The sequence below is a fragment of the Silene latifolia genome, chromosome 4 (assembly GCF_048544455.1).
Source record: "Silene latifolia isolate original U9 population chromosome 4, ASM4854445v1, whole genome shotgun sequence".
In the NCBI taxonomy this organism is placed as follows: Eukaryota; Viridiplantae; Streptophyta; class Magnoliopsida; order Caryophyllales; family Caryophyllaceae; genus Silene; species Silene latifolia.
Genome location: NC_133529.1, coordinates 92,274,691 through 92,346,779, shown reverse-complemented (window position 1 = coordinate 92,346,779; position 72,089 = coordinate 92,274,691). Strand labels below are relative to the sequence as shown.

Genomic DNA, 72,089 nt, shown 5'->3' with positions numbered 1-72,089 from the left:
ACTTTATTATTTTAGTCACAAATATAATTTGAAGTTTATTTAATATATTATAGGAGAAGGTATTGAAGGAGGTACAAGAAGGGAAATTCACTCCCAATGGTCGTGATGACGTTCTTGCTAGAGCGATCGGCCGACCCGAACATCCAGGTCGATTGAGGGGCGTCCCGTTACATGTTGGAGTCACGAAATATTATGGGACAACTCCCCCGAAAAAGAAGAAAAGGAAGGCTAAGGGTGAGAAGGCTGACATGGTACCATTTATTCTATTATTTTAATTTAAGTTCACATGTTATTATTTCAAACAAATTGCTTAAACATTACATGTTTGGCTTGCAGGTTCAGTTATTGGCATCCGTGATACTAAAGATGAATTCTGGAGGCAAGCCTTCCGAAGAAGAATTGAAGATGATGGAGGATGTCATTAAAGAGGGTAAGGTACAACAGATTGGTCAAGAGGCCGAGAACACTACTACCTTGACAATACATGAGGAGGAAGTATCGGTCAACGAGATTCAGAAAGATCAGGTACCTACTGCTTCTGAAGTTTTAACAACTAAAGTCGATAAGGTAAATATATGAATTCCTTATTTTTCTTTTCTTTTTTTTGGGTAAGATCAGGGGGTTTATTCCCTGCCAGCTCTAATGCTATAACTTTTGACATCGTGCCATTGGTTAATTTTATTAGGTAAATGAGTTATTCTTCAGGCCATAAACAGGAAGGTAGTTATTCTTACTGACCCTAAATCCGCGAAACCTGTGCGTGTTGGCCGGGGTCTCGTAGACTTGCCCACTAAATCAGCGGAAACTTTATTGGTTCATGGCGAACCACTTTTGCCTAATCATAGAAAAGTGGAGATAACTCAAGTCTTTGAAGGCCTTGAAAAATTTCAACTGCCCGTCGCAGCTCGTGACGACATTACCATTCTGGCAGATGCATAGAGAACCAAGCGAGACCTTTAAGGGCTTGATTATTAAGTAAGTTTATAATACTGATTTATTTATAATAACATTAAGTTTTAATTTTTATTTATAGCAAAAAGCTCATTTTTGCCCCAAAAATATGAGTTTCTGCCTCCTTTTTTTTTTTATAAAAAAGGGCCTTTGAGAAGAAAAGAGCTAACGAGGATCTACCCACGAAAGATTCTGATGATGGCCCTACTTTTATTACGATAACAGGGGTACGTGCTCAAATACAATACCTTAAGTGCAAAAATCTGTCTTTAATAATAATACGTGCGCAAATACAATACCTAAAGTGCAAGATTCTGATGTGGGCCTTCTCGTCTCTTCGTTTTTTATGTAATAATAGGTCCCTCGCCAGCCGGATAGCATACAATGTGGATACTACATTTGTCCGTTCATGTTGGAGGTTATTACGCGAAGATATATCCTTATTCCAGAAAAGGTTAGTAATTTAATAATGTGTTTATTACTTTTTTCAAATTAGAGCTGATGTTGTCTTGCTTGCTGCTATACCATGATGTTGCTATGCTGAATGATGTATGTTGTTACACTAATGAACAACACTAATGCTGCTGTCAATCAATAATGTCTTGTCTTTGTTTTTTCCGCAGTATGTAATCAACGCGCCACAAGTACCTGAGTATAAAAGGCACCAAATAGACGAGGTAAGGGACTTGTTGGGCAAATACGTCTTAGAACATTGCAATGAAGATTAAATGCATGATACTTAGAGCTTAGATCAGCTTAGTAAATTTTTTGTTGGAGTTAGGGAATGATCTTTGTAGATAGAGCTAGGGGGATGCACAGTTTTAGGAATCTTAGTTCATGTAAAGTGATCAAATTGTTAGTATGAATTAATCTGAAAGTGAAACAAATTATAAGTATGATGCTGCTGTTGTGGTTGAATTGTATATATTGAGTTCTGATGAACCCAGCTGTGATTTATGCTGCTGCTGATATATGCAGGATTTTGAATGGCATGAAACAAATTTCATTTTAAAAAAAATTACGAAAAAGTAATAAAAACGGTTACTTAAACAAACCGTTGTAAATACCTTTCATAAATACCCGTGCATAATTTTCAACAACATGTTTTAAAAGAAGAACCGTTGTAAATACCTTTCACAAATACCCGCGCATAATATTCAACAACAGGTTTTAAAAGAAGAACCGTTGTTACTAACAATTTCAACAACGGTTATGTTCCGTATACCCGTTGTTAAAAGTCTTCACAATTTTGGTGGGAAAGATACAACAACGGTTTTTTATATTATAACCGTTGTTATATCATTCACACCAAAATTTTGTCAAACCTTCCACAACGACTTACTCGCAAAAACAACGGCTTTTAACCGTTGTGAATAATTTCCACAACGGTTTTAGTAAATAACCTAACCGTTGTAAATACCTTTTACAACGGCTGCTTTAACAACGTCCGCTTTTTGTTTTAACAACGGTTTTTACCCGTTGTTATAGCCTGTATCTGTAGTAGTGATGTTTTTGGTTTTTGAAATTTTCAAACTTTTATGGATTTTGTTTTTATGAAATTAAAATAACATATTTTTGGGATTTTTCGAAATTTTTCAATTTTTTTATGCATTTTTGAATATAAATTTCCATCCCCCACTTTATTTTAGACATTGTCCTCAATGTATATGTAGGAGTAGGAATGAAAAAGAAATACATGTTTTTGATTTTTGATTTTATGGAAATTGAAGTACAAATGCAATGATATGATATGAATGAATGCATGCTCTAACTAAATGCAAATCTAGAAGACATATATAATAAATGAATGCAATCTAAACTACACTAGATGATGCATGTTTTCTATTAAGCTATGGTCACCTATGATCAAACCTCCCCAAATCGATTTAAGCACTATTTCTAGCGTAGAAAGGAATAGGTTTGGTCATTAGTGACTATGCATGAATGCAAGTTTATATGCAACTATCTACATGATTCATGTGAGATATATTACAATGCAAATGATACTATATGAACTAATTAATGTGAATGCAATATGAAATATTTCACAAATGCAAGCTAAATGTATATGTATAGCTAAATGCAAGTGTAAATGTAATGCAAAGTCAAAGGATAAGATATCTTACAAATGGTGGTTTTAGTGAGGACTCCACCAAACTCATTCCTTGTTGCCATGCTTATTGATATTGTCCATGTTGGTCAATGCTCTCAATAACCGGTCAAAAGCTTGAGCATAATCTTCAAATAAGCAAAGATAGAACCATGGCCACTTCAAGATGGAATATAGCCAATCTTCCACAGGGGGCTTTTCATTGAAATTCCTCCCCTTCACTTTGGCCTTTTCATCATAGCCTTTTTGGCTCTCCAAATTAGCAAGCTTAAAATTCTTGTCATCGGGAGGCTTCCATTCTCTCCCGTCTCCCTCAAAAATAGTGATGGTGATAGCATTCGGATTTATCAATCCTTCAAGAATAGAAGGAGAATTCTCATAGCATTGATGACGGGATAGCTTAGGAATTGAGATTGTGGGTGCCAAGTCTCCACAAGTAAGCTCATTCATAGCTTTGATCTTGAGCTTCTCCACCAAGTACCTTTTATATGACAATTTGACTTTTTGGAGAAGGTTTACCATATCATCTCCAACAATCATAGGTTCCATGTTGAGTGCGAAAAGGTCTTCATGGTCAATAGGAAAGAGGCATTCATCGTCTTCATGGAAGCATACCTCAAACTTCTCAAGGATGGGCTCCTCAAGTGAGGCAATATCATAACTCCTTTCCTCTTCTACATTCCATAAGTCATTGAAAGACACATATTCCGCATAAGCTTCTTCCATAGTCTTGTCATCATCGCTATCTCCATATGAATCATAAATGGGGGCTTTACTCCTCCTCATCAACTCTTTCTCCAACACCTCAACATCCACATCAAATGACACACCCTCATCGTCACAAAGGCTAAGAGTACTTGGCTTACTCAAACTCATATCTTCTTCATCAAATACCACACTTTCATACTCACAAGAGCTCAAAGAGATTGGCTCTTCCCACTTCACATCTTCTTCACCAAAGGTAATTACCTCAAATTCACATTCATGGTCAATGCTCAAGGATTGGTGGAGGGGGGGGGGGGGTGGTTGGTTGGGTGGTTTCTTGGGAAGCCTCCATTTGGGCAACTCGAATTGCCAACTCCTCACCATAGGTAACAATGCTTTGGAGAACATTGTTCCTATTTTGGCTCTCCTCTAGCACTTGTTTGAAGAAATTTTGTTGATCCCCCATCATTTGGAGAACCATAATTTGAATGTCAAAGTTGGGCTCATCTTTTTGTTGTGGGTAGGTGTGAAAGTGGTCATATTGTGGCATTTGGCATTCGTTGTAATATGCGTCTTGGGTGGGTGGTTATTGTGGGTATTGGATGTGGTGATTTTGGTGGGGAAAATTGGGGTAGTAGTCAGGATTTTCATTATATGAGTAGTAAGGTAGGTTTATGTTGACTTGCTCCTCAAACTCCCCATACCCATTGTAGTCATACTCAAAAGAACCACCACATACTCCATGTACCAAGTCTTGGGTCATCATTATAGCCAAGATAAAGATACAACTACAAACATGGAAACTACAATAAAACGGTAAAAACGAACCTTGAGGAACAAGTTCCTCAAGGCTAAAGCACAATTAAAATAGACAAACAAGTAAGAACTTAATCACATAACACCGTCCCCGGCAACGGCGCCATTTTGATGGAGAGTGTTGTTGGGGCTCTCAATCAAACACATTATATTTCTCAACAAACAACTAGTTAGCGGTTAAGTCGAGATCGATCCACGGGACAATGTGCTTTGAGTTCTAAGTCTATCTATCTCAATTTATGCTAGTTTCACAATTGATTTGGGTTTGTAGTTGTGAAAGCAAGAAAGTAAAGCAAGCAATGAATTAAAAGATGTAAGCAATTGATTAGAGACACTAGGATGTCATGGGATCATAGGGGTTTCATGGGAGTAGATCATATAAACATGTTCTAAATTAGATACAAGCACTTATTATTGTGATGGGGTCGAGTTAGTGTATATCTTACAATCCCTAAGAAGGTTTGGGTCCCGGAGCCGAATCGATTAGATTGTACAACACCTACAAGTCGACTTAATCCTTCCTATTCAACTCTATGCATGGTCTAATGAGGCTCGAGTTGGTTTATATGCTTACAAGCCTCATTGAATAGATAGGTGATGGGTAAAAAATGCAAAGATTCATAGGCTCGCATTTCATCAAATATAACATGTGCATAGGTTGAAATCACAACAAGCAAGCAAATTAATTATGAAAACATATTAGATTAAGCATAGATTAATCCCCATGTTTATTTTCTCTAATTCCCCACTAATCCTAGTTAAGAAACTACTCACTCATTATCATAGGAAACATGTCATTAATGGTGTCAATCATCACAACAAGTATAAACATGATAAGAGAATGAGGAAATAAACAATAAAGAGTAGAGAGTAAAGAGATTATACCAAACTTAAGATGAATAAATGGAAAGGAAAGAATAATAGAAGAGAACTTGATTGATTTATGAAGAGTTGTCAATTCTCCAATAATAACCCAATAATCTTCAATTACCCAATAATAATAAATCTTGAACAATAATTAAGGAAAGATTAATGTGTAATTTGTGGAATGATTGAGATTAATCTACTCTAATCTACTCATAATCTTATCTAAGGAAGGTTTTTCTAATCTAATAGAACTTCCTACTAAGAGGGCTTAATCTCTTGATTATTACAAATGGAGTATATATAGTGATACATTATTAGGTTAATCAAGGGTAGATTAGTAAATAGCATTGCTAAGTGTTGAGTAGGGAAATGCAAGTCCCGAAGGAAATGCGCATATCACGTTGCTAGTCCTACCACGATCCGCTCAGATCAGCTTGGAGCACGGCTAGTCTGTGAAGGAATCCGCTCGGATTGGCATCGGGATGCCCGGATCATAGTTTCCTAATCCGCTCGTCTTGGGAGCAAGACGCTCGGATTATGGCGTTCTGAGACGCTCGTCTTGGGAGCAAGACGCTCGGATCATGGCGTTCTGAGACGCCCGTCTTGGGAGCAAGACACCCGGATCACTGGGCAGAGTGTTTCTCTTTTTTAATGTCTAACAATCCGCTCGTCTTGAGTCTGGCACGCTCGTCTTAAGTCTGGCACGCTCGTCTTGAGTCTCGGGACGCGCAGTTTGGCGGCCAGTTTGTCTATTTGAGCTCGGATTGTAAAACGGACGTCATTTCCTCATCCGAACGCCTATTGGAGTGATTCAAAAGCCTAGACCACTTGATTTTTCGATGCCGTTTCATCTAGCATACTTTAAGAGCCAAATAAGAAACTCTTGGTTTAGGTTCCGAGCAATTTCTTCTTGTACTGGCTTCCTTCTCGTCATCCTTGCTTTTAAGCCTATGATCCTTCTATATATATACTCTTTATTCCTACATACTTGGTCATAATTCTTGCCTCCTCTTCATACTAGTCCATCCAAGATTGTCAACAAGCTTCCAAATATGCACGGGAGACGGGAATTCCGCCTCATTATCTCCTTTCCTATAAGACATATAAAATGCATTAGGAAAGCAAAATAGAAAGGAATTGACGGATAAAATGGCCATGAAATGCTATATTAGTATGCAAAATAGGTACAATTAGGGGACTAAATGTGCGCAATTAAGAGTCACATCATCTTCCTAGTATAATTGGGGTCCGGGTATCCTCGGCTATGTCTAAGATAATGAAATCTGATGGTATAAAAAACTTGCCTACTTTGACGGGCACGTCTTCTAGGATACCTAAGGGTCGTCTAACCAATCTATCAGCTATCTGGAGGGCGATATTAGTCATTTTAAGATGACCCATATTAAGTTTCTTACAGACAGAGTAAGGCATGACGCTGACACTGGCTCCTAAGTCACTGAGAGCCTTATCTATCACTTCATTTCCTACGGTACAGGTAATAGAGAAACTATCCGGATCTTTCATTTTAGGTGGAGCTTTATTGAGAATTAAGTTACTAGACTCTTCCATAAATGCAACAGTCTCAAACTCACTCAGCTCTCTCTTACGCGTCAGAAAGTCTTTCATGAATTTTGCATAAGAAGGTACCTGGGTAATTAGCTCAGTAAAAGGAACTGTCACCTGAAGATTCTTGACCACATCCACGAATTTACCGTACTGTCGCTAAACCCTAGCATCTTTCAGACGTCCCGGATATGGAATTCTGGTAACAATAAGTGGGTCTGCGACTTTCTATTTACCTTTGTCTAAACGTGGCATCTCCGCAGCAGGGGAAGATGACACAGCAGCGTGTTTAGACTTCGAATTAGTGTCTCCACTGTTGCTTGTACTCGATCGAGCACAATGTTCACTCGATCGAAAGCTTTCTTCATGGGAACTACTCGATCGAGGAACACAAGGCTCTCGATCGAGATCTTTAATTTGGGCACTCCTCGATCGAGAACATTGATCACTCGATCGAGGAATTTTGGAGGAAAAACTTCTCGATCGAGTACCAGCTTCACTCGATCGAGAGCATGGAAGATGTTTAGCAGCGACGTCTTCAGTTTGTTCTTTCAAAACAATTTCCGGAACTTCATCAACAAGTATATCAGCATTTTCCGGCATTTTTGGTCCATCATAAGTAAGACCACTTTGGAGATTTATTGCATTAATCGGATCACAAGGAGGTGAATGACTAGCTTGGTTCATTTGCTCGGATGTAAGTTGTGCGACTTGATCCTGCAAATTCTTCATAGAACCTTCATTTTCTTCCGCATTTTTCTGGACTTGAAGTGCCAAAGATAGCACCAAAGATTTCAGTTCTGCTATTTCTATATTTGTAAAGGAAGGTTCATCTTGTTGCGGCATTGGATCAATAGGACTAGAAGTACTTGGTACGGCCATATCTCCGTAAAATTGAGAGAATGAGACTCCTTGCTTGAATTGTTGATAAGCATGGACTCGCTCTACCTCTGCCATACAAGTGATAGGATCATGTCCTTCCGCACCACATCTTCCACAAATCACTTCTTGCTCAATCATAGAATGGACCTGCTCATGTTCACCTGTAATTTGTAGAATCTCCGGATTGACACACCTCTCAATAGGAACTTCCACCTCAGCTACAAGAGATTTACCAGCTCTTTCATCCACTCTTCTACCTCCTCTGGGATTTCCATACTCAGCTACATGAATGGCCATATCTTCAATACGATGCCATCCCTTATCATCTTCAACATTTTTCTGAAAGCTCCTTTCGGCCGCATTATCCAATATGGCTCTTTGATCAGCGTACAACCCATTGTAGAACTGGGTGCATAGAAACCATCGTTGGAAACCATGATGAGGTACAGAGCGAACTAATTTCTCGAACCTAGTCTAGGCTCCATTCAGGTATTCGGTAGGTAGTTGTGTGAATGTAGTGATTGGCCTCTTAATGCATTAGTGCGTTGCGGTGGGAAATACCTTCTATAAAAGGCCAAGGCTAGGGAATTCAAGTCAGTAACACCAGCAGCTTCCCTATACAAATCTCTCAACCATTCCCGGGCGTCATCCGTCAAAGAAAAAGGAAAAAGAACTCCCTTGACCCTATCTTGTGTCACCCTAGCAGCTAAAGGAATGGTGGAGCAATACTCAGTAAACAATTCCATATGCTTACATGGATCCTCGCCAACTACTCCCTTGAAGAGATTTGTCTCAACCAACTGAATGTAGGCAAGATGAATTCCAAAGGTGCCCGAATCTGTATTAGGAATCAAGAACCCCTTAGGAGAGAATCTACATTAGGTTCTGAGTGACTGGCGATGTTCGGCATTTTAGTAAGCGAAGTTGTAAGAACAACAGATATGTCAGTGCCCTCTCCTAGGACAGATTACATGCATTATAATTATAGCACTAGAGAAGAATATGAGATCAGTCATAAGGAATGAATTCCTTGAGACGAGAGACAAACTTAAAATAAAGCAACAAAATTACGCCACTTCCCTGGCAACGGTGCCAAAATTTGACACGGCTGTCGCAACCCTATCAAAAATAAATCCAACTGGTCCCTATAAAATGTAGTGGAGGCACTGGGTATCGAATCCACCGGGAGATGGGAAAATGTATGCTAAACTAAGTCTGTCTAAGTAAACGTTTCTTGGGGTTTTGATCATTTTAGTTCTAAACCACAAAGTTATAAAGAAAGAGAGTAGAGAAGAGACAAGGATTAAACTTTAGAGAAATTGGCAAATAAAGAGAAATAACTAGGATAGTCGGTTCACCATGGTTTTTTAGGAGTCCAATCTAGGGTCACAGGTCAGCAGAAATTCGGTCTGCAGGGTAATAAAAAGGTCCTCTCAGTCCGTTATTCGCCTTAAAACATTACTAGCTTAGCTTTCACCCTCACTAGCATGCCCTAATGTTCATTGCAGGTCTTACCCCTTCCAATTTCTCGATCTAGGTCAAGGTGTACCAATTCAATTAGCTAAATACGTCGACTCACGCGACTAATCGCTATTAAATGCAATGATTAACAACACAAACCTAATTTGCACCAAACCTTAATCACCTATCATAAATCCCTAATTACCATGGCTCCCCTATGTCCTAGCAAGGAAGAATTAGCTATTCATGATAGATATTGAAGAAATAATAATAGCACAACAAATAAATTGAACGTATTAATTAACAAAGAGACAAGAGAAAGAGAAATCAATAGAAGGGATGAAAACAAAAATGAAATTGCAATATTAATTAATCGAAATAAAGATTAGAAATACCGAATACAAGAGAGTAGTAATGGAGTAATTAGGTTTCAAGAGTAGTGTTTTAAGACAAATAATGAGGGAGAGGAGAAGAAGAGATGCCGTCGTTTTCTGTCCTCTTCTATTTATTCTAAGTTACAAATTAAAAATATCCAAAAGATGCTGAAAGATTGCGTAATTAACTAAGCCTCTTGATCGAGTAGAATGAAACTGCTCGATCGAAGACAATACATGGCAAACATCTCGATCGAGATAACTAGGTGCTCGATCGAGGAACTTGAAATATACCCATCTCGATCGAGTAAGCTAAGTACTCGATCGAGTTCTTTCTTCATCCAAAGGAGTTCGATCGAATGGTTTAGGCAACAATCTGGTCGATCGAGAGCAACAGCACCATATCAGCGTAGGTGCACTCAAAGCATCTTCCGTAATCACCTTCACGCATCTTTAAGTGACAGATTCCAAGCTCCGATTTTTCTTTCTCCAAAATGCATGCAAATGGGACAGGTTCAGGCTCGATTATGCTCCTCTCCGGCTCATACCTGCAAATAATACAAGATAGACCAAAGTAGACAATTCGGAGGACATTTGTAGCTAGATGCCACATAAATAATATAGAAATGCGTGTAAATATAGGGTAAAACCCTTATATAAAATACATGCATTAAGCAACAAGGAGGATATTGATACTAAAGGCCTAAGTAGATAGAACAAATAGAATGGGCAATGATGAAGACCCCCACGACCCCTCAATGATCCCCAAGGATTTTGAGGCAGTCAAGAGAAGAGGAAGCCAAGCTGACCCATGATCCGGGTCTCCCAAGAGCAGCCCGAGCGTCCTGAAGAGCAACTCGGGCGTCCCGAGGCTCAGACCGAGTGTCCCACAAGCAGGACGGGCTGTTCCTTATGCAGTATGAGCGTTCAACATGGACAGGTCGTGAGGCTCCTTAGGGACTTGCAAGGCGTCAATCTTCTTCTTAGGGACTTAATTGTCATTTAAGCCCTTAGTTACCCTAATACTTGTACTTAGTATAAATACCCTATTGTGTTAGAGGATTAATCACCAATTCCTAATCTAGTTTTAGTAGAGCTTATTAGTATTAATCAGGTTGTAATTACACAATTCAATCTTAATCTTTCTTTCATCATTCAAGTATTCTTAGATTTAGTTGGGTAATTTGAAGACTATTTGGGGTTTATTGAAGAATTGACAACTCTTCATCATTCATCAAGTTTTCTTCTATTATTCTTTGCTTATTATTTGGATCATCTTAAGTTGGTACAATTCCTTTTATCCTTTGCTTAATTATTATTTAGTGCTTTACTCATTCACCATGTTTAACCTTGTTAGTATGATTGACACCCTTATTAGCATGTTAACCTTGATCATGAGTGAGTAGTCTTCTAGCTAGGGTTAATGGGAAATTAGGGGAATTAATCATAGGGGTAGATCCATACTTAATATAATATATTTTCATAAGATTGCTTGCTTGTTGTAGTTTCAACTTATGCACATGTTATGCTTGATGAAATGCTTGATTGACAACCTAGCATGAATTTCTTATCCATTCAACAAGACTTGTAAGATATAAACTAACTCAAGGCTAGTTAGACCATGCATATATTTGAATAGGAAGAAACTTAGTCGACTTGTAGGTGTTGTAAAGTCTTGACCGACTCGGCTCCGAGATCCAACTCTTCCTAGGAATTGTAAGACATAAACTAACTCGATTCCACTACAACAATAATTTGCTTGCATCTATGTAAATTTGTTTGTATGATCTTCACCATGATTCCCTTATAAACCCATGACACCCTAGTGCCTTAATCAATTGTTTACAAACCCTATTTGTTTACTTGCTTTGTTTTGCTTTCATTTCCTTACATTTCATTGTTAAGTAGTTTAGATTGCAAACCTCAAACTCAACCCAAATCGTGACACCCTAAGACGTAACTCTCTACAACCGATAAATCAATACAATACCCGTCCCTTGGGATCCGACCTTTACTTGCCACTCTACTAAGAGTAGTTAGTTGAGATTATAAATATTGTTTTGATTGGTAAGCTTAGACGACAAAGTTTAGACCGAATCACTTAGTTATATGTATCTTTTTCTCGTTTTTTTTAATTTGACTCTGAGTTTGTAAATTGGTAGGTATCTTAGATCGTTTAATAGCAGCAAGAAATTTATTTATTTCCTACATCCTATTATAATTGGCAACTGTGTGTTGATACTTTTCTAATTCCATGTGTATATATTGTTGTACATTGGTGTTTGATTTGCCTAGGCTTGATGATAGCACTAGTAAGGCTGATGCCTGATACTATTGCTTCAATTATTTATTTGTTTTTGTTTTTTTGTTATGTTAGGGTGCCATTATGCTTACTGCTTTAAGGAAAATTCATAAAAGCGAAGGGTGTAGAGCCTAGTGTATTCAAGGAAGTTGTTGCAGAGGTAGGTCTATTAGAAATTTCTTCGAGACAAGTTTTGAGCTTTAAATCGAAAATGTCCTGTCATTCATTACTCTTCTTTATGATCGAAAGGGTTGGCAATCTAAAATCGGTGTTTCATGTACAAGCCTTGTTTGATTTGGAGACTAAAAAGCATGATCTCAAAAAAAATAAAATGAGAGAACTACGAACACTATAAGTGCTTTGGTAGGGGTTATTTCAGATCAGTCTAGCTAGATAATTCTAACTATGTGAGTCTTCCATTTGATATGAGGGAATATAACAGAATTTGTTGATTCTTAAAAATCTTAACCATGTGATTTCGGAAACTGATAATTAGTTCGCATTCATTTTATTGAGCCAATGGGTCTCACCTAAAATCGATTGTAATATGGGCGAAGTTTTAGACGGTGTTGAGAAATTGCATGCTTGTGGATATGACATTGTAAAATTACAGCCACACAAATGTCTAGGTGCAAATGTGTTTTATTTGCCACAGCAAGCCCTATTGTAATGTAACCTACTACCCAAGACAGGTTTGTTTGTACCAAACATAGAAGGAAAATATTGCAACTTGCAGCTAGAACTGTTCATAGGTCGTCCCTTTTGTATGTACCGCTAACAGAGCACTTATATTTTATTTTACTCTTTTTAGTGTTTTTAATTTTCTCATTAGATTTTTTGTTGAGAAAGTGTAGGTATGTGGGTGTGATGCTGCGAGTACTTGGCTATAAAAAAGATGTCCTTGTCACCAACAAAAATGGTTGCATGGCAAAAATTCTGGCAGGTCGAAGGTAAGACTTCGAATCTTTTAAGTGATCGGTTTATAGCTTCCTAATATTTCAAAAATCTTGATTTGGTCAAATAATGTTAATGGTATCCGGTGTTGTTTCTACCTCAAGAGTTTAAAACAGCAAGTGGTGTGGACAATTGATGTGTCCATTTTATATATGATTTTACCCCTATTTTAGCTTTATTTTACATGTCATTTGCACTAATGCTAGTGATTAGGTGACCTAATTCCATATTCTAGTTGTGTTTGCTTGTTTTCATTATGTTTTGTAGGAAATTAAGCTTTTAGTAGCTTTTCCCCGTCAAAGTAGCAAGCGCACGAGTTCACGAGGCTAACAAGACTAAGCATGACCGCGGAAGGGTGTTTAGGTAATTTCCAAGCCCGAGTAAGAAGCATGGAGTTTGGGTTGATGAATAAGTGAGGAAATGAAAGTCAAGCCCAAAAGAAAGTCCAAACACCAAGTCAGTTGGGAAGCTTAGGATGCCAAAATGATGCAATTAACTGGGTGATTAAGAAGCTTAATGACGGAGCATAGGATACCTTGTGATATTCAATGAGTAATTAAAGCAATTAATTGGAAAACCTACGACCCCGATCGGGGTGGCCAGGCCCCGATCGGGGCTACCTTGCTCTATGAATTTTATGTTATGTTCTTATTTTACAATAAATAGGGCCCTTAATCCGTCATTGGAGGATATCTTTTTACATCTTTTTACACTCTCTTACACCTTTCATATAGCCTTAAGCACAAATTCTCTCTAGTTTTCATTAGTTTACATTTGGTTAAGCATTTGCTTTGTTAAACAATTTACATTTTGTTTAAGCATTTGGTTCTTTATAATACAATCTTTCCATTCAAAGTCATTTGGGTTTGTTATTCAAGTTATTCTTATTCAAGTTCCAAGTTCTTTTGTTACGGTAATTTCGATTCTTGTTCATTTCGTTAATGCATTCTTCATTATAGTTATTTCATAGTTTTCGTCATTGTTATTAGCATTGCAATATTAGTTTGTTATTACATTTTATTATCAGATTATCATCACTAGTTTATCATTAGCATTTCATATTACACTTCTCATCTTTATCATTTCACTAATTCATATGTTATTGTTGGAGTTAGTGTCCTCCACAATAGTGCGTTTACATAATAAATCTCATTAAAGGAATATTATCAGATATTTAATTATTTGATCCTCGTCACTTGATTAACGTAAATCGATAACGGTTGGCTGACTAGAGTTTGACGTTATTTTCGTGAGACGGCGGTGATCAACTGACCCCTTTCGGTCACACCTATAGGAACAAACCCCAATTGATAACTAATTAATCGTATGAGATACAATTTATTTAGTCCCTTGATTTGTAGACTAAAAGGTTAGTCGATTATTTTATAGAGATTTCGAGTTGCGAACCCGAGGCACGACAGTTATTATTTAATTATGCGATAATTGAATAATAAATTATGGGAGACGAGTTTTTGTTAATTAATTGTTAATTCACTAAAATTGTACTAATTGATTAATGTGATTAATATTAGTACGTAAAATAATATGTGTAGCGGTACAGGTATATTTACGGAGTGATTTGGACGAAATTAATAGGGAAGCATTTAAACATGAAACGATGTTTAAATAAAATTTACACGTATTTGTACGACAAATATAATAACCAAAATGCACCCGTAAATGGGACATTGGACGTACAGTGTAAATGGAGTGTAATGGATGATCATGATCATTACACTTTGCTTATTTTTCTTCCATAATTGTCATGTGATCATTATGTGTGTCATAATGTGTTAGACAATAAAATAAGGAAAATGAATCCTACACTCCACTACTACACACTCCACCCGCCACTTCCTCCTACATACTCCAAACTTGTTCTTCATTTTTGCACACTACTTCACTACTTCATTTTGCATGTGAACAAAGTTGGTACATCTCTCTAAAAATAATAAAAGCTTTTACTAAGATTAGTTAGTAAACAAAATAAAATAATTACTATAAAATAATTACTAAGATTGTTAGTATTAGTTACATATTATCAAGGGTTAATTTTACAAGTATCTAGTTAATACTTGTAAGATAATTTTTGGGTGTAGTTCTTGGGTGCAACTTGAAGGAGACTTTCTTGTTGAAGGTTTTTCTAGGAGGATCATCCATCTTCATTTAGCTCAAGAACAAACTAGAAAGGTGATCTAGTTTGTGCCCATATTACCATAAAAATCTATGTAAGGAAATTGTTTTTCCTTAACTTTCCTTTTTATGCTTTTATATTTGCATGCATGTTACATAGATCACCAAAATGATAAATTATGAGATAATTTATTTTTTTATTAGAGAGTCTAATATGGATCTATGATCTTTCAAGTGGTATCAGAGCTTAGGCTTGTAATTTGCATGTTGATTTTAAGCATATTAATAAATTATGAGATAATTTATAAAAACTCAAAAATTGTGTTATAAGAGGTTTTAGCACGAAATTTTTGGGGCATGCACACCTACTGATCTCAAAAGATTTATGGTAAAGTTTGGTGATTTATGAAGTTATTTTGCTATTTTTAATGATTTTTGGTAGAAAACCGAGTCAAAATGTCGTATTTTAGTTATAAATTGACTAAAAATAGTTAAAGGATGATTCGGTCCATGGAATTTTTATGGTTTTTCAAGCATGTTTTCTACTGATTGTATGCAAAATGTTGAAGGTTTGTTTGAAGTTTTGCATGTTTATTGATTTTATGAGATTAAAGTCGATAAAAGTGAAATAAATTAATCATAATTTTGAAACGTTTTTTCCTGCCTATGATAAATTTATGTACATTTAAAAATATTATTTAAAAGTTAAAAGTGAAATTTAAAATGTGTTTTCACCTTGTTTTGATGTTTATTGGTTTTAGTGGTTAAAAACCGATAAATATCGATCTTTTTCTTCATAAATTTCATCCGGATTTTTGGGGAAATTTTTCTGACATTTTGGTGTTCTTGGGAGTGTTTCAGAATACTCAAAATTTTTGTTTCAATTGTTTGGGTAATTTTTCAATTATTTTGGATTTTTACTTAAAAATTATGATTTTACCGATTGAATTAGCAAAATATCACCAAATCAAACTAATTATTCATCATAAAATTAGTGAGGACTAATTTTGAGGTCAAAAACAGTTTGGACAATTAGTTTGGACTTAAATGAGATTTAAGAGTTGATTACTGATTTTTACAACTTAAAAATCGATTAAATCCACAAAAACCGAGATGGATACCAACGATTGATTGATAGGGCGATTTTGGCATCTTTTTACAGCATTTTAAGCATATTTATTTAATTTGAATCAATTATTGTCATTTATTTAAAGTATTTATCTTGTTGTACCTAGTATGGCCTAGTTTATTTTAAGCGTTATTACCCGAAATGAATGGGAATATCGATTTGTTTATAATTTAAATACGATCTCGTATCGTCGGTTTGTAATTAATTAATAGTTTCATTTATTTTGTTAATTAATGTATAATAGGAATAGCTATGTAATTCAATTGTAATAGTTATTCTTACCGGCGTTTCCAAAAGACGGATTACATCGAGATGGAGTCTATTTTTGGAAGGTGTTCCAAATCCCATAAGAAGGAGCCACTTTTGGAATGAAGAGGCAAGGGACCAAGGAGTTGGTTTCCGATATGTAATAGTCTAGTTTTATTAACTAGGTCGCCATACTAGGATTTATTAATATGCTTACTTGTTTGCTTGTTTTTATTTTCGCGCATGCCAAAATCGCCATTCAAATGCATTTTATCTTCGCGATTGTCAATTCACGTCATTTACATTCACCGACTTAGTTCACTTATAGGGAATTTATGACTAAATTGACAAGATCTCTCACATAACTAAAATTGAGATTAGCCTTACCAATTAGTAACACCTATGAATCTCTTGTTCATTAGAGCCACGCTCGCCCAAGCGGGGTGTTCTCTTTTTACCTTGAGTAAGTAGGGTGGTAAGCGGTTATCACACGCCAAAATTGGTTGGACTCAACGGGATATAAGACGGTCTTGTGTTCCGGGGTTAGTAGATGGATTTAAGGAAATTCGTCGACCAAGAGTTCTAGAGGTAGAATTAGTCAATGCGACTTACCGAATTTACACAATTATGGGATGTTTCGCCCAAGCGATGCTCATTTTTGTTTAATATTTGGGTCTTGGAATCATTTATATAATTTAGTGGGAGATCATTATATAAATGTTAAAACTTGTTAAAAATGTTTCACAAGTAAAATTAAAACATTGAATGTTAATTTTTCCTATTTTTCGTTCATTCTTATAAATGTATGACATCGCGCACTTCATCCTCCTTTCTGTATTTATTGTTATACTTGTTTCATTCTTTCATAGAAAGCGGTTTCTTTGAAGGAATTAATGATTGGTAACATGATTTACCAATTCACCTACATAAGCTTACAACGATTTTTGCGGTTATTATACAACTTAATTAACGTCCATACATGTTAAAAAGGGGTTTCATGTTGCAAACTCATGTTACGAGTTTAAAAGGAAGTCACATTTTATCAAGAGAGTCTTGATTTCGGAAGTGACACCTCCGTCATGATGATGACATATTAGTCTTAATTACTTAAGTGTAATTCAAAAGTTTGCGAAAAGAGTTTTCAAAAACACTTATAATACTCCAATATGATACCGTCAAATGGCTCACTTCGAGAAAGGCCAAATCGATTGTTTATGCGCTAAAGAGTTTAGGCATATGATAACAATTGAACGGTTAGGTAGTCCAATTTTGCAAGAAGTTGAGATTTTGCCACATGTTACACTCACTTTATACTAATTTACTCTTACTAAGTGTATAAAATATCACGAATGACATGAAGAGAGGTCTTCATGAGATTCATTTTTGCTTGATTGAAGCAAAGAGGAATGTGAAAGTGAGTGGGAGTTAAGAAGTATCAACCCTAGATGTATGCGATAGAACAAAGTTGAAAGAGACATCTACTCAATGGATAGGCTAGTTCCACTATCTTGGTATGAGATACCAAGTACGGGGTCATTTCTTTGTAAAGAAGTTTACATGAATTGATAAAACGTAAGACGTCTAGCATAGGACATTTTCGTATCGAAGTGGTGCTAGAGTAGCAATGATTTCGATAAGGACAAATGTACCTAAATTTGGTTTTAAAAGAATGTAATTATCTATGTTTATACATAGAAGGCATTACTCATGTGATTTAAAACAAAATGTTGTACCTACTCCTATGATAACTTGGTGGTTGGTTTAGACCACTTAAGTTAGAGGAATTTTACATTCTTCACGAAAACTAAATGTTATACTATCTTGTAGATTTTAAAGTCTCTAATCTGGTGAACCAAATTGATCAAACCTCAAGTAAATTCGTTTCAAACGAGTAAACGAAAAGCACATTGAACAACCATTTGATTGTGAGTCTTATGGTATGTGTCCATGTATTATGTTTTTCTTTTGCAGAAAAGAAACACAATAGTGAGGTGATTGACCATATACATACGGATGCTTAAGGCCGATAGTTGGTTAAATATATATATATATATATATATATATATATATATATATATATATATATATATATATATATATATATATATATATATACTTCGTTACTTTTACCGTAATGTTAAGTAGATATGAAAACCTCATATCTATTTAATAAGACATAAAAGTGATTTTTGAAACGTGGAATATTTTCAAAATGAAGTAGTAAACCTAAAGCACGTCAAGATCAAGATGTTGATCGGAAGTTTCAAAGTAATCACTTTGAAGATCAAATGGGTAATATCAAGTAATGACCTTGATAATCACTAAGAAGATTGTGAACCAGTTCACATAATACCTTCTCCTTGGGACACCATAGAGTATGGTGTAGTCAAGTATATAAACCGAACTTTATGAGATATAGTTTGTGGTTTTTCGCAATTTTTGTAAGCTATTTTCTCACTAAAAGTTTAAAACCCGACTATAATAGCCTAAATGACTCCATATGAGATATGGATAGGGAGAGTTCCTAACTTGTCTTTTTATACATTTGGGATCATAAATGTTTATGTTCAGAACCAATTTGTGTATTTGTGAGGGTTATCCAAAATTGAACCACTTGGTTTTTACTCCCCCAAAACGAGAACAAAGAGTTTGTGGCTCATAATCTGTCTTTCCAGAAAGATTTTCATTTTCGGAAGAAGAGTGGGAGAAATTTTGAACTTACGGAAGTCCAAGACCCACAAACTGAGTATAATGCAAGAAGACGTTCTTTATTGTGGCTCAGTGGTTATAAGGAGATAATTTTGCGATAATATTGCGTTACTTTTCAAAAGTGACGAATCTTAAACCCTCATCAAAGGCTTTTCTATAGTATGAACTCTATGTGTGGCGTGTCACCATGCAATTCGAATTGATCTCCTTGCACACGATGCGATAAGGAAGGAAACACGAGATGTTTTCGAGACTTGATTTAAGGTGAATACTTTGGTTGGTTACCTTGATCTTGTCGTAAAGGTTACATAAGATGTTTAAAATTTGGGCTTGTTATAGAGAGTTTGTGACAACCCAATTGCCTTTATCAATTGGTATGGTCTTAGCAATATAGCCTCTCATGAGGATGAGTTTAGGCAAAAGGATAACGAAACTTTCTCCTTGAATGTATCTTATGAAGGGAGAAGTTTTATTGATGTTGTCAATTCTAAGAAGCCTAGCATGCTTGGAAGATCCCTTTTGTGATCTATATACGTCAAAGAGTTGGAACTTTGGGTTCAATCATGTAGTCTATCAAAACGGTATTACTCGAGTGTCGAGCTAACATGATGATACATGGAGTTTAGTGGGAGCTAAAGTGAGTTTCTTAGTCTAAAATATGTGCTTGACATATTAGTGACTAGAAATGTAGCTAAGGTGATATTTCTTAGTCTAAAATATGTGCTTGACATATTATTGACTAGAAATGTAGCTAAGGTGATATTTCTTAGTCTAAAATATGTGTTTGACATATTAGTGACTAGAAATATTCTCGGGTGAATACTTGGGAGTATCATGGCGCATCATAAATATCCGGATCTAATGAGATAGATCTCCATGGATACTAGCATCTTAGTCAAGAGACTTATGTGATAAGATTCTTGACTTGTTCAAGTTGTTGAACAAATTAATATGATATTTTTGCTTCCACTGCAGGATCTATTAAATATGCTAAAAGCTGCTCTCGTCGGGACTTATCATATTGAGAATATGAGAAGTCATTACCAATCATTTCCTAGTGAGTGTCTTTTTTTTTGGTGAATTGTAAGAATTATATTATGAATCAAAAGAGATATACAAGGGTTATGTTCCAAGGAACAAGCATGAGAATAGCTAGATTACAATCATGTTACCATACAACCCCATTTTCTCAACCAAACTCTATCCTGAACACATATGGAATTGCCAATCTTACTCAGAATTCTCGTCTTAGCTTCAGCAATTATTCTTTCAGCCAGCTTGATGGGAGGAGTGATAACTGCATTCAATCTTGCACTATTACTTTCCAACCAGATATGATAATGACAGGAAGTCCAGAGTCGACGGCACCCGTTGCTTGCACCCTTTATGCTATTGCCAGTTATTGCCAAGCCTGCCATAGTAACATCAACACGAAAGCCACACCACTTTTTAACTTCCTGCAAGACTCTTAGACTGTACTCACACTGGAAGAAGAGATGCTCTTCATTTTCAATTGAAATCTCACAGATACAACAGAGTTGTTCCTGACAGTAACCAAAAGATGCAAGTTTAGCTCGAGTATTAAGACCATTGTTCATGGTTATCCAAGTGATAAAAGAGTGTTTAGGGATATTCCATGTGTTCCATACAGCAGATGCCCAATTCTGAGGAGCAGCTCTATGTCTTAGCCATTCATAGCAGTTCCTCATAGTGAAGCCATGACTATCAGGAGCCCATTGATCCTCTACATAAGCAACCTTGACCAGTTCTTTAACTTTGCAGACATTTTTCCAAGACCAAGCTACATCAGCAGGAGGAAGATAGTCATGCCAATTCCTGCCCTTGATATGAACCTGGTTTACCCATCTAATCCAAAGCCTATCAGCTTTACAGTACAACCAGTCCACTAACTTTGCTACAGAAGCAATGTTCCAGATAGCAGTTCTTTTAATACCCAATCCACCTTCTTCTTTGGGAAGAGTGACCCTATCCCAGCCTACAGATGGTACTCTATGATAATCAGCTGCCCCATCCCAGAGGTAGTTCCTGCAAACTGCCTCAATGCGCTTCACAACACCTTTTGGAATAAGGAAGATGCCAGACCAGTAGTTATGAAGGGCATTCAGCACAGAGTTCACCAATACAAGTCTGCCTGCATAAGACAATTTCTTAGCACCCAAGCTACGAATTCTGTTAACCATCTTCTCCACCAGTATGTTGCATTTAATTTTGGTCAGTCTGGTAGCTTGAACAGGAACCCCCAGGTATCTAAATCCTTCAGTAAACCTTGTGACCTGCCTTATATCGTCTTTAAGAGCTTGAGTAACTCCACTATAGTATACCTCAGATTTGGAACTATTTATGGATAGTCCAGAAGCTTTAGAGAAGGAGGAGAAGGCTCTCATCATCAGCATTATTGATTGGACATTACCCTTAGAAAACATCAACAAGTCATCAGCAAACATAAGATGATTCAACTTGATATTCTTGCAAAGAGGATGGTACTGGAAAGGCCACCTATCAGTAGCATATTGCAGCATTCTGGTTAAATAATCCATACACAAGGCAAAAATAAGAGGTGAAATGGGATCACCCTGTCTAAGTCCCCTCTTTCCTTTAAAGAAACCAAAGAAACTTCCATTTAAATTCAAGGAATAGGAGGTGGATTGAATACAGCTCATGACTTTTGGGGGCAAATTAGCAGGGAACCCCATACCGTCAAGCAACTGAGCTACAAAATTCCATTCAACTGTATCATACGCTTTTTGGAGATCAATTTTAAATAAGCATCTTGGTGATACTGCTTGTCTATTATACATCTTGACTAAATCTTGACAGATTAAGATATTCTCAATTATGGACCTGCCTTTAATGAAAGCTCCTTGATTTTCACTGACAAGATCTGGCAGCACCACAGACAGTCTATTACACAATAGTTTGGAAATGACCTTGTATAGCAGATTACAACAAGCAATGGGTCTAAATTGTTTAACAGTTGTAGGCCTCTCACATTTAGGAATAAGTGTGATGGTGGTAGCATTAATTTGCTTAAGTAACTTACCAGAAGAAAAGAAATCTTGAATAGCAGAGAAAACATCATTCCCCACAATATCCCAGCTATCCTTGAAAAAGCCACTGGTATAGCCATCAGGTCCTGGAGATTTGTCAACAGGCACCTTAAAGAAAGCTTCTTTAATCTCCTCATTAGTGACTGGTTTATTCAGAATGTCCTTATGAACCTCAGTGCAGTACTTGCCAGTATTAATCACTTGCTGTCTCACCATTTCAGTAGGCTTAGAAGTACCCAGCAGCTCTTGATAGTAATTTAGAAATGCATCCTGAATACTCTGACTGGTAGTACAAGTATGGCCCTGATGATCTTTAATCTTAGTCACCTTATTAATAGAACATCTCTTCTTAACGGCCCCATGAAAGTAGGCAGAGTTAGCATCACCATGCTCCAACCATTGAGTTTTAGCCTTCTGTCTGAGATAACTTTGTCTTGCAACATTGAGCTCCTTAAAAGACTTCAGAGCTGTAATATCCTCCTGGATCAGTTCAGCATATAGGGGATCATCTATCAGTTTACCCTGTATATTTAACACTTCCTTTTCAGCAAGAATGGCATAGTTCTCTACATCAGAGTAGCACTCCTTATTCAGTTCCTTAAGTCTCCCCTTTAAAGCTTTAAGCTTCCTAGTGACACAATACATGGGATAACCATCATAACTCTTTTGCCACTCCTCTTGGACAGTAGTTAGGAAAGAAGGGGCCTTACTCCACATGTTAAAGTATTTGAAATTTGTTTTCCTAATTACAACCAGCTGGTTATCACTCACTACACAAGGACAATGATCAAAGTAACTAGAAGGATGGAAGTGGGCAGTCATATTTGGAAAATGTTGAGCCCTGTCCTGGTTAATCAAGAACCTGTCCAGTCTACTGTATACCCTCGTCTGAGCTTCCTGCTTATTGGTCCAGGTATAAAAAGCACCAGTAGTATGGATGTCAGTCAGTCCACAAGTTGCAATGCAGTCTATAAAATCATCCATATCACTTTGTTTAGTATTACCCTCAAGCCTTTCTGAAGGGTTAATGACAGTGTTAAAGTCTCCAGCAACCACCCAAGGTCCAGCAATAGCACCATGAAGCAATTCCAATTTCATCCACAAGTCCTTTCTCTCAGTACCATCATTAAAGGCATATACCATGGTTATGTAAAATTGTGCCTGAGAGCACCTCTCAGTGACGAGAACATGCACAAACTGAGCATCAAACTTTAGGACAAGTACATCATATAAGTCAGCCTTCCACAAAAGCCATACTCTACCTCCTTTGTGATAAGAAGCATTAGTAGTAACACTCCAACCATCAAGCATAGTTGTAGACACACTATGAGTTTTATTTGAACTAATTTTGGTTTCAAGCAGCCCAAACAGGCCAACTCCTTTATTATGCAAAAACCATTTAACATTATTCTGCTTATTTACACTATTTAGCCCTCTCACATTCCTAAATCCTATGCTATGCATTTATTTTGGGAGAATCAGGGTCACCTGTTTGTCCAATACCCACCTTTGGTGTGACTGGACCATCTGCAACTTCTTTATATGATTTCTCAAGAGTAACTAAAGAAGCACTAACATACTGGCCATTGTCTATTTGCTGTGAGCTCCTGACCAGAGAACTGATCTTAGTGCTCTTGTCAGGATTGCTTATAGCTCCTGAAACTTTCACAGGCCTCCAGACTTGCACAGTATGCACATGTTTTCTCTGTGGCTTCATTTCTTTTCGATAAATAGTAGTCTCATGCCCTATCCCCTTGCATTTAGTACAAATAGAAGGCTTCCACTCATACTCCACAGGGAGGGACACAATGTTACCAGTCTCATCTCTAAATCTGACTTTGGACGGGAACCTGGTGCCCACAGTCAATTCAACCATCACTCTGGCATAGCCCAGACGAGTTTTGTCCATTGTAGCCTGGTCAGACTTATGGTATGTACCCACCAACCCTGCAATGGTAGGTAAGCATTTAACCCAAAAACGTAAAGGCAACTCATGGATACGAATCCATGCAGGTACATCCTTAATGTTTTCCTTAGTTAATTCAACCTCAGCAGTCCATGCCCTAACAATAAGAGGTTTGTTATCAAACATGAAATGCCCTGCATTCAAGACCTCCTCCTTATCCTTAGCCTCCTTAAAACGAACCAAGACTATCCCATTTGGCATGAAGGACACTTTATCAATACTATGTTTGGACCAAATACGTCTAAGGAAGCCATTCAAGATCTCCCATGGAGGATTTGCTCCTAAAACAAAACAATAAATGGCATTGTTCCAATACTCAACCTCATCATGTGTGTCCTCTTTGGAAAATTGAAGAAGTCCTTCATCAGGCTCCTCTTCATCCTCGTGTATTACTTTTTTCTTTCCACGTTGTGTAATCCACAGAGAGTTCTCCCTTTCTACCTCTTCTTGAGTGACTGCAACTTCTACCACTTCTGGCGTATCTGCAACATCTGTCACCTCTAAGTCATCATCAAAATTAAGTCCAGGGACACCATTCACTTCCTGTGTGCTCTTTGTTTTAACAACCTCATCATCAGTAGGACCACGTTGCTTAACATTCTGTTGTTGTTTCACCTGTTTTCCAGCAGATTTCAACGCAGGAATCCTCCTTGCATGCTTTGATTTTGTTTTATTCGATGAATTACGTGCCATATTGTTGAAATTCAAGCGGAAATTAATGCCCTAGAGGAAGAGTTTAATGTCTGCGTAGGGTTCATCTCTTTCTCTTTCTATCTCTAGGATTTTTCAAAAGTTTAGTGAGTGTAACTAGATAATTATCAAGAGCAACCTTGAGTACTTGAGAAGCACTGAGGATTTACTCTTGTAGTTTGGAGGAATTTGTGAATTTTGTGTAAAAGGATTACACGAAAACATTCCTATGCTTATAAGATGTTATGGGCCTCGTTAAGGAATGGTTAGCATGTAAGAGTGCTATGTGCATAAAGAATAGTATGTATAAGAAGTTATACATATGTGTATAAGCAGTTATACATGTATAAAGCAAACAAGTATGAGGAGTCATACATAAAAGATGTCATATGAAGGATGTGTATGTATAAGTGTTATACGTACAAATCATCAACAAAAGCTAAGTACATTACAACATCCGATGTTGTAAGAGAGATAGTTGATAACCAGAATTTAATGGGACTAGAGTAGTTCTGTTAGCCGAATATCGTATCCCAAGAGACTGTGAAAACAGTGGGAGTGTTTGACTGGCTTTAGAACCAGAGTCTAAAAACTTGTTTAGACGTGTACTTAGAAATGCTCTATGTGATGAAAAGATTGCATAGAACAAAGGAAAATAGCAATGGAAATTAGAGTGATGCAACTGATGTTTATCCTCTAACCAAAGCCGTAGACATGATGGTTATGTCATCTCAATGTGAATTGAGGAGTATACCTTAATTGCTAAAGATCGTTATGTAAATATTGGATAGAGTATTGATATTAACATAAGTGATGATCGCATTCATTGTTAGAGTTTCTTTAAGAACTCAATTATTCACTTTGACTGAAAACATTGAATACCTTGTTTATCTGAATAAGTTGTGGCGACAATGTTGAACACTATTCAAGTGAACAAGATGAACATTGTATTTTGTCCCTAGTCACTTAATGAGGTGACGTCTCGGAGTGACTAGATTGTAATTCGATTGATGGTTGTTCAACACCATAAGGTCATACGTGATGACTAGTCAATTACATAGGCAGAGTGTGTGACACTTTGCCGGATAGTGACCATTTAGAGAGTCCCTAAGTTCTATTATAGACGCCTGGTCGTGGCAGGGATCTCTAAGATGTTCCTATGAGTCGATTCTTTTGACTGGAGACTATTATCTGAGCAAGTGCAGTTTCCGAGTGACTTTGGTCTTTGTCCTAGGCCGTGCCGTGAAAGGAGGCCAAAGGGCATTTACTAGGTCATGGTGATCTCAGATTGTGCGATGAGGATAGATAGGGCAGACAGGAATTGTCCACCCACGTTGGGTAACTATATCTCAAGGCCACTCGAGGAGTTAATGACTACAAATGCGTGGCCACGCTCGGAAGTAATCTGTGAGAGATTTTTCCGGTCAGGTAGTCACACTCCCGATCGAGAAAACCACTCGCGATATGTTCATGTACAAGGGCGACCTGAAAGACACCTTGCATTGAGTGGGAGATTAAAACGGACAAGAGAATTGGTAGCGCACACCTTGTGTCGGACAAGTGGGAGATTGTTGGAGTTAGTGTCCTCCACAATAGTGCGTTTACATAATAAATCTCATTAAAGGAATATTATCAGATATTTAATTATTTGATCCTCGTCAGTTGATTAACGTAAATCGATAACGGTTGGCTGACTAGAGTTTGACGTTATTGTCGTGAGACGGCGGTGATCAACTGACCCCTTTCGGTCACACCTATAGGAACAAACCCCAATTGATAACTAATTAATTGTATGAGATACAATTTATTTAGTCCCTTGATTTGTAGACTAAAAGGTTAGTCGATTATTTTAGAGAGATTTCGAGTTGCGAACTCGAGGCACGACAATTATTATTTAATTATGCGATAATTGAATAATAAATTATGGGAGACGAGTTTTAGTTAATTAATTGTTAATTCACTAAAATTGTACTAATTGATTAATGTGATTAATATTAGTACGTAAAATAATATGTGCAGCGGTACACGTATATTTACGGAGTGATTTGGACGAAATTAATTGGAAGCATTTAAACATGAAACGATGTTTAAATAAAATTTACACGTATTTGTGCGACAAATATAAGAACCAAAATGGACCCGTAAATGGGACATTGGACAGTGTAAATGGAGTGTAATGGATGATTATGATCATTACACTTTGCTTATTTTTCTTCCATAATTGTCATGTGATCATTATGTGTGTCATAATGTGTTGGACAATAAAATAAAGAAAATGAATCCTACACTCCACTACTACACACTCCACCCGCCACTTCCTCCTACATACTCCAAACTTGTTGTTCATTTTTGCACACTACTTCATTACTTCATTTTGCATGTGAACAAAGTTGGTACATCTCTCTAAAAATAATAAAAGCTTTTACTAAGATTAGTTAGTAAACAAAATAAAATAATTACTAAGATTGTTAGTATTATTTACATATTATCAAGGGTTAATTTTACAAGTATCTAGTTAATACTTGTAAGATAATTTTTAGGTGTAGTTCTTGGGTCCAACTTGAAGGAGACTTTCTTGTTGAAGGTTTTTCTAGGAGGATCATCCATCTTCATTTAGCTCAAGAACAAACTAGAAAGGTGATCTAGTTTGTGCCCATATTACCATAAAAGTCTATGTAAGGAAATTGTTTTTCCTTAACTTTCATTTTTATTTTTTATATTTGCATGCATGTTACATAGATCACCAAAATGATAAATTATGAGATAATTTATTTTTTATTATAGAGTCTAATATGGATCTATGATCTTTCAGTTATTTCTATTTAGTTGTTTTAATAATTCTTATAATTTCATTTAGTTATATTTACATTATAATCATGTTTATTAATTCATATAACAATAGTTTTATTTCCATCATGAGTGAGTAATTTCATATGTCTAGGGAATAGGGAAGCCATGCATGATTAATATTTGTAAATGTTGAATTAGGTTGATGTAATATTGTTTAATTGTTTCTATCACATGTTTGCATCGTTTTGATTAATCTTTGTTTAGTGGCCATAATCATTGATTAAGTTTCTTAATTCGCTCTATAAGTCGAGAGGCACAGAATCGAATTAGACTAAACATGTGTTAGTAGAACAACCTAGTCATAAGGAGAGTTCTCTAGGACCCGACATATGGTTGACAATAAGGCCGAGAGGTGGTTGTCATAAGACCTAAACAATTAACAATGTTATTTATTCCGAGTTTAATATAAATATCTATATACAATTGCATGTATGACCCGACTCCCCTAGACTATTTTATCATGCATATTTTACATCATTTTACTTATAAGGTATCAAACCAATCAAACAAACCAATCGTAATTGACCTTGACAGATTTCTATTCATAGTATTTCAAAACGTAATTCCCGTCTCCTTGTATTCGACCCCTTGCACTAAATTCATTTGTGTCTAGGGAATTTTATCTTTGATTAGGTGTTCGATAAGCTTATCAAACTTTGGCACCGTTGCCGGGGAGCAAGATTTTATTGCGTTTAGAATTGTTGATTTCTATCTTGTTTTCTTTTGTCTTGAGGAACACTTGTTCCTTAGACCGTTACTTACAAGGTTCTTGAGATTTGTGTCTTATGCCCCGGTCCTCTCATACCGTAGAATTGATTCCCTTTGATCCGGAGCCTGAGAGAACATTCCATAGCCTACTCAATTATTTCAAGGATCTTGACGCATCTTCTAGTCCCAGAGGTTTGGGTCGCATTCGTACTAATTACCCAATCCGTGATGAGAAAGAAGGTTCTAGTTTATAATCTCCACCACCACCACCATCTCCAATTAAAAAGATGGTGAAAATTTTCGATCATTCCAAGCCCACCGCGACTATGCTTCTGGCGGGTATCACCACTACCCAAATTACCGCCCCGGAGTACGAGATCAAACCGGCTTTTATTAGCCTTGTGGAGAGGAAGAAATTTGGGGGAAGTCTTTTGGAGGATCCCAACTTGCATGTTCAAAATTTTTGTGACTATTGCTCCATGATTAAGCAAACGGGAGTCACTCAAGTCCAATTTAGGGAGATACTTTTCCCTTTCTCTTTGAAGGACATGGCAAAACTATGGATCAGTAGCCTTGATCGCACCGCCATAGGAATCACAAATTGGGAAACTTTGGCTCTTGCTTTCTATCAAAAAAATTTTCCACCAGAGAAAACTCAAACTTTGAGGAGCCAAATCACGGGATTCTGTCAACAAGCACTTGAGAGCTTATATGAAGCTTGGGAAAGGTACAAGGAGTTGCAAAGGCAATGCTCACATCATGGGTTGGATGCTTGGTTCCTAGCTATAACATTCTACAATGGATGTTGTGCCGAGTCCCGAAGAATTCTTGATTACGCCAACAATGGGCGGTTTGATCAAATTGACACCGATATTACTCATGCCACGATTAAATCCATGGCAATTCATGATACCCAATATGTCAATTCCCGGAGTGCACCAATCAAAGGTAAAGAGGAAGTTTCCGACACTACCATTTTGAAAGCTCAAATCTTATTGCTGCAAGAAAAACTGGATGCTCAAAATGTGGCTTCCTCTCTTCAACAAGTCAATGTCATGTCCTCTACAAGCCATATTGTTGTTTGGGAATGATGCGGAGGTGCGGGTCATTGCAACGCCCTATGCCAAGCTACTATTTGGAGGTAAATGCTTTTTGATGTGATCAATATTTGAGCATATTTAGTCCCCGAATTAGCCTCGTTCCTATGCTTTTTAGTGCATATTTGAGTCATTTACTATCTTTAGTCCTTTGTTTTACATATTCTTTGAGGTTTTGTTTCCTTGGTAGGAGAGGAGTGCAAACCTTGCATTTTCATGGCAAAATAGAGCTAAATTGATCGAATCTAATGACCAAGCATCAAAGAGAAGACAAGACTAGAAGGCCTTTGTACATAATGTAGTAGATGGGCAATGATGAATAAGATCCTTGCATCCCCGACAAAATCCCGAAGGAATGCTAGAAGAAGAAAAGAAGAAAAGAAGAAATGGCAAGCTGAACTAAGATCCGAGCGTCTCACCTATCGGGACGCCCGTCCAGAAGCTACACAATCCGCTCGTCCAAGCTTCCAGGCCGCTCGTCCGAAGCCTACACAATTCGCTCTTCCCGCCCTTTTGGACGCTCGGATTGTCCTCCAGAGCAACACGTCCCCTTCCTTCTCCATTCGAGATGCGCATATTTTTGAAAGACTAGCTAAAAGGAGACCCGCATCTTTTCTTGAGAGGAGCGATTCCTCAAGGACTTAATCGTCATTTAAGCCCTTAGTAACCCTAATTTGTGCACCTAATCCCCACTATAAATACCCCATTAGTCTAATTAGATTATCGTGTTTTTCTTATCAATCTTTAGTGTAGTTTATATGATTCTAATCTCTCTTTAATCTTGTAATCAACTTCTAATCAAGTCTTAATACAAATCTCATTTCCTTAATTTCTCTATTGTTCATCTTTTATTTTGGGTAATTGAAGATTATTTGGGTTTATTGGGAGATTGACAATCTTCCATCAATCATCAAGTACTTCTATTATTCTTTGCATTATTATTTTGGAATCATCATTAGGTAAAATTCTCTTAATCCCTTTTTAATTATTGTTAATCATCTTCATTTATTCATCATGTTTTGCTTTATTAATATGATTGACAACCTTGTTCACATGTCAAACTTGATAATGAGTGAGTAGTTTCCTTAACTAGGGTTAATGGGGAAATAGGGAAACCAACATGGGGGATGATTCATGCTTAATTTAATATGTTCACATAATTTTTTTGCTTGCTTGTTGTGATCTCAACTTATGCACATGTTATGTTTGATGAAATGCGAGCTTATGAATCCTTGCATTTTTTACCCATCACTTACCATTTCAATGAGACTTGTAAGACATAAACCAACTCGAGTCTCATTAGACCATGCATATAGTTGAGTAGGGAGGATTAAGTCGACTTGTAGGTGTTGTACAATCTAATCGATTCGGCTCCGGGACCCAAACCTTCCTAGGATTGTAAGATATAAACCAACTCAATCCTATCACAACAATAATTGCTTGCTTATAATTTGAGAATATGTTTGTATGATCAATTCCCATGAATCCCCTATGAACCCATGACACCCTAGTGCTTTTAATCAATTGTTTACATCTCATTTTAGTCATCTTGCTTGTTTACTTTTATTGTTATTTAGTTTAGTGATCTTCTTATCTCAACCCAAATTATGACACCCCTAGACACCACTACTTGCAATCGAAAATCCTACATCAATACCCGTCCCTTGGGATCCGACCTTTACTTGCCTCTTTACTAGTAGTAGAGTTGTTAGTGAAGTTATAAATATTGTTTTGGTCTAGGTGCTCCTAACGACAAGTAACCGAAATCTAAGATCAAAGCGGACCGACCAAAAATGGCGCCGTTGCCGGGGACGGTGTTAACTTGATTTGATTTTCTTTGATTGTTATTAGTTGTGTCTTTCTTTGCCTTGGGGAAGTAAAACTCCTCAGGGTTTGTTTTAATTGTTTTCGAGTTGTTTGATATTTTGCATGTCTAGAAGATCACAAGGTAACTTGTTACCCATTGATCACGAAATTGAAAGGACTTTGACAACCAATAGAAGACTTGCTAGAAATACTTTGAGAGGTATTGGTGAGGTTGTAGATATTCAACAAAATACTATTGAGTTCATCAACCCTTTTGCAAGAGAAGGTGAGGAGAACCCAACACAAAATCAACCACACAATCACCCCACAATGCCTAAGTTTTCATCACATTCCGTACCAACCGAGGAGAACCTACCCAATGGAACTCCCACACCACAACACTTACCCGGAAATTTCATTGCAAAATCCGCATTTATCCAATTAGTCGAAAGAAGCCAATTTGGGGGGGATGCCTAGTGAAGACCCTCATTCCCACATGGAGACTTTTTGTAACTATTGTGATGCGATTTCACAAACCGGAGTGACTCAAGACCAAATTCAATGGGTCTTATTTCCTTTTTCTCTAATTGGTACCGCGAAACAATGGTTGAAGAGCCTTGATAAGGCCGCTCTTGGAATTGACTCTTGGAAGAAATTGGCTCTAACTTTCTACAAAAAATTCTACCCTCCGGAAAAGACTAACATGCTAAGAGCTCAAATCACGGGTTTTAAGCAAAGCGACGAAGAATCTTTGTATGAAGCTTGGGAGCGATTCAAAGGAAATTGTCGCTCATGTCCTCATCATGGACTTAGCGAGTAGTTCTTGGTAAAACAATTTTGGAATGGTCTTTATGAAGACTCAAGAAACATTCTCAACATGGGATCAAATGGTATGTTCACCGAAGTTGACGATAATCAAACTTGGAACAAGATTGAGGAAATGGCGGTCCATAATTCACAATATAGTAAACCTCGCAAGGCTACTAGAGGAGGAAAGCATGAAGTGGACTCTATTACTCAATTGGGTGCTCAACTTAGTGCTCATATTGATACCATCAACTTGAATTTTGAGAAGGCTATGGCTAAGCTTGAATAAGCCTCAAAATCACCAAAGCATCATGTTAATGCCATGGTGGCATCTTCATCAATCCCAAGTGGGATATGTGAGAATTGTGGAACATTGGGACATGACCAAAGTGAATGTAGGGGAACAAATGAGCAAGTGAATGCTTTTCAAGCATACAAAAGCGGTACCCCTTATTCCAACTATTACAATGAAAACACCAAATTCCATCCAAATCTCTCATACAAAAGCCAAAATGTTCAAAACCCTCAACCAACATACACCCCACCTCCCATGAGAAACCAAAATCAAAGACCCTTTTTCAACCAAAACCAAGGTTATCAAAATCAAACTCCATACAATCAACAAAATGACCAAGGTTTTGATGTTCAAAAAGCGGTCCTCCAAATGCAAAAGAATCAACAAGAATTTTTCACTCAAATGCAAAAAGATAGCCAAGCAAAAGACATCACCATCAACAACATCCTCGCCCACACAAAAATGTTGGAAACTCAAATGACCCAACTAGCATCCTCAAGCTCTCAAAGACAAAAGGGGCAATTACCACCTCAAAGTAATCCCCCAAGACATGAAACGGTTAGTGCCATTCACTTGAGGAGTGCTACGAGATATGAAGGGCCAAAGAAGCAAGTTGAGGATGAAGTTGTGGAAGCTAGTGACAAGGAAAGAGTTGTGCAAAACTCTAAGGTAGAAGAACCCACCAATCAAGAAGTTTCAAAGAAAAGTGAAGAAAAGGCCAAAGAGAAGGAGCCCATTGTGATTAGACTTCCATTCCCGAGTCGTCAAGCTAAGCCTAAGTTTGATGACCAACTTGGAAAATTCATGGAAATTGTGAAGAATTTAGAAGTCTCGATTCCTTTCACGGAATTGATCAATCGCGTTCTGGCCTATGCAAAGTACATGAAAGACATCCTTACGAAGAAGAAATCAATCCGGAAGCTTGAGACTATTGCCTTCACTAAGGTGAGTAGTGCCATGCTTCAAGGGAGTTCACCTCCAAAACTCAAGGATCTGGGAAGTTTCTCCATTCCATGCACTATTGGTGACACTACAATCAACAAAGCTTTATGTGACCTTGGGGCAAGTGTTAGTGTCATGCCATATTCGGTTAGCAAGAGGCTAGGAATGGGAGAACTCAAATGTACAAACATCACGCATCAAATGGCGGATATATCGACAAAGACACCTTTAGGGGTATGGGAAGATGTTCCCGTGAGAATTGGAAATTCTTCATCCCGCTGGATTTCGTTATTGTTGACATGGAAGAAGACTCCAACATTCCTATTATCTTAGGAAGACCTTTCTTGCACACCGCGGGAGCGGTGATCGATGTGAAGCATGGAGAACTCACCCTTGAAGTGGGAGATGAAACCATCACTTTCAATCTTGACAAGACTATGAGAGCTCCCCGATTGCATGAGCAATGTTTTATGGTTGATCACTATAGCTGGAAGGATGATAGGAAGAAGTTGGAATTTCAATGGAAAAAGAAAGTGGATGATGCTCCATCAAAAGAACAAGGAAATAGCAACAATGAGAGCTTGAAAAGCTCACCCATGACAAGTGAAGAGGAAGGCCTCATTGGCCAAGACAAGAAAGAAGGAGAGTTGTCTCTATTAACTCAAGAAATTTTTAATGATCAAGTAGACGAAGTGAAGAGTCTATTGATCCAAAATACTCAAGAGGGGGGGGGTGAATTGAGGATTTAAAACTTTTGAAAGCTTTTTCGATTATGTGTATGTAATTGATTATTTAAAGTTTATTGATTAAACTTTAACTAATCAACTAGTGAATGTAAACGAAATAAACAAACGAACGAAAGAACGAGGAGACACACGGTTTTTGAAGTGGTTCAGTTTCACAAGTCGAAACCTACGTCCACTATTCTCGATTAATAAATTTAGTACCTTTCTACGGATTACAAATTTACTAACCCAACTCGTAAAACTAACTATAGCTGTAACTCAATGAGTACCGTTAAATACTCAAGTGACTAACTTACGCTAATAAGAAAGCACTAATGATTCTAACAAAGGTTCACGTTAATGAACAAGTAAGAAATCAACTAAGCACTATTATCTTATAATGATAACAATAAAAACGAGTATACGAGTTTAAAACACACGACCTTTCAAAAATAACAAATCGTTTTTTCTGCTCGAAAACACACGGTTTGCTTTTTAAAATTTAAATCAATTTTTTATGCTTAAGGTCTCTACTTTAAATGTTGTAAAGAGCAAAGTATTTATAGAAAAGAAGGAGCAAGGCAATTCGGTTTATACAAACCCTAATTGGCCGAATAGAAGAGATATGTTAACAAATCATATCTTCTATTATCTCTTTCCTAAAGCCTTAAAAGATAATAAAGAGTATTCCAAAAGATAGAATATAATCTATTCAAATATTATCATTACTATAAATTCTAAGATATGATAAGATTTCCTAAAACAAGAATATCTTTTATCATAAACAAATATATTAAGTAAGATATATAAGATATGTAAAGATATTATTATAGAATAAAATCTTTACCAAATATACCCTAGGTAACACGAGATGTCACGGCTCATAAGCCTCGTGACTCGTGCAAACCATAGCTCAATATATGGTTTAGAATTTAGGTTTCAGGAGAGGCTCTGTTAAAACCCTAATTAGTGGCATAGTCCAACTCATAAGTTGACCTATCAAGACCACTAACCAACGTTCAACATAAAACCAAACTCCGCACTAAACCGGCCTTAATTAAATAAATACTTTTATCAAAACATTTAAAATAAATGTTAAACAATTTTCAAAACAATTTTTGAAACATTATAAGTCGTGTATAATAAACTCAGCATCTCAATGTTATAGTAGGAGAGCTATAACATTGAGCTCTTTTACTAGTAATGTTATAGCTGCAAAGCTATAACTTTACCAATTCAAGAAATTCATTCGTGATTATCATTACGAGACAATCACCTATACTATTCTAATCTTCAAGGAGATCTTCGAGTATAGGCTACGTCATCATCCAAGCTTGATTAATCTTTAGACGGACTTCGTCTTCATATAAATCTTGAATGAATCTTTATATGGTTTGATCTTGGATAGGGGCTTGAGCACTTCATACTACCATCACAATCTTATTTGTTACTTGCTTGTAATAAGTTGATTCTAAAACACTTAGACAAACGATTACACGCAACAAGTATATAAAATATAAAACACCTTGACATCATCAAAACCTAAACATATAAGCTATATGGTTCAACAAATTCCCCCCTTTTGATGATGGCAAGCCTTCTAAAATTGTGGCTAAGTGCGTAGTTCCCCCTTAATATAATACCGCCATCTTAATAATAAGGATCAACGCAAGATCAACACGATTTATCAAAAACCGAAACTTAAAGGACTTTAAGAGACAATCGGTCTTGACAAGGAGCAAGCTTAGGTAGATGCTTACTATAGACGTTCTTTCCCCCTCTTGACATCATCGAAAAGTTAAGAACAAAACAAAAATGTCTAGAATAATATAAGACGAGACAAGAGATAAAACGTCATAGAAATTAATATTATCATACATAACTAAAAGCATCGAGAAGATTAATTATTAAACAAACTTAAGAAAACATGTTTAAAGCCGATGGGCCGAATTGAACACATGTTTAAAGAAACACTTGGGCCATAATCCACAAGTGCATGCCAAAATTGGGCCGAATGAGAAGTTTGTGAAACACACCATAAGAAAATGAAAAAGAAAGCTAAAAATAGACAGGGCTAAATAAGGAAAGGCAAGGGTAGATCAAATGTTGCGGGTTCGGTAAGGGTTCATGTAGTCGGGCCGAGTACGAAGCTCTAAAGCATCGAGATGATCGAAAGAACTCCGCACAAGCCACTACTACAAAAATGATCAAAGAGAACGGTCTATAACCGTTCTTATAGGCACTTTGGACCGTCCTGTGGCCAAGCGTTCTCTTTGATCTAAGAGAACGGTTGAAATCAAGTCAACCCGGTCTCTTTGTAACAACAATCAGAACGGTCGAGCTCCACAACCGTTTTCTTTGATATAACACACAGAACGGTGGCATATAAGAACCGGTCTCTTTGATAAGGCCGTTCTCTTTGTTAGAATTTTAGATTTTTTGGCCCCTTAGTTCTACCTTTTCAAAGAGAACAGTTGTGATGGTACTAACCGTCCTGGTTGTTAATTTTGTTTTTAAAAAAAAAAAAATTCTATTTTTATCGTAACCCTACATGATTGAATCGTATAGCTCATAAGAATTAAACCTGTTACAATTCAGAAACTCCAGCAATTTTTACACAAAAACCTTCCGATTTAATTTGAATCATTAGGACAAATCCTATTGAAACAAAATACAAAATACTGCCTTCATGTACAATTATATGTTACACAAAAACTTGTATAAGACGGTCTTTCTGATGGTCACCTTATCAGAGCATACAACACCGTCTTTGAAAATATCTGAGTTTTTGCGAATAGAATTCTTAAGCTCTTCTTTTAACTCCTTTGAGTTGTTAACCATCTGCAATACAAAAGAACATCAAACCTACAACACAGCGCCTGGCCTGTTGGTCTGTAATTCACTGACCAAATAGTGTACAGGTCAATGGTGCAGAAAAAGTAAAACAAATACAATGGTAATAACTAAAACAAAAACTAATCGAACTGACTGCCGTTTCATACCAAGTCTGAATGATAATGAAAGTAACGTACAACCTACTACGAATACGATGAATCATTCACTAAAAGTAGTCAAGTATTCAAAAGGACCACCGCGCGTATGAGTTTGTTTGTTTTGTAGACGCATTTCCTCTATTTCAACAGGTAACAAGGCGTCACAAACCACTCTTGAAGCACACAAGGCTATTTGTCAATTTGAAAGGAAGAGAAATACATGAAGATAAAAACAAACATGAACCGAATCGGCAAATCATACAAATATAGAATTGATGGTGAAATACCTTGAACAGGGCAATTGTTAGATTTAGTGGTGTGCCAAATATGGTGCATAATTGCTTCTTTTTCATACACATGCTTGCATATCCTGCACTTGACTTGAAAAGAATAAAATCAACCAACATCCTGTAAAATTGATAGCCACTTTCCAGAGAGCATCAATATCAACAATTAAAACAAGGTTATCTTACCACTTCAAAGGGAAGATGCACTGAGACATATTTTCCTCCACTGCTTATACTACGCTCTCTCATTCTTGCAACGAGAGTTCCCCTAAGGTTAGAATTGGGGTTGAAAACCTCAAAGCTTCATAATTTTTTAAGCACCTATGTCGCTGAACAGCTAGGGGAGCATCAAATGACAATCGATTTGCACCTAGCACACAATTCATTATATTTTTGCCCAAATAACAAAAATCCCCAAATAATACAAACCCTAACTTACTTAATCTCAATTTTAACATCAAATAATCAATTACCCAACATTTTAACAACATAAGAAGTGTAATTCATGTATATAAGACTAATTTAAACCTCAAACAACAACAATTAACACTAAAATTTAAATTCAACCACTACAAGAAATATGCGGTTTTGAGACCGCCATAAGCGGTCTCAGAAGCTCAAAAAGCGGTCGCATATTCTCCCTTGAGGTTAACAATATAGACTACACATTCAGGACGGGTAAAAGGCAGAAGAAAAAATAGATAGAAAATTGAATTAAAATCATTATGATCTATAAATAGGAGTTGAAATAAAATGATCTATATAGTTAGCAGCGGATATTGGAGAAAATAAAATGAGGGGAATGCATTTCAATTCTTAACCTCAAGGGAGAATATCCCTTAAATGAACATACCATAAATGCAATTAGGATTGCATTCAATAGGCAGGAAAACCCCTGAGAATGAGCATGCTAGTACTTATAACCCACATTCTGATGCTCTTGAATCTTGATGCCCTTCCAATGACTGCCGAAGCTGAATATATTTCACCATTGTTCAATTAAACTTTGTATAATTAATTTAGGAGAGAATGAAGCTAAACAGAGAATACACACCATTTCATCAGTACACATTAACATACAAAAGAACGTAACACTGTCCATTATCTATCCAAAACCAATTCTTATTCTAGTCCAAGTAACTTTATGCAGCTTCTCTTCCAACAATTCATTGATTGTAAAGTACTAAACTGAAGCAAGACATAAGAAACCAGCAAGTCATTATTGTCATCTAGGGGTACTGACACTACCCTTACGGCCTTACTAACTAACAACCGACATTAGCTTCCACGGACTACATTTAAGACGATGCAAGGTACTATAATTTATAGGGAGTATAATCAAGCACGTAAGTATATAACACCTCATTTCAACAACCCATCCCTTCCTGGCTTCCTTAGGTTTCCTTCCTTGCAATACTTGATTAATAAAGTACTATTGATATTAAAACTAAAGTTAGGGAGTATGTAATACCAATTTAGGAACTTCATCAAGCAATTCCAAGTTCTCATACGACCTCAAAATCTAATTTTCAAAAATGGTGTAGCAACAACAATAACATTAACCCAGTGTCTTAGTGACATGAGAATTGAGGAGGGGACGGAAAATGAAGTCACCAAAATGGTGAGTGTCAATCACATTTGGCTGTTTCCATACTATTGATATTAAAATTAAAGTTAGCATTTAATCGAATACCTTTAGTGCAATCTCAAAATCGTCCACATGACAAATCAAATGATCAAATAATTAAACCGAACTACTGCATTTGGACCAACCGATTTCCTCAAATAAACATAACGTCGATCACTATACCAGATAAGATCAATATTTTAGCGAAAGACTTCATAAATATGTGAAGTGACAAAACAACAAAGTAACAGAAGTTCATGAACAACTTTAACAAACTATGATCAAACAATTTCGTAAAGCGAATAAATAAGATGGATGGGAGGAAAATATGCTAATTGAACCTTATGTAAATAGCAAGTTCACTGCAAACAGACATCCAAATGATTATCGGAATGATGCCATAGATTCCATGGGAAACGGCTTCTTTCATGAATGATCTATTAGATTTTACTATTCACTAATATAAGTTTGATTGATTAAAGAAACTTAGTAGATAGACGGAGATAGAAATTTGGGCAAACGTTTGAATTTTAGGGTTTTAGGATGAATGGGAATAGCGCTTCTTTGTGTTGGTTTTTTAGTCTTTAGTCTGAATAATGAAGTGAGTGAGTTGGGCGGGAATGCGTAAACGTGGTGTTGCCATGTGTATAGGATGATGTCAGCTGGTTTCTCTATTATAATTATAATATAGATAATATAGATAGATAGATATCGCTAGCGGGTAAATTTGAGACCGACTACAGTCCCAAATATTCTAATTGCACCCAAATTTGAGATTACTTAATATATTTTGAGACCGTATTGGAAGCTGTTACAAAATTGAGACCGATTTTATACTTTTGAGACCGTATTCAGTCCCAAATTATATTTTGAGACCGTTTTTTCAGGCGGTCTCAAAGAAACGGTCTCAAAAACGCGTGTGTCTTGTAGTGAACCAAACCTTGTAAAAAGGAAGAAAGGTGGCGGCGGGATAGAGACCTAACGGCGGCAGGAGGTAACGTAGGAATAAGAGCGACCACGGACAAGGGACAAAAGCGATGATTGTTGGTGTTCGAAAGAAAGCATGGAAGTTGTATGTGCGGGGAAGTGTGAACGGGAAGTTCGATATTATTTAGGATTTACAAATTAACAAATAGAACAGTTGATAAAGAGGGACCGCGCTCTTTGTTTTTCAAGGAGAACGGTTCTAAATATTAACCGGTCTCTTATTTCTTTTAAGACGGTTGGTCAAACCTAACCGTTCTCTTTGTTAATTTACGAGCACGGTTGGAAGAAACAACCGTTATCTTTGTTACTTTATAAGAAAGAGACCGGTTCCTCTATCAACCGTTCTCTTAGAGGCGTTCTCGTAGCCTTAAATTGTAGTAGTGAAGCTGAGAAAGAGTCTGGATACTCCTTTCAAAGTTGAGCACCTTCAAGGACAAAGCTTTCGTGGCCTTCAATGTAAGCGATTGATCACTTGCCATAGCCTTTCCGTGCATGACCAACGCTCCACCTTGACTCGTGAGGAAAGTAAGACGGTCACCATGTGGGAACACTTCCCCACGGATTGCCTTCAATTCCCGTTCAAAACCCTCTAACCTCTTATCCACCGCATCCATCCAAGAATAAACCTGAGAAGCATCCAAACCCGACTCTAAAGTCCGAGATGCTCCAACCCGTGACAATACCGTAGCCAAGTTGGTTGAATGCTCCTCAAACTTCTCCATTAAACCACTCATAAACCCTTCCAATTTCGCCTCCGTAGTCCCCAAACCCGAATCACCCGGGGTTTTCTCAACATCCTTAACAAGAAGTAACTCGGGTCCATCAACAACAAGACCCATAAGCTTGATCAACCGATCACACATGCAATCCCGTGCACTTACACCATAACTATCCCGTCCCACCACTTGTTTTATCTCCAACAACCGAGACACCCACATCCCATATGGTAAGTCGATTGTTGTACTTAATTTTTCCTTGGTAACCGTGAGACTCGTTTGAATGATACGATGCAACACATGACTTGCCAAATTCACTTTTTGTCCCTCCAACCATGAATAGATTACAATAGCCTCATAACTCGAAAATTTATCACGACCTCCTCTCCTCGGCACAACCGTGTTCCAAAGAAAGTTCAAGAGGAACTTGATTTTTGCCGAGAGAGGACGAACCACAATATTACCTCCGTCCGTCCCAACCTCCTCAAAATACCTTTTAACTAACATTTCCTTTTCACTCACCACATTAGACCATTCAAGACTCAGATTAAATTCAATTCCGTCATCGGGGACCGGAAAAGTAGAGCAAAAATCCAAAACAGAGACCGTCACATCAACCCCATTAACCACCGCATGCAAGACTCCTTTCTTAACTGACACAGTAGCAAAGAATTGAACCACTTCAACCGGATAAATAGGACCCGAAAATTGACTAATGTGACTCCACCCTTGAAAATCAAGAAAATCAACAAAGAACTTAAGAGCGGGAACATTAACCAACCAAGATTTCGGATAGTACCTTCCTCCATGAATAGAATACCTCAAAACAGGATTAACAAGGATGCTTTCGTCATGAGTTAGCCGAACACGATTTAACCCTTCATTTGTTGCAGCTTTCGAAACATCCCGAAGCAAGGTACGAGCAACACCGTTCCGAACAATAACCTCGGGTTCCTCCACATCTTCACCTTCATCAACAACTACCTTATTTTTCCCTTTAAAAAGACGGCGCCTTTTACCCTCGGACATCGACTCGTCCCGACCACGAAACAGGGGCGTAGTTGGGTTTGGTTAAGATGAAGGATAATTAGTAGAATTATGATCATTAGATGGTAGTGGTGATGATGGTTTGTGAAAGTGGCGGCTTTGTTGATGGCGGGTTGATGATCGGGTTTTTGCATGGTTAGGATTCATTATGATGGTGATAGTTGAGTAAAGGAAGTGATGGTGTTGGTTGTGTAAAGAAGGTGATGGTGATGATGGTAAATATTTTGAGAAGAGAAAAAGTTATGCAAGTGGGTTGTGGGTATGGTTTACAGGGCAAAGGGAGGGGGTAATTATAAGACTAGGGTTACATGAAATAAGGCAAGTAGCATCCTAGTCTATGATAATAAGGGAGTGATTAATTTGGTAAGTGTCAAATAGTGATAGGAGTTATGGTAGGTATAGGAGATTAGGTGATAGAATTTATATAATAAAGGATAAAATATAGGAAGTAGAATTGTATATGGAAAGCTAGCCGTGTAACATGGAAGGTGATTTTAAGAAAATTTGTATGTGAATTGGAAAGATAAAAGATATGGTGTGTCTTATTCATTTGATAAGGAATTAAGTTTGTATAGATAATAAAATTCTAAATAACAAATAGAAATTTATGACAAATATATATTCCTATAAACGAAATTATTCATGCAACGCAATATACGGACACAGTCATACAATCTTAACTTAACTAGTCAGTCATAGGAAAATTGAACGTGTATAGAAACATAGGTACCACTGATTAAACCAATTTCCAACCGTAAAGTCTCAAATCGTTCTCTAGCTAATGACTTTGTCAAAATGTCCGCCCATTGTTTTTCAGTACTACAAAATTCAAGTTTTATATTCCCCTTCTCAACATGGTCTCGAATAAAATGATGTCTTATTTCAATGTGTTTGGTACGTGAATGTTGTGCGGGATTTTTAGAAATAATAATTGCACTAGTATTATCACATAAAATAGGAATACATCCTACATCAATACCATAATCACGTAATTGTTGCTTAAGCCATAACAGTTGAGTACATACCAGTCCTGCAGCAATATATTCGGCTTCAGCAGTTGAGAGAGCAACTGAATTTTGCTTCTTCGAACCCCACGTAATGATACACGGTCCGACAAAAGTGGCGACACCCGACGTACTTTTTCTGTCTAGAGAACATCCTGCGCAGTCGGCATCAGAATAACCGACAAGATCAAAATTACACTCCATCGAATACAACAAATATAGATTGGCCGTTCCAATTAAATATCGTAAAATTCGTTTTACGGCCGTCATATGCGATTCTTTGGGAGATGATTGATATCTCGCACAAACGCAGACGCTAAACATAATATCGGGTCTACTTGCGGTCAAATATAACAGTGACCCAATCATCCCACGGTAAGTAGTTTCATCAACTGATTTACCGTCTTCATCCAATGTCAATTTCTTGTTCTCGACCATTGGAGTAGGCATAGCATGAGAATTTTCCATTCCGAATTTTTGAATTAATTCCTTAATATATTTATGTTGATGGATTTTAATGCCTTCATTGGTTTGTTGTATTTGTAGACCTAGGAAGAATTTCAATTCTCCCATCATACTCATCTCGAACTCGGAAGTCATCAACTTAGAAAAATATTTGCACAAGCTTCGGTTGGTCGATCCAAAAATAATGTCATCGACGTAGATTTGAACAACTAAGAGGTCAGATTCCTCGGATTTTAGAAATAGGGTTTTATCAACAGATCCTCTACTGAATCCACTGTCAAGTAGAAATTTGGATAATCTGTCGTACCAAGCCCTAGGTGCTTGCTTCAATCCGTATAGGGCCTTATCCAACTTGAAGACGTGATCTTCAAATTCGCTATTTTTAAATCCGGGAGGTTGTTCAACGAAGACTTCTTCCTGTAAATACCCATTTAGAAATGTTGTCTTGACGTCCATCTGGAAGAGCTTCATTCCTTTATGTGCAGCGAAGGCTATTAGAAGTCTAATAGCTTCAAGACGAGTGACAGGTGCGAAGGTCTCGTCATAATCTATTCCTTCTTGTTGATTATAATCTTCGACCACCAATCTTGCTTTGTTCCTGACAATGACTCCGGCATCATCTAGTTTGTTCCTAAAAACCCACCGTGTTCCAATGACAGATCGATCCTTTGGTTTAGCAACTAAGTGCCAAACCTTGTTTCTTTCGAACTGTTGTAGCTCTTCTTGCATAGCTATAATCCAATCAGATTCAGCAAGAGCTTCATTGATATTTGTTGGTTCGATCATGGATAGAAAAGAGTAGAAGGAGCAGAAGTTATTCAAGGATCGTCTTGTTTGAACACCCTTCTTAATATTCCCTAGAATATTGTCCATGGGGTGTGAGCTCTTGTATTTCCACTTTGTTGAAGTACTTGGTTCAACATCGTTATTTGAGCTTGTCCCAACTTCATTTGGATCGGAATTGGAGGAAGTTCCCCCTGAATCCAATCCGGGTGTTATATTAGAGTCGATTATAACCTCGGACTCTACACCTTGATTTGGATTCAATGTTATAGTAACATCATCTATAACATTGGTTTGGGAGTCCTTATTTTGAGTCAATGTTATAGTATCATCAACTATAACATTGGTTTTCTCCTTTTTATCTTTTGAGGAACGATCAAGTTCATCATTCGTTCCCTGAATCTCATTATCCTCCAATTCTAGTTCCGGGGGATCGTCTCTTGAGAGACGGAAGTCGGGTTCATCCAAGTCTTCTTCCTCATCCTGTACAGGCTTATCAAACACGTTATCCTCATAATAGATGACATGGACACTTTCTTCAATACAAAGAGTTCTTTTATTGAAGACTTTGTAAGCCTTGCTATGATCTGAATATCCTATGAAAATCGCCTCATCACTCCTAGGGTCGAACTTACTTAAATGGTTCTTACCGTTATTATGAACAAAGCACTTACTCCCAAAGCAACGAAGATGGGAGATATTAGGTTTTCGACCTCTAAGGAGTTTGTAGGGGGTTTTCTTAAGAATAGGTCGGATCATAGCACGATTATGGATGTAGCAAGAAGTACTAATGGCTTCAGCCCAAAAGTTACGAGGTAAACCACGACACAAAAGCATTGTACGTGCCATATCTTCTAAAGTTCTATTCATACGTTCAACAACACCGTTTTGTTGAGGAGTTCTTGGTGCAGAGAAGTTATGCCCTACACCATTAACTCTACAATATTCTATGAAAGCTTGATTGTCAAACTCGGTGCCATGATCCGTACGAATAGATACAAGATTAGTCTTATACTTGTTTTGAACACGTTTCATAAGACAATCAAATTCATCAAAAGTTTCGTCTTTTGAATGAAGAAAGATAGGCCATACATACCTTGAGTAATCGTCTACAAGAACAAAGACGTACCTAGATCCTCCTCTACTCCTTACCTTCATTGGTCCACATAAATCCATGTGTACTAATTCCAAGGCTTGATTTGTGCTTACTACTCTTTTCGGTTTGAACGATGATCTTACTTGTTTGCACCTTGCACACGTGTCACACATCCTTTCTTGGTCGAACTTGATCTTAGGTAACCCTTCAACCAAGTCCCACTTCTTGAGTTTGTTCAAGGTTAGTGAGCTAATGTGACCAAATCGTTTATGCCATAGACAAGGATCATCAAGAGTAACTTTCATGCATGAAAAAGAGTTAGTAGGCACAGCATTTAAATCTACCATATAAACATTTCTTTTCCTGTGGCCTTCTAGAATAACATTGCTAGTTCCTTCAATAATAATGCGATAACTATCAGTATGAAAAACTACTTTGTTACATTTGTCGCATAGTTGAGATATGCTTAGCAAGTTATGTTTTAGACCATCCACGAGATAAACATCACTGATTGCGTGAGACTTAGAAATTCCGATTTTGCCAACGCCAATGACTTTTCCCTTTTTGTTGTCCCCGAACGTCACTTTTCCTCCATTGAACGGCTTGAGTGAAAGAAATAAATTCTTATCTCTGGTCATGTGTCTTGAACATCCACTATTAAGATACCATTGATTGTTTTCTTTCACTACTTCCTGCAGAAAGGATTAGATACAGTTTTTAGGTACCCAAGCTAAGTTGGGTCCCTTATGATTAGTTACTCTATATACTAAATCCTTTCGAATCCAAACTTGTCTAATTACCGTTTTTCTAACCCTTGGTTTATTTGGCTTGGGAGGTGTTCTAGGTTTAGGGTTTTCTTTTGGTCTAGGAATTTCTCTAGGGTTTTCATGACTGTTTCCCTTGTGAATAGGTTTACTAGGTTGAGGTCGACAAGGGTTTTGTGAGGTGCTAGGTTTCTTGCTATAGTCAAAGGCCATGTCATAGAACCAACGAAATTTATTGTTCCTTTGTTCGTTAGGTTCATTAATGGGGGTTTCATCATTCTCGTCAACCGTGTCAACAGTTTTAGCATGGTCGGCATTTTTTCGTATATCATGAGCCTTTTTGACACAATTGATTTGGATGTGACCCGTATGACCGCAGTAATTGCAAATCAGGTATTCAGGAAGATCAGCATACTTCCTTTTTCTGAAATCAAAATCCGAAGGTGTTGATTTGCATTTAGAGTGATCTCTACGGCTGTAGCACTCATGTCCTAACCCCATCTTCATATTATTGTCAGATTGTTCGGTTAGGAACTTTAGGACTTTTGTGCTACCTTCCCACTTATCATGGACCTTTCTAGCATGAAGAAGTAGGTCTTTTAGGGTTTTAATTTCCTCTTGACATTTCGTGTGATCTACATCATTATATTTCTTAAAGTTATCACGAAAGTCTTGGAATCGTTTGTTAAGAAGGAACACAACATCGGAGTGTTGTTTCTTAACATTGATCATATCAGACTTAGATTCCTTTAATTGCTTTGAAAGAGAATCTATCTCTTTCTTTTGGTCTAAGATCACTGCTTCATCAGATGTGACCTTAGTTTCCAAAAGCTCTTTGGTTTTCTAAGTTCTAAAGTTATAGCTTCATTAGCTATAACTTTGGCTTGAAGGTACTTGATGTTAAGCTTTAGGTCGGAAGTTATAGCTTCATTAGCTATAACTTTGGACTCTAATTCCTTCTTTTCAGCCATAGAAGAATCTAACATTGTTGCTTTCCCGCTATAACCTTAGATTTCTACTTCTTAACTTCGGCCTTCAGAGTATGATTCTCTTCCGCGATTTCAAGAATCTGTTCCTTTAGATCTTTTAGCTTCAAGTCCTGTTCGTGACACTTATCAAGAGATTGTTCAAAGAATTCAATTAAAGCACTTTTAGACAGTTTCTTAACGCGTTTTTTAAGCTCAAGATAACTTACCTCTTCATCATCATCTTCGTCTGATTCTCCGAGAAAGCAATAATTTGATTGAGAGTTTGTGCTTTCATCATCGCTGTCGGAGATTAGGTCAAGACTAACGCTGCTGAGACAAAGGTTAGCAACTTCGTCGTCTTCATATTCCTCGTCATCTTCTAAGTCAAGGTCTCCCCAACACGAAGCCATCATAACTTGTTTGAATTCTCTCTTTGTCTTCTCACGTTTTGTCTTGTCCTTTATCTTCTCCCATGTTGGACAATCCTTGATCATATGACCAGATTCTCCACACTTGAAGCAACCTCTATTTGCGAAGGACGACTTTTATTCAGTAACCTTTTTGTTGGATGATTTATTGTTGTTGTTGTAGGATGATTTTGTTTGTTTGTTTCGAAATATCTTATTTTTGAAGCGGCGTGCAAACAGAACAGTTTCATCCTCTAGTTCAGAGTCAACTTCTTCACTCTTCAAGCCCATACTCTTATTTCGGCTTGGTTCAGCGTCATCTTTGTTAAGAGTAATTTCATGGGCCATGAGAGCACCGATGAGTTCTTGATAGGATAGGTTTTCAAGATCTCGTGATTCCTCCATTGTAGTGACTTTAGCACGCCACTTCTTAGTCAGGCTCCTAAGAACCTTTCTAGCAATGTCCTCAGTACTGAATTTCCTACCTAGGTTTTTCAGTTCGTTTATGATGCTTGAGAACCTTGCGGACATACTATCTAAGGACTCATTAGGCTCCATAATGAATAGCTCCTATTTTTGCGTAAGCAAATCTATTCGGTGCTTCCTAACAATGGAAGTACCTTCATAAGCTAGTTCAAGCCCATCCCATATCTCCTTGGCCGTAGAGTATGAAGAAAACCGATCAAACTCTGTGGAAGTCATTCCGTTTTGCAGGAGACTTATTGCTTTGGAGTTCTTTTCGGCCTTCTTGTAGTCGGCCTCGACATAGTCCTCTTCTTTCGTTTCATAGGTAGTGCCTTCCTCGGATGCTACAAGAATTTTGTGTGGTCCGTTTTGGATAATCCTCCAGCACTCCCAATCGTGACCTTTCACATAGTGAGTCATCATGTTTTTCCACAATCCATAATTTTTCCCATCAAATACGGGACACTTGAGATATTTGGAATCCATTTATCACGTGATAGGCAGCGGAATATAAAACGATAAGATAAATGAAAAACAAGATAGATCAGCCTCTTTGCGGTTAGGCAATCAAGAGCACGAGGCTCTGATACCAATTGAAGAGTCTATTGATCCAAAATACTCAAGAGGGGGGGGTGAATTGAGGATTTAAAACTTTTGAAAGCTTTTTCGATTATGTGTATGTAATTGATTATTTAAAGTTTATTGATTAAACTTTAACTATTCAACTAGTGAATGTAAACGAAATAAACAAACGAACGAAAGAACGAGGAGACACACGGTTTTTGAAGTGGTTCAGTTTCACAAGTCGAAACCTACGTCCACTATTCTCGATTAATAAATTTAGTACCTTTCTACGGATTACAAATTTACTAACCCAACTCGTACAACTAACTATAGCTGTAACTCAATGAGTACCGTTAAATACTCAAGTGACTAACTTACGCTAATAAGAAAGCACTAATGATTCTAACAAAGGTTCACGTTAATGAACAAGTAAGAAATCAACTAAGAACTATTATCTTATAATGATAACAATAAAAACGAGTATACGAGTTTAAAACACACGACCTTTCAAAAATAACAAATCGGTTTTTCTGCTTATAAACACACTGTTTGCTTTTTAAAATTTAAATCAATTTTTTATGCTTAAGTTCTCTACTTTAAATGTTGTAAAGAGCAAAGTATTTATAGAAAAGAAGGAGCAAGGCAATTCGGTTTATACAAACCCTAATTGGCCGAATAGAAGAGATATGTTAACAAATCATATCTTCTATTATCTCTTTCCTAAAGGCCTTAAAAGATAATAAAGAATATTCCAAAAGATAGAATATAATATATTCAAATATTATCTTTACTATAAATTCTAAGATATGATAAGATTTCCTAAAACAAGAATATCTTTTATTATAAACAAATATATTAAGTAAGATATATAAGATATGTAAAGATATTATTATAGAATAAAATATTTACCAAATATACCCTATGTAACACGAGATGTCACGGCTCATAAGCCTCGTGACTCGTGCAAACCCTAGCTCAATATATGGTTTAGAATTTAGGTTTTAGGAGAGGCTTTGTTAAAACCTTAATTAGTGGCATAGTCCAACTCATAAGTTGACCTATCAAGACCACTAACCAACGTTCAACATAAAACCAAACTCCGCACTAAACCGGCCATAATTAAATAAATACTTTTATCAAAACATTTAAAATAAATGTTAAACAATTTTCAAAACAATTTTTGAAACATTATAAGTCGTGTATAATAAACTCAGCATCTCAATGTTATAGTAGGAGAGCTATAACATTGAGCTCTTTTACTAGTAATGTTATAGCTGCAAAGCTATAACTTTACCAATTCAAGAACCTCATTCTTGATTATCATTACGAGACAATCACCTATACTATTCTAATCTTCAAGGAGATCTTCGAGTATAGGCTACGTCATCATCCAAGCTTGATTAATATTTAGACGGACTTCGTCTTCATATAAATCTTGAATGAATCTTTATATCGTTTGATCTTGGATAGGGGCTTGAGCACTTCATACTACCATCACAATCTTCTTTGTTACTTGCTTGTAATAAGTTGATTCTAAAACACTTAGACAAACGATTACACGCAACAAGTATATAAAATATAAAACACCTCGACATCATCAAAACATAAACATATAAGCTATATGGTTCAACACGAAGTTTGCGGTCTTTGGGATGATGAGTTCGAAGGGATATTCAATCCCTATATTGGTAATTCTATGAACCAAGACCATCATGGAGAACAACAAGTGCAAAGATCTATTGAGGACCTTTATCATGATAATGATCAAGCTTTCGACTACTTCTTCAAGGTGTTGAGTAACATCAACAACACCTTGAACATGCCCCCCCTTGACATCTCACATTGGATGAGAGTTTGGTGGAGTCCTCCCTAAACCACCATTTGTAAATATTCTAACTCCCTAACTTGCATTTCTATTATTACATTGCATTTTTGTCATTTTTGGATTTATATTTTTGTGCCTTGATCAAGATATTCATCATTTTGAGAGAAGTGAGGGAGGGACTTATGATTTTATTGATGTGTAGTGCTTTACCTTAGTGTGGGGATAGCAATTGCCTAGGCTATTCATGCCTTTGTAGTGCCCCTACAATGAAGAACACGAGAATTAAAGAATTAAAATGACACGGGTTACGAAGTACCCACGGATGGACCTTAATCCGTGTGGTCAGGGAAGAATCCGAGCGGCCAAAAGGACAATCCGCTCGTCCTGAAGAAACTAGAGCGTCCAAAGCACCAGACGCTCGTCTGGTAGAGCTGCAGAAATCAAAAATTTGGTCTGACTCTGAATCCGAGCGTCTCAGCTGAGAATCCGCTTGTCTTATTCTTGACGGTCGTCCTTCAAGAAAGACGCTCGTCTTTTTGCTGCAAAAATTCTGGGATTTTCTCTGTAAAGGAATCCGAGCGTCCAGCCAGAAAGACGCTCGTCCCTCCATAAAGAATCCGCTCGTCTTTCCAGAAAGACGCTCGTCCTGTGGCGTCTTTTCCTGAGCCAAATTTTGAAGAATCCGAGCGTCCCGACACCTGGTCCGCTCGTCTCCCCCTGCAGTTTCAAATATAACGGGTCTTTTAAAGCCCTCTTCTCCCATTCATTCTCATTTATTCAAACATACAAACACTACCCAAAACCCCAAAACCCCAAAACCCCAAAACCCTCATCCTCTCCATCAACAAAATCAAATTTCCTCAACCAAATCAAATCCAAACTTCCTCACAACAAAAATTAATCACTCCTTTTGCAACAACAAGTGATTCAAACACCAAAATCTTCAAGTTTTCAGTCGATTTTTAGGATACAAAGCAATATTCATTCATCCCAAATCGATTTGGGCATTACTAAAAATTGAAGATTTCAATCTTTCATTGGTGTAATCGAGCAAAGGAGAATGGCAAGAACTAAAGGAGGCAACAAGGCACCCCAAAAGAAGACAATTTCCAAAAGGCAACTAGCTCTTCAAGCAAAACAATTGTCAAAGGCATTGGTAGTCCATGAGGCAAGGTTGGAGGTTCAACAACAAGATCCCCCTATGGAAGCTACAACATCAACAACTCCGGTCATTGAACAATTATCCAATTATCCGGAGGTAATTTTCACTTCCGACTCTCATAGGGAGAAATTCATTCTCTTTGCTAAGAAAACCATCATGCCTACTAAGTTTATTTGTGAAGATGCATTGTCAAAGTTAGGTGTTCTTGAACAAACCAAAACCTTCTTTGAGTCTATGGGATTGGGTAAATTGTTTACAATGAAAAAATTGACATACCCTTCCCTCACCTAGGAATTTTTAAGTTCTTTGAAAGTCACAAGGGTGGAGACTCGAACCAACATCGAGTTTCGTCTTGAAAATGTTGATAGACGCATAACTTATGGCGAATTGGGTGAGATATTAGGCCTTAGTGATAACCCGAAATATACAAAGACTCCTAACAAGTATGACCCCGCTCCTCTTTGGATAGCAATTTCCGGAAAGAAATTCATACGCTTTCATGATTGTCGTGCTCTCTTAGTCCACCATCCGGGCATTAGAGTATGGCATAAGGTCATTGGGAATACTTTGATAGCTAGGAATGGCACAAATCATCTTACCAAGCTCGATTGTATTCTTCTTGAGTCGGCCTTGAACATTGGGAGGGAATTTACCAAGCCATACAATGCTCTAAGACTTTTGGTTGAACGATGGCTTAATGTCGATTGTGGCAAAGAAGGCACCGCCTTTATTGTCAATCGAGGACTAGTTACCCATTTGGCTAAGCATTTCAACCGGAATTTCAACAAAAACAACACTTATGTGCCGGTTAAAGGAGGCCATCTTATTGATATGGACACCATGATTCACAAGTTTAAGTGGGTCAAGCACGACACTCTTGACAACAAATATGGGTGGTTAACAAATGAAGCTAGATCCTTCACCTTACCTTCCAAAATTTGCCGATTGAATGTTCACCGACCAAACTACCTTCTCCCACTCTCCGAAGAGACCGAGTATATCATTCAACAACAAAGGGGCAAAATTGCCGAGCCCTCCTCCTCCATTATCACCCCACCTTACCCATTTGAATACCACGAGTTCAAACCCAAAGATGTCGAAGTGGGAAATGATTACTTGACTCTACTCATGAGGGAAATGCATAAGCAAGCTTACAATGATAGAGTGGATGCTTACAAGGCCCAATATCCGCCCCTCCTACATCTAGCTAGGCAAGGACTTCTTGATCCGTCTTGTCCCTTGCCTAGTTGGGCGGATAATGAAGTATTCTTTCCTACCATTTCTAGTGGTGGTAGACCGGGTGGAGAGGAGATGGTTGTTGAAGAGGGTAGTGACCAAGAAGGAGGAGAAGAAGAAGAAGTCCAAGAAGAGGAAGAGGAAAGTGAGGAAGAACAAGCAAGTGAGAGTGAGAGTGGACATGATTCCACATCTATGGAGGTTGATGATGCCTCAAGAGAGGAAGATGATGATGATGGTGATACGATGGGTGAGGATTAGCAAACTTTGGAGGCTCCTACATTCTTACACCTCCCTTATGGTTTGTCTACTTCTCTTGTTTTTTTTATTTTATCTTGATCATTTTATTGGAGTCCTAGCAACATTGGAGGACTAACACCTTGGCTTCATTAAGGTGTTCATTATCATTGTTCCCAACTTGTAAAATCCAAAATGACAATCTTTTCATGCATTGCATTCCATGTACATAAACTCCCCCGAAATTCATGACATTAGAAATAATGTCTATTTTGGTTTGGGGAAGTCCATGCATATGCATTGGGAGCTAATTTAAATTATGCTCTCCACCATAACAAAAACACATGCATCATGTAGTGTAGTTTAGTATAGTTTGCATTTAGTTTATAAATCATGCATATTCATTGCATAATTTCCTATCGTATTGGCCATTGAGGACAATGCCCATACTAGTGTGGGGATGGGAAATTCTAACTTGACTTTTATACAAAATCCAAAAAAATTAAAAATTTCGAAAAATCCAAAAAAATTTGTAAAATTGAAAATCCAAAAACAAGTTCATTTCCTTTGTAGTATAGTCTTGTATATATTGTTTTGTATATATTGTGTTTGTTCATCCGTGTTCACATTGATTGACTACGCCACATCCGAGACATGAGGATATTGATGACCGCATGGTATGATCTTCCCAATCTCCTTTTTCCTCTTTATGTTAATGACTATGTGGCTTTATTTTGATTGATGCGGTATAAACAATGTGAATTTAGGACTTGTATTTAGATTATTTGGCATAATAGTTGGTAGAAGCATATGCATTAGGATGTATATATGTAGTTGCATCATGGCATATAGTTGCATTTAGGAAAATTTTTGTGAAACCGTCTATTTGGGAAGCTCGACAAGTGTATATAGGCCCTAGTAGATGCTTTTTCTTCCTAAAACTTTGCTTGTTAGAATACTTGTAAAACACCCCAGGATGTGTCATGCAAGTATCCTTTGACCCATAGATTAAGGCCTAGTCAAGAGCACCTTGTGGTGTGATAACTCCTTGGCTACCGTTTATTCCAAGGTGACCCTTGAAACCATGCAACCATCATTCATCCATGTTCTACCATACATTTTGTCATCAAAGAGAATGGGCACAAAAATTATTCAAATTTGAGTTCAAGAATTGAAATGAAAATAAAAAAGTTTGCAAATGCATCAAAAGAAAAGAGGAGTAACAAAAATGAAAAAACTCCTATGCTTCAAATATAAGGCACCCTCGTTACTAATTGGGGTGACTTTGAAAATGTTCAAAAGAAAATTCAAAAGTTGAAAGTTGTCAAGTATTGAAATGCCAAAAATCAAAAGAAATGGCAAAAAGAAAGTGTTCTCAAATGTCAAATGCCACAAGAAATTGGGGGGAAAAACAACAACAAAAGCAAACTCCCACATGAAACTCAAATACTATTGATCCCTTTTCCATCGTATCCAGTTTTGTGCATGGTAGAGAGGGGACGACCCTTCTTCTTGTCTAGGCAAGAAGGGGAATTCCGGGATCCTCCAGTGTTTCTAACACCATAGGGAGTCTATTCTTGACAAAAGCATTTAACGATTGAGGACAAAGGTACCCTAACTTGACACAACTTGGAGGTGATTTATTGGTATCCTTCTAGGCTTATTAGTTTGAAGAAACCATATCTATGAAGGAGTGTGTACCCTTAGATTGCTTCCCCTTTAGATAATTTCTGCCACTTAGATGAGGAAAGTGTCTATTCCTTTTGTAGATGCATCCATTACTTGATTTTGTATGCTTTAATGATTGGATGTGTCGCCATTTTGGCAAGACCCACCTTGCCTTGCAAGAAGACATCCTACCTCATGGTTGTCTTGTTGTGAGTTGAAAGGGCGGAGTGAGACCCGTTAATTGTCTCATATCGGCTATATTAGTAGGTTAGTTTAAATAAGGGTCCTAGTTTTGTCACCTCTTTACTCGGGACGAGCAAAGGTTCGGTTTGGGGATATTTGAATTGATCAATATTTGAGCATATTTAGTCCCCGAATTAGCCTCGTTCCTATGCTTTTTAGTGCATATTTGGGTCATTTACTATCTTTAGTCCTTTGTTTTGCATATTCTTTGAGGTTTTGTTTCCTTGGTAGGAGAGGAGTGCAAACCTTGCATTTTCATGGCAAAATAGATCTAAATTGATCGAATCTAATGACCAAGCATCAAAGAGAAGACAAGACTAGAAGGCCTTTGTACATAATATAGTAGATGGGCAATGATGAAGAAGATCCTTGCATCCCCGACAAAATCCTGAAGGATTGCTGGAAGAAGAAAAGAAGAAAAGAAGAAATGGCAAGCTGAACTAAAATCCGAGCGTCTCACCTATCGGGAAGCCCGTCCAGAAGCTACACAATCCGCTCGTCCAAAGCCTACACATTCCGCTCGTCCCGACCTTTTGGACGCTCAGATTGTCCTCCAGAGCAACACGTCCCCTTCCTTCTCCATTCGAGATGCGCATATTTTTGAAAGACTAGCTAAAAGGAGACCCGCATATTTTCTTGAGAGGAGCGATTCCTCAAGGACTTAATCGTCATTTAAGCCCTTAGTAACCCTAATTTGTGCACCTAATCCCCACTATAAATACCCCATTAGTCTAATTAGATTATCATGTTCTTCTTATCAATCTTTAGTGTAGTTTATATTATTCTAATTTCTCTTTAATCTTGTAATCAACTTCTAATCAAGTCTTAATACAAATCTCATTTCCTTAATTTCTCTATTGTTCATCTTTTATTTTGGGTAATTGAAGATTATTTGGGTTTATTGGGAGATTGACAACCTTCCATCAATCATCAAGTACTTCTATTATTCTTTGCATTATTATTTTGGAATCATCATTAGGTATAGTTCTCTTAATCCCTTTTTAATTATTGTTAATCATCTTCATTTATTAATCATGTTTTGCTTTGTTAATATGATTGACAACCTTGTTAACATGTCAAACTTGATAATGAGTGAGTAGTTTCCTTAACTAGGGTTAATGGGGAAATAGGGAAACCAACATGGGGGTTGATTCATGCTTAATTTAATATGTTCACATAATTTTTTTGCTTGCTTGTTGTGATCTCAACTGATGCACATGTTATGTTTGATGAAATGCGAGCCTATGAATCCTTGTATTTTTTACCCATCACTTACCTTTTCAATGAGACTTGTAAGATATAAACCAACTCGAGTCTCATTAGACCATGCATATAGTTGAGTAGGTAGGATTAAGTCGACTTGTTGGTGTTGTACAATCTAATCGATTCGGCTCCGGGACCCAAACCTTCCTAGGATTGTAAGATATAAACCAACTCGATCCTATCACAACAATAATTGCCTGCTTATAATTTGAGAATATGTTTGTATGATCAATTCCCATGAATCCCCTATGAACCCATGACACCCTAGTGCTTCTAATCAATTGTTTACATCTCATTTTAGTCATCTTGCTTGTTTACTTTTATTGTTATTTAGTTTAGTGATCTTCTTATCTCAACCCAAATTGTGACACCCCTAGACACCAATACTTGCAATCGAAAATCCTACATCAATACCCGTCCCTTGGGATCCGACCTTTACTTGCCTCTTTACTAGTAGTAGAGTTGTTTGTGAAGTTATAAATATGGTTTTGGTCTAGGTGCTCCTAACGACAAGTAACCGAAATCTAAGCTCAAAGCGGACCGACCGCTTTTCAAAGTTTTAGACAAATTTCATTTCCACCGGGTACATTTTCAAATACTTATAACCCGAACACGAAATTTCACTCGAACTTGTCTTACAAAAGCAACAATTTGTTGAATCCTCAACCACAACAAACTTTTATGCCTCAACCTCAACAACAACAAAATGTCTATGTTCCACCATAAAAAAGGTACAATTACCCACCAAGTTATCAAAGTCAAAACTAACAATAAAGGCCACCACAACAAAATTTCCAACTAAACCAAGGACCACCACCCCAAAATGTCCAACAAAATAACCAAGGGGGAAACAAACTTGAAGCCTTGGTGATGCAAATGGATAAGGCTCAAACCAAGTTGGTGGCTCAATATAAAAATAGTGATCAAGCTCACGATGCCGCAATCAAAATGCTAGAGCAACAAATGGCTAAACTAGTCGCCTCTAGCTCTCAAAGGAAGACGGGTCAACTGAAGGAAAAGTAGATCTATATACATAAACATACTCATATATGTTATAAATTAATTTGTCATAAAATTAAATATGGATTTTATGCATGCAAACAAATGATAAAATAGAGGAGAAATCATGTTCTTACATTGGTGATTTCGGTTTTATGGGCACAAAAGAAATCTCCTTTTCTTTTGTTCTTGTGCTTTCCTATGATGGAAGAACCAAGATCCAAGTGTAGGATATCTCCTTAGGATTAATACCCAAAGCTTACCCTTAATTTAATTAATATTACATGAACTAGTATAATATTAATCTAGTAGAAAAATGACCCAAAAATATTACAACACACTTAATATTTTCGGTTTTATAGAGAGAAGAAGAGGAGAATTATTTTTCTCTCTAGAATTAATTTTTGGATGAGTAAGTGAATGAATGAATGATCTACAACATTTTGTATGTTATTAGGTTAATTAGATGAAAAACCATGATGGTTTTCTCTTCTCAAAAACCGGGTGGAAGGGGGCTTTTTAGGGGAGCCAATGCATGCAAGTGTTGTTCTTTACAATACATAATAGGCTTGCATGGCTAAATAGTAGGTAATCATTGTGTTTACTAATAAATTAAACAACACAATATTAGTCTAAAACCCCTCCCTTATTTCGGCACAATTATAATATGGAGTCCATATTATTTTTATCAATTTGTCAATATGTAACATTTCATATGTCACATAAATTTGTTATGTATTTTTAACATATTAAAAATCAACGTATTAATAAAAATACGTCATATACAAAAATCGACTTAGTAATTTCATAATTACTTGTACCAAAATATTTTACCGATTATAAATCACAACAGTTTGTATTTATAATAATTCATTCAAATTCAATTGTTTCTATAAACAATAATTTCATCCGAGTAATTATACAATTTGATTACTCAGACCGTATCTCATTTAATCACATTTCAATTTGATACGTAAATTTTACTTCCAAAATCGTCCGTCAATTTTCAAGTAATTTAATTAACTCGTAACATTATACGATTAATTAAATAATCAATTAAGAGTGTTGCCCTATAGGTATGACCTAGGGGTCAACGATCACCACCGTCGCACGACAGTAATGTCAAACTCTAGTCACCAATCATTACCGATATATGTTGACCAGTTGATTGACGAATAATATTACTTCCCAATTGTATTCTTTATAATGAGATTTAAACATGTGATCATCATGATCAACAGTCGTGATCGCATTATTGTCGGAGGACACATATTCCAACAATCTCCTACTTGTCCTCGACAAGTGTGCGTCACCAATTCTCTTGTCCTATTACTATCTCCCACTCAATGCAAGGTGTCTTTCAGGTCGTACTTGCAAGTGATCATATCGAGAGTGGTTTCCTCGATCTGGAGAATAACCGATTGACCGGATTTATCCATCATGGATACATTCCGAGCGTGGCCACGCATTTCCAGTTCATTACTCCTCGAGTGGCCCTGAGATATTGTTATAACCCTGACTAGGGGTGGACAATTCCTATCGCACTCATTCTCTTCGACTAGCCACAGCCATCATAACCCAAAATATGCCCATTTGACCCCATTTAAGAAGGTCGTAGTAACACAAATCAAAGTTAATCTGAAACTGTGTCATCTTAGGCGAATAGTCTTTAGTCAAAAGAATCGACTCATTCGAATACTATAGTAGCTCTTGCCACGACCAGGCTATATAAATTTGCCAGAACTCTATAAGCGGTCATTAGGCCCGACAAAATGTTCCTAACAAACGCCTATGTGATCGACTAGTCATCTCACATGACTCTATGGCACTTGAACTTGCCATCAATCGCATCACACTCTAGTCACTTCGAGACGTCACCTCATACAAGTAACTATGGGCAAATACAATGTTAATCCATGTTCACTTTAACGGGGTTCAATTGTCTCCACAACCCGTTTGGATATAACAATGTACAAGGTGAGTTAATAATAACTCAAACGACAAATGTCGACATCACACTCGGGTAGTCAATATCATATTACAACCTTGTGATGTATATCGTAAGTGTAAACACTTATTGATTGCAATAGAAGTTTAACATCCCATGTGTCCATGTGTTCAAACTTCTTACACTTGCATTTTCCTTTACATTCATGTTCTCTCTCAAGCATGAACTTTACCAAGTACACATCAAGGTTCCCGACCTCGGTTTTGGTTCTTTATCTTGAAAGAACTTTCTTATCGATTATCACATAACGACCGAATTTGTGATGAATGATATAACTTGTACTGATCAAGTACCCCATCCACACACAATGCACTAGGTATATGTTTTGTAGAGTCTTGCAACAATTTGCCAAGACGATTGGCCTAGCACTTCTCACAAGTCCTAGCATAGTTAGGAAGGATTAGTATTGACTAACTTCTTATTCAATTAAGTACCTTTCCAAAACTTCTTATTTCGCCTTCTAGCTTGAAAGGTTAAGGATTCTCATAAATCGTCACATGTGCTCGGATTTTCATTAATATGCGCAACCTCTTGACACATATAAGAGCATTCTGACAAACACCGAAATCGCTCATCGGATTCTACTCGAGAATTCATGACGTTTCTATTATGGCTTACCAATGATCATCATGCTCTGATGCATATGATTCATAATTGGACATGTGCATGATTATTCTAATGGCGGAAACATTAGTAGCTAATAATCATGAGACCAACCGTTCTTAGGTTCAATGAACTACCATGACTGCTAATGGTAATCCCATTTTCATTCATATGAATAACCTATGTGTATGTTGATACAATGAGTATATCTTAATACAAATCCAATATCTCTCAATGTAATTGGATTCATCATAGTCCATGTTCATCCAGAATTGAAAACTCAAATACTTCTTTGTGAAGAAGATATTAGCTCGTCATTCCTTAATGAGTAATGAGTTTTATACATTCAAGGAAGATAGCTCCCACTAAATTCCATGTCTTCACATGATAATTTCTAAACTCCCACTTAATTCCGGTGTTTGAAATTTATTACTTAATCGAAATAGCTCCCACTAAATTCCATGATGTTTCGAAATTTATTACTTAATCGAAAACATTTCAAAATTGGAATGTATGTTGCTTTGCAAAGTCATTTAGATGAAGCCTTATATGTTCCTATCATATCCTTTCAAAATTCCTATTTTGAAGAGGTCTTATCTAAACCTTATGGAAAGAGATTTCAATCTCTAACTTGATCATGTCATAATGATTCGGTGCAATGTCATTTGTTTAAATAAAATAATAATATTTAATACACATCCTTCAAAATACCCTTTTAGAAGGAGGTTTAACCAATTCATATCATAATGAGGTTAAGTAATGACTTTTGCATGGTTTAACTTTTAGCAATTGAGGATATCGGTATATCAAATCTTGTAACCTCTAGTCATAAATGTCGCTTATTACTAGGATGTTACTATAATTCATTTAGGCTCTTAAGTAAATCTCGGTTGAAACTATAGGTCAAAATTTATCATAAAATAGTCTAAACTCTGTCAAAACTCTTATTAAGACTTTACATTAGTCATTTCTTCCAAAACTTACTTTTGGTGTCCTCACGTAGTAATATTAAGAATATTTCTTTCGAGTACTTCGCGTGGTCTCATTAGTCATATAGAACTTACTTGAGACCATATATCTCATCTATTGGGTATACTATATAAATAGATATACCACCATTCAAATTATTCTTCTTCCTTGCGTAGACATTTACACAAGTAGATCTTATTTACACAAGTATGCAAACTTATCTTGGTTGTGTCCTCATCTTTCTCCCACTATATCTTTAGAATAAATACACTATAGATTCAAAGATAGCATATGAGACACAAATAATGATTTTGAAGTATAAGGACAACTACCTCATAGGTTGACTAATAGTTTTAGATTTCATATGAGTACTTGGTGATCGACATACCTTTAAGAGAGTTCATAGACTCAACACCACTTTATAAATGATCATACACAAGCCATAAGCATGTGGACATATAATGAAACCCGTCATTATATTTGTCTATTAGATCACTTTAAGTGGATAATCTTATGTTTCTAAAAACAAGCATTTAAACATGAATTTTAGAACAAAAGGATAAAATGATAAAACGGGTGACTTGGGTTGCAAACCAAGTCACCATTATCCAAAATACCTTTCCATGTCGAACACGGAAACTTAAGGTTCTAAAATTCAAAACATAATTTAAAATAAGACAATGAAAAGCAAAGCTCCATGAAAGCTATCCCTAGCTTCTTGATGGTTTCTTATGCTTGCTTTTCCTTTCCCTTGTCTTTGCTTGGTGGAGGCCCTATTTACAATAAAAAGGGAGATACATTATCACAACTTTGCATCATAATACCATAGTTGAATTAGAAACATAAAAGAAGGATAGTTATTTACCTACTGGAGTGATCTTTCCAGCCTTAATATCACCAAGGTATTTGGAACAATTTCTTTTCCAATGTCCCATACCATTACAATAATGACATTTATCAAGAGGACCCTTCTTGATCTTTGAGGTGCTAGCTTCATTAGGCTTAGCTTTGGTGAATGTGGGAGCTTGCTTTTTACCCCTTCTTCCACTCTTCTTGAATTTCCCCTTACTCTTAGTGCTTATGTTAAGCACATCCTTTGGTGGGTTCACATTTAACCCCATGTCCCTCTCGGCTTGCCCAAGTAACTTATGCAATTCTTCGAGAGACACATCCTTGTCTTGCATGTTAAAATTCACCCGGAATTGCACATATGCCTTGACTTTGGACAAGGAGTGTAGAATCCTATCTACGATGAGTTCTTTGGGGATTTCAACCTTTTGAATTTTCAAGGTCTCGACAAGCTCCAATAGTTTGAGCACATGAGGGCTAACCTTTTGGCCCTCTTTGAAGTCGAGATCAAAGAATGCCGCGGCCGCCTCATATTGGACGATCCGCGGAGTTTGTGAAAACATGGTCACAAGTTTGGAGTAAATCTCATTAGCATCGCCCATTTTAAAGGCTCTCCTTTGGAGGTCCGCCTCCATCGCAAATATCAAGACATTTTTCATTGCGGCGGACTCCTTTTGGTAAGCCTCATATGCTTCCCTAGTGGCCGCGGTGGACCTAGTGGAGGGTTCGGGTGGAGAGGCCTCGGTAAGGTAACGAAGCTTGTCGTCACCTTCGGCGGCTAATTTGAGTTGGGCATCCCAATCGGAGAAATTTGACCCATTCTTTTCAAGTTTACATCGATCCATAAAGGATCGGAGCCATGACGAACTAGCGAGAGGTGTGGCGTTAGGAGTTGGTGTTGCCATTTGTTATGAGAAAATAAGTGGTCTACAAAACAAAATAGAAGGAGTAAAAAAAATGTCGTTTTAATAATAATACTCGTAAAAATGTATGATTTAAACAAGTTTTATGCATTTTTCTAGTGACCTCTACCCAACTAGATAAATGATTCCAAGACCCAAATTCATATTAACTTGGGCACGGTGTAGCAGATGAAACCCTTATCAATATAACTCGGTGGATTAACGTTTAATCGATTCTACTTTTAGAACTCTTGGTCGATAATATTACAATTAACATATATCTTTAGCCCAAAACACATTCAACAAGGGGACGGTGTGGCCGATAAAACCCTTATCAAAAAACTTTTGTTGAGTTCAATCCAAATTTCGAATAAATGTGTCCATGATCCAAACCCATATTTAACTTGGGCACGGTGTGGCCGATGAAACCCTTATCAATATGAATTCGGTGGATAGACATTTATCACCCACTTCCCCTACGTAACAAGGTTTGTACCCCGGTGTGGCCGAGTGCACTCCCTCACGAAATAGGTTTTCATGGTTTCTACTCTTTGGTAAGGCTATGTCTCAATTAATTGTTTTAGCGAGAGGTCATGTCAAATTATTATCTATCACGTTTTAAGTGAACTAAAGCGGTGAACTACGATAATTATATTTGACACGGTCGACGAACTCGATAAGAAGATAATGCATGTTTTAGTTATGGCGATTTAGCGATGCATGCGACATAAAATAAAATGCAAGCATAAAAATAAACAAATCCTAGTATGGCCTTTCCTAAAATAGAAAAACTATTTAACTATTACATATTCGGAAACCAACTCCATTGGTCCCTTGAACTTCGGTTGTGGCACGCATCTCGAGGTAACACCGTCTTTATGTATCGACATCTTGAAGAAATCCGTCTTTGGGAACTCCGAGATAAATAAAATTACATAATAAATTACATAATTTCCTATTATACATTTGTAACTAAAATAAAATAAATCTATTAAATTACAAAACGGTGATACGAGATCACAATAAATTACAACCGAATCGATATTCCCATACATTTCGGGAAATACCAATTAAAACTAAGGCCATACTAAGTAAAATTACATAATTCAAAATTACATAAATTAAAATTATGAAAATCATAAAGAAAAAATGCAGCATTATAATATGTATGAACATGCCCAATTTTATGCTAAATCGCCTTTAATTAGCCAATATCGTATATTACTCGGTTTTTACGGATTTGCGTGATTTCAACATTTTTATAATCACAAAAATACATAAACTCATATTTATGCATAGTTAATTACCCTAACCTCTTAGGACTCAAAATATAGTCTTCACTAATAATTTGACCATAATTAACTCATATTTTCTAATATTGTTCATTAATGGACTTAAAATTACAAAAATAAGCTATAAACTTCAAATAAATCACAAAATTTCAAATAAATTCAAAATTTGAAATTTAAACTCATGAACATTCTGGAAAAATACCATGACACTCATATTGTTCAAAATCTTAGGTTAAAAATTTCGAATAAAATTTCGAAAAAACAATGTTGCGGTTTATCGATTTTAACTAAAATAATCATAAAAACATGGAAAAATTATATTCATTAAATTTTCAATTTTAGATCTGAAAAATATAATAAAAAGCAACATTAGACGTTTTTCCTAAGTCATAGATTATGTTTTATTAATTTTTTCACTAATAATGTCACTATTTATGCTATTTTTCTTCAAAAATCCATAAATCATGCAAAAAGACTTCTTTATAGCCAATTATTTTACACACATCTTATAAAATTGCATGTGACAACATACTAAATATCTATGACCAGATTCGAAATTTAACTCATATTAACCTATTTTTAACCTATATCCGAATTTAATAATGAGAAATCCATTTTTCGAGCATAACAAGTCCAAAAATTATGAAAATTTACAGGTTATCTCAAAATAATATATGTGACAACATATCCAAAAAACACTGGAAAATTCGAAGTATAGCTAATTTTAGACCGAAAATGACATTTTTACTCATAAAATCATATTTAAATGCCATTAATGTATTATATGAACAATAAAAAACCGAAAATTAACCAAAATATCCTAAAAACATTTTAGGACCAGAAATATTAACATGCATGGATTAATTTCGTGATATCTCATAATAACACAAATTATTCAAGTTTTATATGTTATTCTTTTATAACTCGGAAAAACTTTTAACCGATTTGCATGCAAACAACCATGGCTCTTGATACCGATTGAAGGAAAAGTAGATCTATATACATAAACATACTCATATATGTTATAAATTAATTTGTCATAAAATTAAATATGGATTTTATGCATGCAAACAAATGATAAAATAGAGGAGAAATCATGTTCTTACATTGGTGATTTCGGTTTTATGGGCACAAAAGAAATCTCCTTTTCTTTTGTTCTTGTGCTTTCCTATGATGGAAGAACCAAGATCCAAGTGTAGGATCTCTCCTTAGGATTAATACCCAAAGCTTACCCTTAATTTAATTAATATTACATGAACTAGTATAATATTAATCTAGTAGAAAAATGACCCAAAAATATTACAACACACTTAATATTTTCGGTTTTATAGAGAGAAGAAGAGGAGAATTATTTTTCTCTCTAGAATTAATTTTTGGATGAGTAAGTGAATGAATGAATGATCTACAACATTTTGTATGTTATTAGGTTAATTAGATGAAAAACCATGATGGTTTTCTCTTCTCAAAAACCGGGTGGAAGGGGGCTTTTTAGGGGAGCCAATGCATGCAAGTGTTGTTCTTTACAATACATAATAGGCTTGCATGGCTAAATAGTAGGTAATCATTGTGTTTACTAATAAATTAAATAACACAATATTAGTCTAAAACCCCTCCCTTATTTCGGCACAATTATAATATGGAGTCCATATTATTTTTGTCAATTTGTCAATATGTAACATGTCATATGTCACATAAATTTGTTATGTATTTTTAACATATTAAAAATCAACGTATTAATAAAAATACGTCATATACAAAAATCGACTTAGTAATTTCATAATTACTTGTACCAAAATATTTTACCGATTATAAATCACAACAGTTTGTATTTATAATAATTCATTCAAATTCAATTGTTTCTATAAACAATAATTTCATCCGAGTAATTATACAATTTGATTACTCGACATCGTATCTCATTTAATCACATTTCAATTTGATACGTAAATTTTACTTCAAAATCGTCCGTCAATTTTCAAGTAATTTAATTAACTCGTAACATTATACGATTAATTAAATAATCAATTAAGAGTGTTGCCCTATAGGTATGACCTAGGGGGTCAATCGATCACCACCGTCCGCACGACAAGAAATGTTAAACTCTAGTCACCAATCATTACCGATATATGTTGACCAGTTGACAGTAACAATATTACTTCCCAATTGTATTCTTTATAATGAGATTTAAACATGTGATCATCATGATCAACAGTCGTGATCGCATTATTGTCGGAGGACACATATTCCAACATCAACTACCACCCCAAGGTGAGCAACCACATGAGATGGTTAATGCCATTCAATTTAGGAGTGATAAGAATTATGATGAGCCATCCATGACTTTGGATGATGAGGTGGTAAGTAAAGAGACCAAGCTTGGGGGAAGTGACAAAAAGAAGGCTAGTGAAGAGCGTCCTATTAAGATTCGTGTGCCATTTCGTCATCGCTTAGCAATGTTTAAGAAAAAGAGTAAGCTTGTTACCAAGGATGATGAGCCCCTAATGCCTAAAGAAATTGAAGAGGTGCTTGTTGAGAAGGAGGTTTCTCCTAATTCTAAGGAAGGTGATGGCGTTTCAAAGAAGGTGGATGATCATATTGTGACTGAGAAGAAGAAGGATATGGAGGATGCTCCTCTAAAGGAAGTTATTGAAATACAAGTGCCATTTCCCCACTACCTAGCCAAAAACAAGGAAAGTAAGTTCGGTAAGTTCTTGGAAGTAGTTAATAATTTACAAGTTACCGTACCGTTCATTGAACTACTTCATCTAGTCCCTTCTTATTCAAAATTCATGAAAGAAATCCTCTCAAATAAGCGATCCTTCGATGAGGATGAGACCATAACTTTCACCGAAGAGTGTAGTCCACTATTACAAAACAAGTCTCCCCCGAAACTTAAGGACCGCGGTAGTTGATGCGTGTATTTTATATATAGTATTCACCTTATATTTACACGCATTTATGTGTTATTCATGTAGTGATTAGCTACAAATGCCCCCGAATAGTTTACTTTGGTTTCTCTTATATTAATTGCAGACATGAACCGGAAAGGAGCGAAATTGAGCCTGAACCTGTCCCAATCGCATGCATTTTGGAGAAAGAAGAATCAGAGCTTGGAATCTGTCACTTAGAGATGCGCGAAGTGGCTTCGGATAATGTTCAAGTGTTTATTCAGGCTGATACAGCTCGATCGACCAAGTTGGCTGCTGTTTCTGGTCGATCGAATGCTTTATGCTGCTGAAAATCTTCGATCGAGTTGTTACTATACTCGATCGAAATGGGGTGTTTCCTGGTTCATCGATCGAGCACTTAATGTTCTCGATCACGACGTTTGGTCTGGATTTTGCTTGATCGAGTGGTTTTATTTCGCTCGATCGAGTAGGTTCTGCCGTAGGAGTATTTTACGCAAAGATATTTTATTTCCTATCTTTAGAATAAATAAGAGGGAGGACGGTAGTCAGACTCTCTTCCTCTTCTCCTCCCTTCTGTCTCATCTCCTCTCTTAGAACACTACTTTTTAGACCAAACTACTCCATTGCTACTCTCTTGTATTCGGTATTCCTAATCTTCGCTTTAATTAATCTTTATTGCAATTTCATCCTTGTCTTTATTTCATCTATTGTTTTCTCTTATCTCTCTGTTAATTAGTATGTTCTATTTATTTGTTATGCTATCTATTATTTCTTCAATATCTATCATGCGTAGCTAATTCGTCTTGCTAGGACACGGGGGAGCCATGGTAATTAGGGAATCATCAATAGGTGATTAGGGTTTGGTGTAATTTTAGTCTGTGTTGTTAATCGTTGCAATTAACTGTAATTAGCTGCTTGAGTCGATGTAATTAGCTAGTTAACATCGTTACGCCTTGACCTAGATTGAGAGATTGGGAGGGGTAAGACCTGCAATGAACATTAGGGCGTGCTACTGAGGGTGAATGCTAAGCTAGTAATGTTTTAGGGCGAATAGCGGACTGATAGGACCTTTTCATTACCCTGCAGACCGGATTTATGCTAACCTGTGACCCTAGATTGGGCTCCTAGAAAACCATGGAGAATCGACTGTCCTAGTTATCTCTCTTTATTTGCCAATTCCTCTATATTTTAACCCTTGTCTCTTCTTGCTATCTTTCTCTTTTAATCTTCGTAGTTTAGAACTCAAACAATCCAAAAACCCCAAGAACGGTTACTTAGACAGACTTAGTTTAGCATACATTTTTCCATCTCCCTGTGGATTCGATACCCGACTGCCTATACTACATTTTATAGGGACCAGTTGGTTTATTTTTGATAGGGTTGCGACAGCCATGTCAAATTTTGGCGCCGTTGTCGGGGAGGTGGCGCAATTTTGTTACTTTATTTTAAGTTTGTCTATCGTCTCAGAGAATTTATTCCTTGAGACTGATCTCATATTTTCTCTAGTGCTGTAATTGTATTGTAGGTAATCTGTCCTAGAATACGACACCATATATCTTCTATCCCTACAACTTCATTTTGCTAAGATGCCGAACATCGCCAGTTTACTGAATATTGCTCCACCATTCCTTTAGCTGCTGGGGTGACACAGGATAGGGTCAAGGGAGTTCTTTTTCCATTTTCTTTGACTGATGATGCCCGGGAATGGTTGAGAGATCTGGATAGGGAAGCTGCCGGTGTCACTGACTGGAATTCCCTAGCCTTGGCCTTCTATAGAAGGTATTTTCCACCATAGCGCACCAATGCATTGAGAGCCCAAATCACTACATTCACACAATTGCCTACCAAAGATCTGAATGGGGCTTGGACTAGGATCAAGAAATTAGTTCGCTCGGTGCCTCATCACGGTTTCGAACAATGGTTCTTATGTACCCAATTTTACAATGGGTTGTATGCTGACCAAAGAGCCATATTGGATAATGCAGCAAAGGGGAGGTTCCATAAAAATGTTGAAGATGATAAGGGATGTCATCTTATTAAAGATATGGCCATTCATGTAGCTGAATATGGAAATCCCAGAGGGGGTAGACGGGTGAATGAAAGAGTTGGTGACTCTTTTGTAGCTGAAGTGGAAATTCTTGATGAGAAGTATGACAATTCGGGGATCCTACAAATTACAGGTGAACATGAGCACGTTCATGCTATGATTGAGCAAGAGGCGATTTGTGGTAGATGTGGTACCGAAGGACACGATCCTATTACTTGTATGGCAGATGTAGAGCGAGTTCGTGCTTACAAACAATATAAGCAGGGAGTTCCGTTCTCTAAACTTTATGAAGATTTAACCATGCCAAGTACATCTACTCCTCCTAACCCGATGCCACAACAAGCCGATTCACCTTCTACAAATGTAGAAATTGCGGAGTTAAAGTCCTTGGTGATATCCCTAGCACTTCAACTCGAGATAAACTCAGACAGAGCTGAAAATTCTATAGAAAAGTTGGAAGACCAAGTCGCGCAACTTATATCCGAGCAAACAAATCGAGTGAATAGATCACCTCCTTGCGACCTACTCAATGCAATCAATCTCCGAAGTGGTCTTACTTATGATGGACCGAAAATACTGGAAAACGATGATATAATTGTTGACGAATTTCCGGAATCTATTTTTGAGGAACTAATTGAGGACATAGCTGCTGAACATCGTCCAAATGCTCGATCGAGTAAATTTGGAACTCGATCAAGTAGTTTCTCCCCTGAAATTCCTCGATCGAGTTATGTGAGGTCTCGATCGAGGAGTGCCCAAATCGAAGAACTCGATCGAGAGGTCTATGTTCTTCGATCGAGTAATTCCCATGTCAAAAGCTCTCGATCGAGTGAAGATTGTACTCGATCGAGTACAAGTAACAGTGCAGATGCTGTTTTGACATCTGAACTTGCTGATGTGTCGTTGTCCCCTGCTGCAGAGATGCCACGTTTAGACAAAGGTGAAGAGAAACTCGCAGACCCACTTATTGTTACCAGAATTCCTTATCCGGGACGTCTGAAAGATGCTAAGGTCGAGCGACAGTATGGTAAATTTGTGGATGTGGTCAAGAATCTTCAGGTGACCGTTCCTTTTACCGAGCTAATTACCCAGGTACCTTCTTATGCAAAATTTATGAAAGATATTTTGACGCGTAAGAGAGAGCTGAGTGAGTTTGAGACTGTTGCATTTATGGAATAGTCTAGTAATTTAATTCTCAATAAAGCTCCACCTAAAATAAAAGACCAGGATGGTTTCTCTATTACCTGTACCATAGGCAATGAAGTGATAGATTAGGCTGTCTGTGATTTAGGAGCCAGTGTCAGTGTCATGCCCTACTCTATCTACAAGAAACTTAATATGGGTCACCTTAAGTTGACTAATATCACCCTCCAGATGGCTGATAGATTGGTTAGACGACCCTAAGGTATCCTATAAGACGTGCCGATTAAAGTAGGCAAGTTCTTTATACCAGTGGATTTCATTGCCTTAGACATAACTGAGGATATCCGGACCCCAATTATATTAGAAAGACCATTCTTATGTACAGCTGGGGCCATTATTGATGTCAAACAAGGGCGTTTGACTCTTACAGTGGGGGATAACGCCATCACTTTTAGTTTGCCTAGTACACTTGCCAGACTAATGATAGAAGATACTTGTTATTCAATTGATATCGTTGATGAGTCTGTTTCTGAGTTCTGGTCGGATACCTTGATTAAGGATCCACTAGAAGCTTTGATGTTGCTAGATGAGTGTGCAGATAACCAGGAAAACAATGACGCTGTGTTGGATTTGCTTGAAGTTGCAATAGATGAGCGTGAACTCACCGACGCTGAAAGAGAGAGGGTAGAATAATTGGTAAATATCCTCTGCGCTATGGAGGTAAAGGTACCCGAGCATAAGCCTCTTCCTTCTCATCTTAAATATGCATTCTTAGATGATACAGAGCAATATCCAGTCATTGTTAGTGCTAAATTGGATGACAAACAGCTGACCGCTGTGTTAGCTGTTCTTAAGAAAAACAGGAAAGCGATGGGTTATTCATTGGATGATATTAAGGGCATCAGCCCTGATATCTGTATGCACAGGATTGAGTTAGAGGAAGATCACAACCTTTCAGACAGGGTCAGCGCAGGTTGAATCAGAAGATGCAGGATGTTGTGATGGCTGAGGTAATGAAGCTACTAGATGCAGGTATTATCCACTCTGTTGGTCATTCTAAATGGGTGAGTCCAGTTCAGGTGGTTCCTAAGAAAGGAGGAACTACTATGGTTAAGAATGATAAAAATGAATTAATACCCACTCGAGTAGTAACTGGTTGGCGGATGTGCACAGACTACAGAGAGCTAAATGCCGCCACAAAGAAAGATCATTTTCCCTTTCCTTTTATTGATCAGATGGTAGAAAGGTTAGCCTCTCATAAGTTTTTCTGTTTTTTAGATAGATATTCAGGGTTCTTTCAGATCCCTATTCATCCGGATGATCAGAAAAAGACTACTTTTACTTGTCCTCAGGGCGTTTTTGCTTATCGTAGAATGCCTTTTGGTTTATGTAATGCCCCTGCCACCTTTCAAAGGTGCATGATGGGGATATTTTCTGATTATATAGAGTCTATTATGGAGGTCTTTATGGACGATTTTAGCGTCTATGGAAGTGATTTTGATAATTGTATGTCTAACCTTGATAAAGTGTTGCAGCGCTGCATTAAGGTTAATCTCGTGCTTAATTGGGAGAAGTGTCATTTCATGGTCAACGAGGGAGTTGTCTTAGGGCACTTAGTTTCTGATAGGGGCATCGAGGTGGATAAAGCAAAGGTGCAAGTGATTCAGCAATTGCCTCCTCCTGTTAATGTTAAAGGAGTGAGGAGTTTCCTTGGTCATGCTGGCTTTTATCGCCGGTTCATCAAGGATTTTTCAAAAATTGCTAAACCACTTACACAGCTATTGCTTAAGGATGCCCCCTTTGTATTTACTGATGAGTGTCTTTCTGCTTTTAATAGGTTGAAGCAGGCCTTGATTTCAGCACCGATTATCCAGGCTCCCAACTGGGAGTTGCCATTTGAGATTATGTGATATGCTAATGATTATGCACTAGGGGCGGTGTTAGGCCAGTGGAAAGACAAGGCTTTAAATGTGATTTACTATGCGAGCCGAACTCTGGTTGAGGCTCAAGTGAAGTACACCACTACTGAAAGGAGTTGTTAGCTGTGGTTTAAGCGCTGGAGTTATTTCTTTCTTATTTGATAGGGTCAGAAGTTACTGTTTTTACTCACCATGCAGCGTTGAGACACCTTCTTGCTAAGAAGGAAGCTAAACCGCGATTGTTGAGATGGATACTCCTTCTTCAGAAGTTTGATCTGACGATCAAAGATAAGATGGGCGCAGAGAATGTAGTAGTTAATCATCTGTAGCGATTACCGCAACAGGAAGGAGAGGATCCTTTACCTATTAATGATTTTTTTCATGATGATTTTTTATTTGCCGTATTTGTTGGAGTATGTGTCCTCAACAATAGTGCGATCACATGTTTAAATCTCAAATTAAGAATACGTAAGGGATGATTCATTT

The 72,089-nt window shown here is 37.0% G+C and overlaps 2 non-coding genes across 2 annotated transcripts; both read right to left on the bottom strand.

The window, feature by feature from the left end:
- Positions 1–29,143: 29,143 nt before the first annotated feature.
- On the bottom strand, positions 29,144–29,250 carry LOC141654462 (small nucleolar RNA R71). The gene has a single exon (XR_012548021.1). It is a non-coding gene; the product is annotated as a small nucleolar RNA R71 (small nucleolar RNA).
- A 2,840-nt stretch (positions 29,251–32,090) lies between these two features.
- On the bottom strand, positions 32,091–32,197 carry LOC141654345 (small nucleolar RNA R71). Its single transcript, XR_012547905.1, has one exon. It is a non-coding gene; the product is annotated as a small nucleolar RNA R71 (small nucleolar RNA).
- Positions 32,198–72,089: the final 39,892 nt, after the last annotated feature.